Below are 72,089 nucleotides of genomic sequence, written 5' to 3'. Positions count from 1 at the left end.
CCCTTGGCCAAGGAAGCCAGCCCCTAAGATGGCGGATGCAAGCCCTCAGAGCGCACAGGCTGCCCAGTGCTGGGCAGAAGCCCCACGGTTTGCATTTCACACCCTACATTTTGATGTTCCCTATGGACAGGAGACAGAGCAGGCAGTGGGACGGGGCCGTGCCCTAGGGCTGCTCCGTGTCTGTGGGGTGCAGCACAGCGATGCTTCTGGGAGCAGAAGGGTGGATTTTCTGCCCTGCTTTCCTCTCTCATCGTTATTCAGGCTGCGTGATTTCCAGGGAGGTTGCCAGCGTTGCACTGCACCGCTTGTGGTGGTTAATCCTCGTACGGGAAAGCTCCACAATGGAAGTTGTGACGAGAATCCTTAATAAATTAGGAAAACCTAGCACGCTGCCATCAGCCCCCGCAAAGCGCGGAGGCACCCGGGGTTCGCCTCCTCCACACCTTTTCCAGAGCGCTTTCTTAAAATCGAGCTGAATAAAACCCCCTCATGCGTTGCCCCGGGGCCTCGCAGCAAGGTGCTCTCCCACCGCCGGAGCCGGGCGGGAGCTGCGGCCCCGCGCGCGGCATTGAGTTATTAATTAACCGCGCCGCGCTGAGGCAGCGCTCCCTCAGCAGAGGCCGGCGGGCAGCGGCGGCCGCAACTTGGGCGAACAGCGCCACCCGGCGGCCGTCTGGGGAGCGACGGCCGCGAAGCGCCCCGCCCTCCTCTCGGCCGCTGTGCGCGTCTCTCCGCTTTAACGGCGTCGTTTCAGTAACGCGGCCGCAGGCCGCCCGAAGGCGAGCTTCTGTCCTTCCCCTCAGCCTCTTGAAACGTTGCGGGCGCTGGCTAATTAATGTTTTCCCTTTGAAAACTATCCCCACGGTGCATCCAGCTCCCCCTGGCTCATTGCAGCATGCAGGTCAAGAGCATGCTGCATTACAGAATCATAGATTCGTTAACGATTGGAAAAGACCTCCAGGATCATCTAGTCCCACCAGCAAACCATCACCACCATGCTCACTAACTGTGTCCCTTAGTGCCACATCTACACATTTTTCCTACTGTCCAACCAGAATCTCCTTGACACAACTTAAAGCAATTACTTCTTGTCCTATCACTGTTACCTGGGAGAAGAGGCTGACCCCCACCTCTCCACAACTTTCTTTCAGGGAGTGGTAGAGAGGAATAAGGTCTCCTCTGAGCCTCCTCTTCTCCAGACTGAACATGCCCAGTTCCCTCAGTTGCTCCATACCCTTCAGCAGCTTCATTGCCTTTCCCTAAACACACTCCAGGGCCTCAATGTCTTTCTTGCAGTGAGAGGCCCAAAACTGAACACAATACTTGAGGCATGGCCTCACCAGCAAGGAGTACAGGAGGACAATCACCTCTCTGTTTCTGCTGACTACACCATTTCTGACATAAGCCAGGATGCTATTGGCCTCCTTGGCCACCTGGGCACACTGCTGGCTCACATTCAGTCAGCTGTTAACCGCTACCCCCAAATCCATTTCCTCCATGTAGCTTTCCAGCCACTCTGCTCCAAGCCTGTAACAGTGCATGGGGTTGTTGTGACCAAAGTGCAGGATCTGGCGCTTGGTCTTATTAAAGCTCATAGAACTGGCCTCAGCTCATTGATAGATCCTATCCAGATCCCTTTGTAGAGCCTTCCTACCCTCCTACCCTCACACAGATCAGCACTTGCTCCCAGCTTGGTGTCATCTGCAAACTTACTGAGGGAGCACTCAATCCCTTTATCTAGATCATCAGTAAAGATAATAAACAGGTCCAGCCCCCCATACTGACTCCTGGGGACCACCACTCATGACTGGTTGCCAGCTGGATTTAACTCCATTCACCACCAGTCTCTGGGCCTGGCCATCCAGCCAGTTCCTTATCCAGCAAAGAGTGTATCTGGCCAAGCTACAGGCCGACAGCTTCTCCAGGAGAATACTGCGGGAGACAGAGGCAAAGGCTTTACTGAAGTCTAAGTAGATTACATCCACAGATAGATTACCTATTCCCAAAATGACAGGAGAGAACCGTGTGAAGGAATCCAGGGAAAAAACAAAACACCGATTTGCCCATGACTATGGCCATATCTGCATTGTTTGCATCACTACCAAGGGAAGAACCCATCCAGTCTCAGATTTTAGAAGATCTTTCTTCTATCCACTCAAGAGAATAATTCAATATTTCTAATTGTCTCCTAGCAAAACTCAGACATCCTATTTAGAAATATGTATAAATACACACATTTACTTAGAATTGTAGAGTAACAGAATTGTTTAAGTTGGAAGGCTCCTTTAAAGATCATCTAGTCCAACTCCTGTGCAATGAACAGGGACACCTGCAGCTACATCAGGTTGCTCAGATCCCTATCCAGCCTGACCTTGAATGTCTCCAGGGACGAGGCATCCACCACCTCTCTGGGCAGCCTGTTCCAGTGCTTCACTATTCTCATAGTATATACTTGGTGATATATTTGTTTATACATGCATGTATTTATATGATATAAATGTTATGTCTTACATTCATGTAAGTTATATAAATAAATATACAAATAAATACACCAACAGTCACATTCACACATTTAAAGGAAAACTATTCAGACATGTGGTTACTCAATTCCTCTAGGAAACACCACAACTCAGAGTTTGAACCTTGAGTGCACATACATCTTACACCAGCAGCCCTGAAAATCAGGACTTTTCATAGTTACATTTGTGCTTATGCATACAGAAGAGTTGTTTTACATATCTAATTTCAGGCCTCTAATTTTCAAAACCTTGCGGTCTGAACAGGAACTGTTCCCAGTTAGAGTGCCCCAAGGGGCACTTCTGTAAGAAGTGCATCATCCAGTCACCTTGAAGGGATACTAAGGCACTGAAAGCTGTTGATAGGACAGGTTAAAAAGCTGCCTTTTGTAACAAAGAGGCTTCCCAATTCTCAGATATACTCATGCTATAAAATTTCTGAACATCCCACATGAACATGATAACAGTGCACCTAATACAAAAGATGAATGAAAAAAAAAAAAAAAAAGGAAATGAGATTTTATTTCCCATCATGGCATCTGCATTAAGCTCAATAGCTGCTTATTTCTTCTATAGCTGTGCCAGAGTCATTTTGAATTTCGTTTTCTTTATGCATCTTTCTCTAAAGCTGATATACTTGGGGAAAAAGAACACACAAAATAGCACTTAAATGCACATGGCAGCATCTCACTAGTTGCTCCTAATGATGTCAGAGGAGGTCAGGTGGGCACAGAAGTATGAATTATCCCTACATCTGTACGTTTTTTGTGTGACTAAACAGTACCTAGGAGAACTGAGTCCTTCATAGGACAGTAGGGACACAGAAAGCTATGGAGGAGGAACGCCTTTTTTCTTCCCACCTTAATTCCCTTTGCTTGGAAGCCCCTCCTCAGCCCTTGCCTTTGATGTTACTGTAAAAAGAGAATGTGGCACTAAGGAAAGTCAGCTTGCAGCAGCATTGGTTCATGGGAAAGCCTGCAGAAGCCACCTCCAGGCACTTCTGCAAGTACATTTCTATGCTGGGCTGTCAGTTGTGCTGCTCTATTCTGAGCGGAGAGACATGGAGCAAGATGCTTGGGGTGGATTTGCTGGCAGATCAGTAGGGACTCATAATATTCCTGCCAAATTCATTTTCTCATGTGACCTGAGCTTGACTTGGAACGTGGATTTCCTACAGAGACAAGTTTGAGCAGTGCCAGGAATTTGAAGGCCAGGTGGTCTGCAAAGCTTCTCCCCAGGCTCTGCGATCCTATTTCCTCACGTCATTCTTTCCAGCCAGCACAGAGCTTGGGCTGAGGTGCTCACATCAAACTGAGTCCTAAAAACCAATGCAAATGTTTCTTCTCACCACCACCTATCCTCGGAAGAGATTGTGACAGAAGTGGGTGGAAAGACAAGCACGTTTCTGCTAGGAAACAGAATCAGACAGGCTTTGACCAAGACTGCTAGTGAAACTTTTCTCTGCCAGAGGAAACTAAAGAAATCCCTCTTTTCCATCTCAGCAACATCCAAGTTGGGCTTAGCTAGTGCAAACTGTCATGTCCTTACTAACTCAAAGGCAGTATTTACCTCTTACCGGGGAAGGAAAGCTATCAGGATTTTCTGAAGAAAGCTATCCACAGCCACACTGATCTCTTGGTACAAGAAGATCCATGTATTAATATTAGATCTCTGGCAATCCATATACTGGAAATAACTTGTGGCTCTGATCCATGCTGACTTCTATTAAGGAAAGAAGCTAGAATGAGCTGGAAGCTCTCCCAGATGATGCTCTCTAAATATCCATTGAGAAAAAGCAGCCTACCCAAATACACTACTCTATTCCATCCCTAAGAAACTCTTATTAAATAAAGTTTAGCTTCCTCAGCAGGCTCAATAACATTATCAGCACTGTAAAGTAGTATTAGGTGAGTATCTGGACCAGAGATAGTGCTTTTCTCACTACTTTTTTCCTCAGCAGCAACCAGGAGTAATGTACAGATTCTTAATCTTGTACTGCTAAGGAAAGATCCCTGTAGTCCAGCCCCTAACACAAAGCAGTGACTAGCTTTCTCATCCTAAAATGGCTTCTGTCATTCCCTCTGGAAACATTAGAGAAGTGGAAATGGCCCTTCACATGTATAATCCCATATCTATAATTGCTGCCTTGTTGGCAAAGCTCTATCACAGATTGCACTCAGCTCTATCCCACCCTCACATCAGATGCAATCCACACCAACCTGTGCCTGTCAGAGTGCCTGCCTGAGGTAGCTGGGTGGAGAAGAGCTCACTGCACTTGCACACCCAGGAGACTGAGCAGAGGAAAGATTTCAGCAAGCCTGTAAAATTCCCCTTGACTGAAGCCATCTCTGCACCAATTCTTTGCCGTGCACGCCTGAGAAAGGGATGTAGCACATCCTTCCCCACAGCTAGGAGCAAGAAGATGATACTAGGCTGTGCTCCCTCCTGTCAGATTTAGATTTGGCTGCAGCAGTTGAGCTCCCCCTGCACAATTACAGCAATGTTTGATACAGAGGGAGGTGCACCTTCCACTGAAGTAGTATTTAAAACAGCACAAGCCACCAAGAAACTGACCTCCACACATTCTCTATAATTGGCATCATGCTGAAGACAAGTTTCAAAACTCCCATGTTTCTACAGTCTGAGAATGGTTGAATTAACTCAGGAATAGTATCATGGGGAGCATCTGCAATCTCCCTTCCCAGACAACACTTCGGCTGGAAGAACGTAGCTGGAAGAACGTCAGCAGCAGCTATCAAATTCATTTGCATCAAAACCGCAGCTTTTTGGCAGTAGGCTGACCAATCTGAAATTCAGTCTCAAAATCCATTAGAATCTGGTTTAAACTTAATCTTCCTTCAGCTCTCATTCCTTTGCCCTTGTTTTCCATGCATTCAAACAAATCCCGTCTCATCATATGTCAGTCAGAAAGGAGAAATACAGGATCGGGAGCACTTGGGTACCAAAATGGAGACTCTGAGAGTAGCGAAGTAGATTGATGAAATCCAGAATTCTTGTCTAATTTAAGTCCTAGTTTCTTGCCTGAAAGGGTTGAGTTGGTTGTTCTCAATATCTCTTGCTGGCAAGAGACCTCTGCCTTTCAGTTGCTCCCTTTTGCACACACTTCTTTCCGTAACCGACAGCATTTGATTGCAAGAGCACTTTTTAAGATTTTATATCAGACCTGAGCAGAAGTCAATTTGATCATTTTAGGAGAGAGAAGCTATCCATGATAGGTGGTGATGATCCAGAAGCACAAGGGCAGCTTGCTTGTACATTCTTCCCTGCTTGTGGACCATTATACAAGCCAAAACCGAGCTGAGTTTCCAATTTCCCTAACACAGTACTTGTGTGTCTACAAAATTTCATACCCTTCTACTGTGAGCATTTTTCTATAGGTGTATGATATCCATGGATATAACTTTCCTGTGCCCGAATTTCACAGAATCACCTACAAACAGAATTTGTCTGTAAGGCCAGAAACCCAAACTTCAACTATTAACCAGTGCTCTGCTGAGTCTGCTTTGTCAGAAGTCCCCAGGCTGTACAATGAGAGGAGTGCCTGCACACAGCTGAGCATTTCCTAGGCATTGAGCAGAGCTTATTCCACAGAGTCACTTCGCCGTGCACACAGAGGAAACTCCAGTAGCCAACACGGAAAAATGCTCATTTCCAGCAGACTTATGACAGCCAGCACCACACCCCAGTCCATCTGTCCCAGGCATGGGTAGCTGCTGTTCCTTATTGCCTAACCAGCACCAATCTGCATCGATCCAATGTTGTACACTGACACTGCAGTGCTGGCAAACAAACTCGCTCCATCCAAGAGGCCACAGGGCATGGGTACAGAGCATTGATCTGCTGTGATCCTGATTCCAACACCAATGTAAACACATTGCCTGGCTGAAAAGCTGCTCCAGCTGTGAAGCAGAACAGAAGAGTGACTCCTGACTCAAGCTCGTGCTAAACCAGAGGCTGTTTTCTCAACTAAATAGGGTTGCCCAAAGCAGTTCCTCATCACAATAATGTCGCTGCCATACACTGTGAGGCAGTCCACAGAAGTTACAGCACAATAGCACAATAGTTTGAAACTCTCTCTTTCATCCCTTTGAAATATGATGTTTCAAAGCTTCTCCCATTCTGAACTTCATCTGAACAAATGGGGAACAACCCGTGGTAGTTCAGAGTCCGCTAGCCCAGGCAAATCATAGAATCATTAAGGTTGAAAAAGTCCTCTAAGATCTTCTCATCTAGTCCAACCGTCAAACCATCTTCACCATGCCTAATAAACCATGTTCCTCAGTGCCACATTTACACATTTCTTGAACACATCCAGGGATGGTGACTCCACCACTTCCCTGGGCAGCCTGTTCCAATGCATTACCACTCTTTCTGCCAAGAAATTTTTCCTAATAACCAACCTGAATCTCCCCTGGAGCAACTTAAGGACATTACCTCCTGGATACAAGGCCCTGCTTTGAACTCTAGCCTGACAAAACATAAAAAAGTTTATCAGCCATAAAGGCTATACTGGAAGGGGAGTTCTTCAGCTAAACACAGTGCTTTTACTTGTTGGTGAGAAAACTCTCCTGGTAGCATGCACATTCCCAGACTGTACTAGCATTTTCATTGGTCTCAGTAAAGTGGTATTTTCTGAAAAGAAAAGCATTCACTATGAAATTCCCATCCATCACAAAACCTGCCTGCCACAGTAACAACTCCATGCAGCCCCTGACAGAGGTTGGTGGAACTGAGGAGGGGAGATGCAGAAGCAGATGAATGCTTTTCTCTTTGCATCAAAACTGTTTCTGTTGCTTCTACCCCTGCTACAGTTGGTGAGACCACATGACTTAAAGGCCAGAATTTCTTTTTAGTCTTAGGCTCATGTGCATCTGCATCAGAAACATGCAATGCAAACCACCAGTAAATGTATGGATGTACCATTGCTTCTGCTCTGAGTGCTACTAAGTCTTCTTCCCTCCTCCTTGTTCCCTTTTTCCAAAGCACACACTACAGGTAGAGTGAGCACACCCAGCAGCACTCATCCAAGATTAATTCTCAAGCACTCACTCCACATTTGGATATGCGTCACACCATAGCCAAATGACAAGTATAGATCTTCTCTTCAGAGAGCACCAGAACAAGCTTGTCTTATGTTTCCTTCCTGCATGCAAACAAAGGGATAGCATATAAGTACCACCTTCCTGCCTCAATCCTACCACAACCAAGTGTTTTTTACTGCTCACATACTCCTACCTCCAGAATGAAGGTAACAATGAGAAGGGTCCATGCAGGAGACAACCTAGTTCTTTCCTTGGGGCTGAGCACAAAGTTTGCATCACTAGAAAAAGGACCCTGCTACAGCAGCACAAAAACAAGGGCAATAAAAGAATATAATGATAAATGAAAGCTGAAAATCAGACAACTGTTCACGTCTAAGTACCACCCATTGGCTTCATACCTGATTTTTCAAATGCCTCTTCTACTGCCAGAAGTCTATAAGCTCGAAAAAAAAAAATCTATTAATCTTATCTTCCAGTGCAGTAAAAAAAAGAGTTAAACAGAGGTTTAACAAATATCCTGTGTTCTTATATGAAGACACTGAATAATCACAGCACTGAAATTGCACACATCTTTGACATACTGGACATTGTAAATATAGGGATTCAAATATTAAAATTAAAAGTATTCAGCATGCTTGCTTCATGACACCAGCTAAATTTTGCCCTTTCTTCATGACTGACTCCTCCTGGGAAAACTTAGGTTTTAACCAGAAGGAAGCTGTACAAGGCTTTGCTTTTGCACATACCTATTACAAATGTATGGCTTTCACTGTAGGTTGATGCAAATACACACCCTCTTAATTTGTAGCAGACAAACCCGAAACCTTTAGTCCATCTCACAGAGTGTAGACTCTGGGTGGGTTCTGAAAAGTCATAACAGCATACAGCCTTAAACATTTTCCTGAACTTTTAATACAAATGACAAAAAAGAGTATGTTTTTTCCTTTTCCCCTTACCAATAAGTATTCCCCCCTTTTCCTGAAAGCTTGGATTAAAAAAAAAAGCAACTAAAGTTAGCAAGGTGCCTGACTTAGTAGTCCACTGCTATTTAAAAGTGTTTGAACATAACTGAAACCTGACCTGTACAAAACCACGTGGGCTTGTGTCATACACCAGCAGTGTTGTACAAGGAGCAGGTACTGCTGAGAAGCAGCTCAACCTCAGAAAACTGCAAAGGGCCTGTAGTGAGAGCCTTCCAGGGCTGGGCAAGTCTCAACTTTATGATACCCAGAGAAAGCACAGAACAGCAGCCTCACCTGCAAGCTGACTTCTACAAAGAGGGAATTTATCTCCTCTGAAAAATCTCATCTATCTTGCTGTCCTTCACTAAGAGAAGACCCACACAGAGACATCTGAAACAGAAAGCTTTTGTTCAGAGGGAACTGCAAGAAAAAAGAAATGAGTGAAGCTTTTACTACCAAGTTTTCTCTATGGAAATGTTTCATTGTACAATTCAAAAGTATATAAAGATGCCAAAAGCAAGAAGAAAGATTTTGGTTTGAAAGAACTAACTTAAACTTTGGTTAAGACTCACCTTGCACTGAATTTGCATAATACAGGAAAAAATATAAAATAATTTCCCACTGATTGGAAAAGGGGAAACATAACCCCCCTTTTCAAGAAGGGAAAAAAAAAGATCCAGGGAACTACAGGCCAGTCAGTCAAACCTGTGTTCCTGGCAAGATCATGGAGTAGATCCTCCTGAAGGCCCTACTGAGGCACATGGAAAATAAAGATGAGGTGACTGGTGGTAACCAACATGACTTCACCAAGGGCAAGCCATGTCTAACAGATTTGGTGGCCTTTTATGATGAAGTTACGGGCCACTGGATGAAGGAAGAGCAACTTACATCATCTACCTGAAATTGTGCAAAGCATTTGACACTGTCCCGCATGACATCCTGGTTGCAAAATTGGAGAAAAATGAATTTGATGGATGGACCACTTGTTGTATAGGGAATTGGCTGGGTGGTTGTACTCAGAGAGTTGCAGTCAATAGCTGAATGTCCAAGTGGAGACAACTGGCATTCCTCAGGGATCAGTGCTGGGACCAGTGGTATCTAACATCTTTGTAGGCGACATAGACAGTGGGATCAAGTGCACCCTCAGCAAGTTTGCTGATGATACCAAGCTGAGTGGTGCAGTTGACACACTAGAGGGAAGGGATGCTATCCAGAGGGATCTGAACAGGCTTGAGAGATGGGCCCATGCCAACCTCATGAAGTTCAACAAGGCCAAGTGCAAGGTCCTGCACCTGGGTTGGGGCAATCCCAAGCACAGATACAGGTTGGGTGGAGAATGGATTGAAAGCAGCTCTGTGGAGAGAGAGTTGGGGGTGTTAGTTGATGAAAGACTCAATGTGAGCTGGCCATGTGCACTTGCAGCACAGAAGACCAACCATATCCTGGGCTGCGTCAAGAGAAGTGTGACCAGCAGGTTGAGGGAGATGATTCTGCACTTGTGAAACATCACCTGGAGTACTCCATCCAGTTCTGGGGCCCCCAACACAAGAAAGTCATGAAGCTGTTGAAGCGGGTCCAGAGGAGGGCCATAACAATGGTTAGAGGGCTGGTGCACCTCCCCTATGAGGACAGGCTGAGAGAGCTGGACCCTTCAGCCTGGAGAAGAGAAGGCTCCAGGGAGTCCTTATAGCGGCATTCCAGTACCTGAAGGGGTCCTACAGGAAAGCTGGGGAGGGACTTTTTATAAATGCATGTAGTGACAGGACGAGAGGAAATGGTTTCAAACAGGAAGAGGGTAGATTTACACTAGATATTAGAAATAAATTTTTTTACTGTGAGGGTGGTAAGAACCTGGAACAGGTTGCCCAGAGAGGTTGTAGATGCCCCTTTCCTGGAGGCATTCAAGACCAGGCTGGATGGGGCTTTGAGCAACCTGGTCTAGTGGGAGGTATCCCTGCCCGTAGCAAGGGGGAAGAAACTAGATGATCTCAAAGGTCCTTCCAACCCAAACCATTCTGTGATTCTGTGAAAGAAACTCAAGAGAAAATCCTATTGCAAAAATGAGGTGAAGTGCTATCCAGGTCTACATTTGGAAAAGTTTTGCAAACACAACTACTTGGCCAGGAGTGTAGAAAAAACAAACATACCCATAAACATTTTGGCAAAAGTCACAGCTGTATGAATGCCAGTAAGAAGCCTCACCAGTCTCATGACTAGCTAAAGCCTCTGCGGGGAGCCCAGAGAGTAATTAGAACAATTCAAGGAAAGGATGCTGTATAACACAGAACATGAAAAATATCTAGCTTTGTTCCTCTGGTATGCAGGCTGTGCTTCAGATATGAAACTATTTGCACTAATTGGAGGCAGGAAGAGGAATCAAGGCTAGCATTGCCAGTATGAATCAGGTTTATTGTAGGGGAGTTTAGGGATGCGGTCTTAGGATATTAGGAGACTGCCTGTACCTAGGCAACTGTATCAGTAAAGCTACATAAGGCCAAGACAGCCTGAGTAGAGGCACTGGAAACAATAAATTTGACAACGGATGTAAAAGAAACAAGGCCAATGTTGAAAACTTTGAGGTGAGTTGCATTTTTGCAAGGAGTTCAGGTAAAGAAATGGAGGTGGTAAAGACAGCAGAAAGGTGGGTTCTGCAAAATGAGAAAAGAAGAGTAAGACATAATCAGGTAAAGAACAAATGAAGCACCTACAAACAGTGACAAAGCTCCCTGCTCAGCCAAGCCTCCATGGACAGCCCATGTAATGCTCCATCAGGTTCATGTCAGAAAGGGAGGGAGGGAGAATAATGAGGGATAGGCTTATACCCTAGCACTGAGCGATATGGGAAGAAAGGGGGTGGAATGATCACAGAGTAGCTAGGCGCGATTTATGAGATTTGAGAATGACAATTAGTGATCTTGTAGCTGTAGCTGTGCAAAAGGATACAATTATAAATGAATGGTAGCAGTTTCTCTATTAATATTATCTATCATTAGGCTACTTAATAGTAAGTTGATTAATCAATAAACATTGCTGTCTGTTTAAACAATTATGACTCAAGCTTGCAATTTAAAAGGGGAGAGATGGGCCCTGAAGTAAGAAGGAACAGAACAAACCTTTATTGCTGTGCTTCCTCCATGGAGCTGGTACTGACTGTTAAGAAATGCTATAGAGAGGAGAGGCTGGTGGTATAAGCTACTGGTTGAGGAGGATTTGCTGATACAAGGTTGCTAATATATTTATGTGAGCAAGTCCAAGAAGAAGTTACAGTTGTTGATGTAACATTTATCTGCTTACTAGTTTATATCTTTTACTCTTGCTGTGTATATTACAGCTATAACAATCTTGATATGTAAAAAGAGGTATTCTCACCCTTTAATACAGAAGAAGCATCAAAACAAGGTGAAGAGTGATATAGATGCATGAAGTCACTTCTCTCTTCAAGTAAAGAACTTTCTTTACAGGCATTTTGAGCTGCTTATCTCCATGGTCAAAGCCTTCAATCAGATAAAGAAACATGCTTCTTGGCCAGCTAAGCAACCTGCTAAGCAGAATTCCCACTGCCAGCACTGATACCACTTCATTTAAATGTAGTTTCTCATCCCACAGTCTTTGGCTGTTTGAAGGGAAAGCAGTTCTCAGAACAGATGGAGTTGGTAATAACGCACTTTCTAGGAGATACAAGGATTACACAGGGAATAGAATGGCGAAACAGTGTCTGGAGTACACGCTGTAAACTTAAGCCTTCTGAATTTCCTTCCCACTGAGAACAACATGGTGGCGCAAACTGAAAGTTAACAGCTTTCCAAAACGTTAACCATCATGGCTGTTTCCCCTCAGAACACCGGCTACTGAAACTATTGAGATACGTTCCAACCTCGCACCCACAAAGAAATCTTGTGACTTGTCATTTTGAGTCAGTGTCAGGAGCACTGCCAAAAAAAAGGATGAAGTAGCTGTCTCAAAAGAGCAAGAGAGAGTCTATGCAACAGACAGGGAAATGGTGCAGGCACATGCCTACGTATAACAGTGCTCTGAGCTCATCTGCAAATCACATTGGATTTCTGCTAGGACATCTACACCAGCCATCCCGCTTTCAGTGAAGTAGAAAGGCCCATATTCAGAAAGTCAGGTGCTGTTCTACTTTCCCAGGCTGTCTGCTTGCACTTAGACTGAATTCTCTGCAATGCATGGCCCAGGCTTCTGGATATCCAGAGAGTGGGCACCACAGGGCTTCTGTGAATATGAAAGGCTGCTTTGCACTGACACTTCAGCAGTCACTGACACGGAAAGCAGTGCCAGCAGGATAGGGTGGGGAGAGGCAAGGCAGGACAAAAACAAGACCAATGTCCGGGTAATCCATTTTGGTCCAGACCTGGGCTCCATTTTACCCAGTAACCTGCCCCAGCATTGTCTATGAACAGGAGTGCAGAGAAGAGCAGAGTAAGCATATGTAGTATTACTCACATGTATTTTCCCAGTTTCCAATTATTTTCATCTCAAGAATGGCCCTGAGCTTAATTTGGTTTATTTATTAGTGATATCCTCAGTCTCACTGGATATCTCTTTCAAACATTTGCTCTATCTTTTGTTTTCCTTAGTTCATTGAGCATTAAACTGACATTTTAAAGGAAGGACCATTGTTTCATTCCTTAAGAAAAAAATAAAATGGAGAGGTTATATTCTCACAGCTCTGACCCACAGTGCCCTGCATTTTGTAAGAAGCCATTATATCCACTTTTGATTCCCTTCACGGACTTCAGTGGGAAGGGACTTTTACTTTACGTGATTCAAGTTTAAGTGCATTACAGTTAACCTGGACTTTGTCCCTGTTTAATATTGTCTAAGCAGTTGCATTGCTCTCATCAGCAATCAGCTGGGTATCACCAGAAGTCTGGTCAAATCATACAGGTCCTAACCCAAGTCTCTTTGCATGACCATGACACATGTGCTGTGCCTAAGGACAGTTGCTTGAATTCTCACCCTGGCCCTGGACATGTAACGTACCATTATGATAGTATCCAAAACATGAAATAGGCCTGAATCTCATTACCCGAAGCAAGGTCTCTTGGACTGCACTGAATTGGCTTTTAAATGTAATACATCGTGGCTGAAATCTTGGCCTCTTCTTTCATCGATAGGATTACTTATATTACCTTTATTCAGACCAGGATTTTGCCTCAGGAACAACTCTACTGTTTAGTATTATTTTATAATTATCTTGTTAGATGTCTTCCTGTTTGCTAAAGTACATCAGCTTTCTCTTCTCCAACTTCACTCAGTGACAGAGCAAAAGATACTTGCAGCTTTCGGAGCAAGAAAGACTGAGGTGGCCAAAGAAATCTTTTATCCAACTCTGTCACGCTACAGAGCCAATTTCTCCTCTCTGCAGCTTGGAGAACACTACTGCAGACATTGGATTTAGGGTTGTCTTTAGCCTGTAAGTTTTTTCCATTTAATACTTTGTCCAGAAAAGTCCTTCTTGGCAACTGCCTTTTGAAATGCTGTTCCAAACTGTGGAACTTAAAGTAAATATGAGAATTTTACTGGGGATGAGGCAATCCTCCCTACTTTCCTTACTGATCATTCTTTGCCATCTGCAACAGCCACCAATTTGTGCATGAAGCACAGCTTAAAAAAAAGCTAGCATGAATAACAAATGCAGTGTCACTACTGGGCAGTTAAATAACCAGGAAAACAGAGGGAAAAAAGGTTTACTTGACTGGGTTTACTCTTAAATAGTGCATTATTTGTAAGAACCGCTGAACAAAATGAGCAGCAATGCAGCCTCTAGCAGAGTCAAGCGGAAAGGATTCATTCCTGAAAGTTTCAAGAGTTGGTTCTCCGGTGTGCCAGCTGTTTCAGACAAATTTCCCTTCCCTCCAGCACACAGATTTTTCACCAAGAAAAACACCGAAATCAAACTGGCCACCTTGCAACATTTGGTCCAACTTTGCGTGATTAAAATGTGATGATTTGGATTCCAGTTTGAAGCCAGCGGGGATAAATAAGCCCGTCTGAAGTCCTAACCCAAATGCTTTGACTTCAAGAGAAGAAACTGGCAGGGAGAGGAAAAATAAACAGTTTGCCGTATTGTTCCAGCAGGCACCAAGACTGGGCTATGCAGTGCGGCAAGTACGTGTGATTAGCTCATTTGTCATCAGTTTAAACTAACACGAAGCAGAAAGCAGAAGTCTGAGCACACGGAAACAGCACCCTCCAATTTTGATTAGGCTCTTGTTTACACCACGTTGTGGCAATCTGGAGGCTGCATTGGCTCACTTAACCATTCTTCAGGCGTGAATGTAGTAACTCCCGTCTCTCTTGGAGGAGGGAAGGAGCAGCTAACCCACAGAGGAGTGGCAGGAGACGGGAAGAATCAATCCTGCAAACTGCCACTGCCACCATGAAGACATCGAATGTTCTCGCTCTTATCTTAGTCCTGCTTTACATCAATGCCAGCACAGAATGGCCTACACACACAGTCTGCAAGGAGGAAAACTTGGAGATATATTACAAAAGCTGTGGTGAGATTCTTAAAATTTCCATTTTTCATTTCCTTTTAGCTATGCAACAGAATTGCTCTTATACAGCAATACAAGCTTATAAACCAGGCAATGAATGGAAGGGTTACATTCCCAAGCTGGCACCAGGTTTTGCAGCTGGAATGTTTTGTCTTTCACATATAGCTGGCTTGGTTGACATGCACGCATCCAAATGTATTTAGATGGAAAATAATAGAGAGGAAATAATGTAACCTAATTCAGATTATTAAACAGCTGTCAAAGAGTCAGTTCAGCATGAGAGATGATTAGAATTTTTATCCTGAAACTCAGTTATTAAAAAAAAAAACAACACAACAGAAAGAGCCTAAATCTTCATCCTTTTTTTTTTTTTTACCTCTGGGACAACAGACTCTTCAATGCCCTGATCTACTGGTTTCCTGCCGCGCAGTTGGGCTGTGGTGATGTGCTTTCTGTCCTCCCACTTGGAGTGACAAGGGACCCAGCGTGACAGCGGGAAGGAATCGTGTTCTCAGCTGCTGCCGCCATGCTCAGCGAGGCTTCAGCAGCAGCACTTAACAGAGGCATTTCCCGGGAACTGTAGGGTTTGTTTGTTCTTTAAATCTGTAGAGAAGAAAAGGAGCAAGCAGCACTGGGATGACTGAAAATGAATTCACTGAATGGTGCCTGCTTTCCACCTCTTGCTTTGCTGGCCTTGTGCCTCTCCTATTGTGCTGATCTGCTTTACAACTGGGACAAAGGGAATTAGATTCACAGACGCTTCATTCATTTTCCGCACGTGATGTGAAAAGCGATTCATGGCAAATGAGCACCCTAGAGTTTGTTTTTCCAATTCATCCAGATACAAAGGCTTTCCCGGGGGGCTTTTTCCCCCTTGTAGCTTTCATGCAGTTTTGCACACCCATTAAAATAAAGCCAGTGAGGGACAAGAGAGGTAAATAAATATTTGCAATGCCATTCTTTCCAGGCCTGCTCCAAGGAGATCAAAGTCAGGCTTTACGTATTACAAATATTGGGAAAATATTAATTAGATATTGAGTGTGACCTTTGGTATTTCCTTTATGTTAGTAAGAATTCATTGTATAAACCAATTCTGTTCCCTCTATAGGTCTCAGCATGAGATTCCTTAACACTGGGGCACAGGCTACAACTTGAGTCAATTCAAATGATGATGAAATTTTTCTGCAGGGCATGTGTCAGACAAGTATTGCTTCTTACTATGCACACCACTGGACTAACAAAATGCGTTTGTTTAGAGCTTACACATCACCTGTTTGGTTTGCCATGCGCACAAAGCTAACTGGTATATTCATTCAGAAGAGCTTCACAGCTTGAGAAGCACAAGTCAGAGTCAGAATCAGGTCTCAATACAAGAGTGGTTTCTGTTCTCCTAGACACAGCTATGGGAGATGAGAGGATTACACAGATATGGAAACAATACAATAATTAAATCAGACTCCTCGTTTGAAGCCTGATTCCTCTTCTCCTTACAGCTCTGGCAGATAAAGTTGTGAGAACATTCACAGCTGCTGTCACTGTGTTCTGCTCTGCCTTTTCCAGAGGTTACCCATACCTGTAGCTTCAGTACAGGAAGCACCTTCTGCATCTCAGCTGATCCAGCTCGCAGTGTTTTAGCTTGCATAAAGCAAAAAATATAAGGCTTTTTGAGGAGGCTGGGCCCCAAATGCCTCCTAGATGGGGTATATGCTGAGCTCTTTGGCCAGCTCACAATTGTGACAAAGGCACAGATCATGCTTTCAAGAAGGGGAGAGTTTCTCCCCACCTCATTTCACTCTCAACCGTAATTACATGTGAAGAAAATAGCTTTTTTTTCTTTTGCTATGTCCCATTCGCTATCCTTACCCAGGAGGGAAAAGACATATGCCTAGTTTTGACAAGACCCTTTCCTAACAAACCTCATGAAAACTTTGTAATAGCAGCAAGCACAGCATAAATACTGGGCAGGCGCCCACATACTTTAGATATTTCAAGGGAAGGACTGTCCCAAAAACAGTGTTGCTCATTCTTCAAGGGGTCAGTATGGAATTTAAAAAAGCTGGAGCACCTTCCTGGCTCACAGACCAGAGGTGGAGAAAAGGGACTGTGATAACAGACCCCAGCAGCCCCAGAAGACATCCTGACAAACTGCTGAAGAACAATAATGCTAAGTTGCAAAACTAAATCTCACTGAATGCAACTGATCCCGAAATAAATGACATTCTGTCTCAGTGAAACTTTTCAACCTGCATGTCCTTTCAGTCTGAGAGATCCTCACAGTATATCCTGCTCCACTAATGATGCCAGTGAATGACATACTTAGGGATACAATATGTACAGTGAGGCTGCCAGTACTAAAACTTGGGTAAAGAATACCCTGATGACCTAAAGAGGATCAGAATTTCACCCTTATTGTTGTTACTCTAAATTCTAGGATGTTATCAGTGCACCAGGGTTGAATCAAGTAAAATATAAGAAGTTTGGGGGAATTCTAGACAAGTACTTCACAAATCTATTTCTGGAACTGGATGCCCTCTATCAGCAGATAATAACAGAGTTCAGTCCGAGTATTTAAAACGGAGCTGTGTGTTCATTTTTGCTTTGCAGTTTTTCAGATCCTCTCCTATATGGCAGTAAAAATCCGACTAAAGCTAAAAATATGAATTAATATAACTGTGATAAATGTAGCAGAGAAGCTTAGATGGATAAATGAAGATAGATAGAGAAAGAATAGCACTCTTCTGTTCTCAAAAGCAAGTCCCAGTTCCCTGTTGAAAGCTTTTGCCCTAGCTGCAATCTGCCTCTATAATGGAGTATGTTACAGGCATGCATCAAGCTCTTAGGTTCACCCCATATTCTGGATCCTATGGAAGGGATCCTCAATATCACCCAGGCACATCAGACCAAGCCTTCAGGGACCAGGCCCCTAAGGCATGCATCAAAAAAAAAGAGCTGGACAAGACCACAGTGATCAAAGTCACACACTTTTGGGGTGGGGGTTGAATGTAATCTAAAAGAAAACAGATGAAAATTCTCAGCAGCAAGTCCATAGCAAGCAACACAGGCTAAGAGACGGGTGGTCTATAAGTAAATAGACACTATGCTGCCTCCTCTGCAAAACCACAGGAGACATAACACCGAGACAGTCTATAAATAGCAAGACATTTCCCATCAGTGCCATTCTTCCTCCCAGGAACAAGTGACAAAAAAGAAGGAAGATCTCAAATGGCCAGAAATCACTTTAGAAACCTGGGCAGGGATCCTAAAATAAAAGCAACGCAGGTTAACATCTCTGACTGAGAAAAGAGAACTGTAATTGGCAAGTCTATGCAGAGACATGGAAAGAATCTGCTACACAAATGCCTTATTCCTATCCCTTTTAATTTCACTGCGATTTTAACAATAAAAATACTTTTGATCTTTCTTGCTGCATTTTAAAAGGCAGTTCTGTGGGAAGGGAAAGACAGGAAGGCAAAGATAGCAAGAGCCCTGAACAGATTCTAATAGTTTCTGATTGTCAGGCTTCTACCTGGGCAAAGTGCAATGCAGTCAGAGATTACAAAATATAACTCTTCACTGCAGCTGCTGGCACTTGCCTCTGGACCATTCATCTAAGCTTGCATTAATTCACCATGAAAACAGTTCTACAAGGTAGTGTTCAATTGGGGCCCTCTTCATAGCATAAATAAAGCAGGTGATTGCTGCTACAGGTGCATCAAAAAACGTTTTACAAGTCCTTTTACAGCTCTATCTTATAATTTTAGTTAGGTCAGAATATCTGCTTTTCTTTCAGCCAGGATAGGCAGATCAGTACTGTTAGTGAATAATAAAGCTCTATGCTCAGGTTAGGACCTCAAGAGTTTCAGAGCTGCCTGCTGCCTGAAAATGGAGGTTTCTTGACAAAGCAGAGAAGACCACTAGTCAGGTATAAGGTTCTTAGAAAGGGTCTGGAGAGCATCCACCATTAAGGACTTGATTTTCTATGCACAGGAGTAAATAACATGGAATTTCAGGGAAAGCTTCAGGATTAACCAAAGTTAAATCTTGAAGGATATTCCTCAGTCATAAAATGTGTTCAGGGCACGTGCAATTTTTGACTATCAGGCAGAGACAAATAGATTTCCCACATAACATTTGACCTTGGGCTTTTTTTGGGCTTTTCTTCATCCAAAGCTCAGCTAACAGCCACTAGCTGAAATTTAGGAAGAGGAGGAATCAATCAGCATTCATTTCATACTGCAGAACCTACACAGGAAACCAACTGTACCCTTCTTTACAATTTTATCTACCTACAGGTTTAAAACCAGACAAATAACAACATGTAGTGAAGTGGGCAACTATTTGCTTTAATTAATGTCTTCTGCTAGACATAGCAGCAGGCCCTGTGCACCCCTGAGAGAATTATTTTTCTCCTAAAGAGAGCAAAGTTAAATGGAATATGTTCACTAAGAAGATTTTCCCTACATAAAATTGATTAAATAGGAGAAAGCAGCACTGTCCACTTCTGTATGAACTTGCACTGCAATGCATTTACTAACAGAGAAAATCTCATTTGCAGTGCTTTTCATACTCATGAGCTCAGATTTGGACCTTGGCAACAAAATACCTTGAAGTGAACAGGGTTATTCTGGTGTAGAATCTGCTCTGTCCAGATAGCACAGTATAGCAGCTAACCTTCCTGTTAAACTCCACATTGAGGGAACTTCTCAGTGCTTAAAAAAAGAAAAAAATAGACTTGTTAGATTACTGTTTCCTGACCATTTGTCTGTCCCTGCTGAATAGTTTCGGTCTTATTGGTGTTCCCCTCACACATTCAGCCCATCACATCCTTTCTCCTATGTACAGAGAGATCAAATGCACTATTTCTCTTTAAACCCTTCTTCTTTTTTTTTTTTTTTTTTTTTTTTTAAATTGACATGTAACACTCATCCCTGATAAATCAGGGATACTAACTTGTAAACAATCCTGCTAACTTGTCATCATTGCAGCACTAATTTCACAGCACATTGCTTTCATATGATTCTATGATTCTGCTTTCTTCATCAACCAACGCTGCTGGTCTCTTTTCCTCGCTAGCCACATACATGTATATCCTCTAGATGAAGGACATAAGTAATCTGATAGCTTCAGCTGGCAAAGAAAAGTGCAAAAATTCTCAGCTCACGCGTCTTCAGGGCAAATGTTCTGCTAGACACTTCGTAAAAGAAGGCTATTTTTCTATTATTCTTTGGTTTTTTGGCAGACAGATTGAGCCAGATGCTTCTCTTTGACTTATTTATTTATTTCCCTCAAGCAGTCTCCAGCAATTGCTTCTACTTCTAAATTATTTAAAGCCACATGACACCAGCTCCCCTCTGATCTTTTGTTGCATAAATTGCTAATGGGCAAACAATCAAAGAACTTAAGAATTTGACTTGAAAACATTTTTTGTTTGCTCTGTCCAAGCAATCTTAGTGTCACAGCCTGGCTGCTGTACTTATCTGGTGTAGCTTACTTACTCCAGGGGGAAGGCCAGATGTTGACAGGCATATTTCTAGCTCCGGCTCCTAACAAACTGAAGCTGTCATAAGAATCAAGGTAGCATGGATGTGAGTGTATATGTGAATTTGCTTTTGTTCTGCACATGTAAAACTTTTAAAAAGTTTGGTCCCTTCATGAACTAAAATTCATGAATCTGTTTCACTCTTCACTCCATTAGGGTGGATTAAAACTTTCTTCTCTATGTGACCTCTTAGGTGGTTCTGGCCTAGCTTTACCCCATTTCAGAGAGGGGAGAGTGTTTAGTAAGATGTAAATGGTGAGGAAGAACATGAGACGATTTCACACCTCTATGGTACTTTGGCAAAAAACATTATGTTCAGCATCTAGACTTTGAACCACTTAGCAAAAATCAATATTAATGCTTTCAGTGAAATTGTGGAGAGAATTAACCTTGGCTGAACTTCTGACTCTTTGCTTATTCATATGTAATATCAGTAGGTCATTACGTACAGAACCCCAAACCTCTGTTCCATCCCTGATGCTGGTTTTAGACTCAGGAGAGCTGCTGCTCACCAAGAACTAGGATCTTGAAAGCTATTAGAAATTAATTCAATGCACCAGTTTCTTCTTCACCTGAAGATGGATGGCTGCTGTCAAATGATCCAGCGGTGATTGGGCAGGCAGGAACCCAGCTACTTTCCTTAGCAGAAGGAGCATGCCATTCCAATTATAGCTTACTGCCACACTCCTGTGGTGGATTTCAACCCATCCTGGGAAAATGGGAACATTTAGTCCATTTATATTCTGCTGATTACTGTTCTGTATAACCAGCAGTAAAGCCTGCTATCCCAGAGCATGGCATGTGTCTAACAGCAGGGCAGTTTCTAGTAATGTTTGGTTCTATTTCTGACATAACTCAGTTGTGAATCCCCAGTCCTAGTTGCAAGCCCTAATGCTCAGAGACCTGTCTCAAGTAGAACAATATAAAGAATGATAAAGAAACACATGAAGAGGGGAGAGACAGATCTGATTAGGACACAGGCACTTATTGTATGCATCTTACTCATGCAGCGCATGGTATTTTCTTACCAACAGAACAGAAGAACAAAGACTTTCTCTCTAATACATTCCCTGCTGGGCCTAAATTAATGCAGTATTTTCTTGTTAGACTGCTGTAGCTGAAGCCTGTCCTGCCTGCCTCTCTCTCTCTCAAGCTAACTAGGACAAATCAGGATTATCAAATACAAATGCAGATCTGTATGTGCTATCTCTCAAAGCCAGTATCTTTCAGTTTTGTCTTCTTAAACAAGCTTAGACAAAGCTTTGTCATACCACACAAAGCACAGCAATGCACACAATCTCCCCAAATATAACCAGAGGCAAAAGCAAGAAAAGTCTCCACGAACCCTCAGACATTGGGTATCCCCTTGAGCCCTTACAAACAGCTCATAAAACACTGCTATCAGTAAAGGTTGTTTGGGCAGGAAAAAGCTGAGAAAACCGAGTCAGTTTTTTAGAAGGGACACTTTGCACAAGGTATTGACACCCCTACCCCAAATGCAATCCTGCACCCCTGATGCCATTACAGTGGCTTCCCTCCAGCTCACTGCCAGCTTCTTGGCTTGGGACCAGGCAAATATCTTCCTTTGTCTCAGTCTGCCACACAGCTTTGCTCTTGGGTTCTGCTTCCCATCCCACATCTGGTCCTCACACCCCAAATGCTGTTATTTCTAGAGTTATTGCCCCAGTAACAAGTCTGGAGAAGCTACCAGCCTTCTGGGTTACTGTTTCTGAATATTTGCAATTTGTGGTATACTCAGCAATGAGCTTTATTTGAAGTAATAAAAGATAAAGACTTAGTCCTTGACTGGAATTGTTTCATAAGATGCTGGAATCACTTGGCTCCAAAACTCAGGCCTTCATGGCCAGTAACACCTGTATGTAATTCTATGTGGTTGCGATTTGTATTACTGGTGTTCAGTATTCTTGAGAGATAATGATTTAAAAATTGCATGAACTTACTTTTTTAAACAGTATTTTAAATTTCTCTTGCTAGTGTTCTAGGGGTTTTTAGCTTACAGGTTATACTGAGACTAAATCTTCAGGCTTGTCTCTAAAGCCATGTAAGTTTTATCAGAAAGGAAGCAGAGCTATTAACTCATAGTTTATAGACCCTGGGATGTTAAGGATACATTAACAATGATTTTCTTGTTATTTAACTTCCAAGTTGCCTAAGCAAGTCAGAAAGATACAGGAGGTAGAGAAGAGGAAGTCATAGCTTTTACAAAGGAAGCCACTGTGCCTCTCCAAACTAAGGATATGCCAAGATTGGTCCTGTCTCTGAAGTGAGTGCCTTGGGATGAAGCATCCTTATCTTGACTAACTAGCTCCAGCTGACCTGAGTCACACTTTATTCTGCTCCTTACTGAACAGAGGGTCTCTGTTCTTCCCTGCCATGTCTGAATATGGCTGCAGCATGCACTGAAGGCAAGATCCAAAGGGAAGTTCATTAAACTGAAGATACTCAGGGAAATCTAGATGTGGAACTGGAAACTTGCTAATTCAGCTGGTCCTTCTTCCTCAGTGCCTTGTAAATAAATTCCAGTGTCAAATATAACCCTGAGCATTCAAGTTAGTTTATTTAAATAGGCATTAAAGGGAAAATGCCCAAATAGTTTCTCATTCTTTCCCTCCCTTTTATCACCTTGAATGTTGTAAGGACATAAGGACTAATGATTTAATTTTATTAAGAGCTTTGAAGATGAAGACTGTTGGGTAATTATTAAATATGTTTCTTCCTCATATTCATTTACATCTCTTCTAGCACCATTCTGTCCTTGTTTGACCCTAACCAAGCCCAGCTACATAACTCCACCTAACTCTACAACTTTCACCCAATTTCTCCTAACTGTGAATTTGAAAGACGCAAAGCTTACAAATTTAGAGAGTTTTCTCACCACTGCAAGACTTACAGATGTGGTCTCTTGCTAAGCAAAACTTGCCTACTTGCTTTTAGTTCAATCATAACCACTGATTTTCATACTCACATGGAAACAGTGGGATTTAAGAGCAGATTCAGATGACAGTAAAGCCAGTAGAGGGTAGTTAACAAGATAAGGGAGAGGGAGGGAGAAGAAAAGACAAACTGTTGTAGAGTAGCCCAGCAAAATTCTGATAATAGGTGCTTCACATTCAGCCATGCAGTTTCTGTAATGCTGTTAGTGGACTGGCAGCTCTGGCTCTGAAGGACACAGCAGTAGCAGAGAGAATTTTCAGTCAAAATCCTGCTTCTGCCCACCTTTATGAAACTGCAAATGTTACAACCCAAGCTTTTCTTACACAAAATATAAAGAGATACTATAAATGCCCTTTTTCCACTCCCAGTAAGCAGATTTTCATTAATAAACCTCAACATGTTTGTAAAATTTCCATCAACGTTTTAAGTGTTGGTAATATATCAAAGCTGAACTGGAAAAGCAAAACTCTGCAACAAGTTGAAGAGTTTCTACTTTAATTATGGAAGAGAGAGCAGATTGAAGGGAGTGGGTGGAGGGAAGTCTGGGAACATACAGTACTGTGCACTATGAAATGTTGCAGGGAAGTGGAAGGCTGAAGGGCAGCCCCACGTGTTTGAGAGATTTAATGGTAAATGTTATTGCTCCGCACATGTGAAAGACATAACATGTATTTTTTTCAGTCTAACCAGCTCGCTTCAGATTGAGGCGAGAAGGAAAAGTATTAAACCTCCATAAGAGAGAAACAGTGACTCACAGTTGTGCAACAGAAAAATGGCAACGGCCTCGAGTTGTTTTTGTCACACAAGGCACTCCTCAATATTTAAAGAAAGAGGAATGAGGCACACTACCTTTGATCACAGCTGAATCTACACGTATCTTCGCATATTAAATGGTTAAGAAAATTAATACTATTTCCTTTAATTTCCTTTTAGCAGCACCCTTTCTGCCTACGTTTTTTGGAATCCAGACTCCCTGGCACCATAGCTCTAGCAAAACAGCCTTGCTTTCAATTGATTTCAGCAGGAGTCTGCCATGTACACAACAGTATCTAGGATGCTGGATAGCCTGAATTTCTACAGGAAGATGGTCAGAAAATTAATTGTTGGTTATTTTGTTGGATGTTTTTGTTGTTTGTGTTGTTGTTTTTTGTTGTTGTTGTTGTTGTTTTTGCCAGTAGAAAAGTTGGTTTCACAGCAACAGAGTAACAACATAAAATTCAAGCGCTCTAATTCACAAATATTTCCGGAATATCTCATATCAGTGCTTTCATACATGCTTCCTCTTCTCTGGGGAACAGGTAACACTTGTCTGGACACATCAGTGTCCCTCTGTACTGTATCTTTGGTGATGGAGGAGGGGAACCATTGTTATGTTACACAATCGAATTGGTCACCTGGTGAAAGAGCTCAACTCATAAGAAGAAAAGACAGATAGGAGACATCCAAACTAAAGCAGTCCTGAGGTCAGGTTCTTGACAAGAAACCCATTCTTTCCAGTGAAGCTTGGTTCACTTTTCATCAAACAGTTTCGGGAGAAAAAACAAATCAGATTAAAACAACAACAACCACCTTTTAGCCCTAATACCACAAATCAATTTGTTGATTAAAGCACAACCTAGTCACTTTGAAAAGATCACGATCTATGTTGCAGTGCCATCTTTGACCATTGTTCCATTCTGGACATTACAGCACTGACAAATGTTGTCATTTGACAACTAGTGCTGTATGTAGGCACCGATACCCAAGTTGCTCAGGATCTGAGCAGTTGTTTCCTGAGCCTTATCCTTGCACCACACACCAAAAACAGAAATGAAAAGGGCTCTTGCAGAAGTCCAGAGCAAAGCGGAAACCACGCCCTGAGAGGTGGTAGAGACCAGAGAGGAAGCAGGTATAACGGCCCTGGGAAAAAAAGAGAAGTTTGGCGTTCTTTCCAGCTAGAGCAGGAAACTTGATTATGGCAACTTCTGAAGGTGCAATAACAAAGCAAGAACTGACAGGAACACGGAAGGGGAGGACGGAGACCCCTTTAACTCCTCTCACATTTGTTCATGAGCTGCTCAACTCCAGGCACCAGCTTTCTGTCCCAAGCAGTTCACGTAACTGTTTAGTGGTGTGGAGGAAGAAATACAGCACAGGTATAGAGCTGCAAGAAATGCCTGTGATTTTTACTTCCCTCTTCAAAACAGTTTCTTAAAGTTGTCAGGAGTTAGCTCTTGGGAGCTCCTCTTGGACCACACTGACAACTCACGGGCTGCAAAGTCTGGCTGACGTTGCCAGGATTTCCCAGTGCTTTCATTCCTTTGGTGCCCCCCTCTAGGCAAACAGGCTTCAGTCACCCAGGCTTGATCCCTGGCAGCTGCTACAGCTGTAGAGCACTGCTGCAAAAATAGGACCAGACAAGGACCTGTAGTTCTACAGATACACTAACTCAGCTTCATGGAAGACACTGACTCAAGTTACACCACAGCACAGCATAAATCAAAGCAAAATTCTCCCAAGCCATTATTTTCCATTCAGTAAGATGATCACCTCAAAGCACAAACCATAATAACTTAGAAACAGAATTCATTTTCCAAGCCTATAATTTGTCACCAACAGCTCTCTTTAAAGTGTGGAGCCTACGGCTGCTTCTGTGAGTGCCACAGTTGCGCTTGGGCCCATCCCCACGGCCTCTCCGGTTTCCACAGAGAGACAGATGCACAGACAGGCCGTGAAGATCCACCAGGGCCAAACATGTGCCTAAAACAGGCCTTGAGGCTCTGCTACAGCATACATCCATAGGCTAGGTGACATGCAGCCAAACTGGCCACATCTTCCACCTCCAGCCACAGCTCTGGAAATCTCTTCCTGGTGCTGTTGGTTGCAGCAGCACTGACAGCGACGGAGCTTTCAGTTGTTGCTGCTTGCTGTCACCAGAGAGTGACACGTTGGCAAGCCTTCAGGCATAGCACAGAGCTGAGGGAAGGAAAGGAGAAGGCGGAAACAGGGGGAAAGCAGTTGTGTTTGTTCCAGAGTTTTTTGCAGCTTCATGCTGAGAAAAGGGCACCATGAAAAGCAGTAACAGCCACAGCTGTGTCAGTCAGCAGCTGTAAGGCTCTCCTTGCCCCCAGCTCTGCTAAAGTTTCCCGGAGAAGAAATGCAGAATATTTCCCAGGTTACAAATATCACACGGTGGTGGGCCCAGCACAAAGCTCTGCAGGATCTCAGCCACACAATCTGTTTTTCTTTTTTGGACTTTACAAACTTTAGGATTTAGGTTCCCAGACAATCACTAAGTCATCTTCTTACAGAAGTGACTATTAAACGCAGGGTATAAGAGCTTTGAGTCTATCATGGAAAATATCTAGGAAATATCTAATTATTTTTTTTTTGTAACACCTCTGTAGTTTTACTGTTGTTTTCTATACAGTCAGTATCTCATTATAAAAATACGAACTTGTTACTCACTGCTTTCTTTTTCCTGACAGATCCCCAGCAAGATTTTGCTTTCAGCATTGACCGTTGTTCAGATGTCACAACCCACACCTTTGATATCAGAGCTGCAATAGTCCTAAGTAAGTGAATTCCTATTTCCTTGTGCCGTAAGCAGGTATGTGTAAGCACTGGTATTAAGTAAGCAAGGGTAGCAACCTCCTATAAAATAAAAACAATACTTAATTTCTAAGAAATTTCAAAACCAGTGTGAGGCTAGAAAAATATCAGGCCTGTTACCAGCTCTGCCTCAAACTGTGTGTAACTCAGAGCAAGTCACAGAGTTGTCAGTCCTCATTCCTCTCCTACCCTTCATCCCTATGTGGGGACAGCCAAGTTGGGGGCTGTTCTAGAGCTTGCCTTCACAGCTAAGTCATCTGGGGAGAGTCTTGTTGAATGAGATGGCTACAGGCCCCACGCCCTTGTGTCAGCACCACAGAACTATATCCTCCAGCACTTGCCTGAGCAGCAACAGAAGGTCAAAATCAGTACTGCGTTTGAGCTAAGGGGCTGGGTGCGCAAGTTAATATTAGTTACAGCTTGACTTCTGACCGTTCCATGGACAAGCCAATTTCTTACCAACCTGTTGGCCCCAAGCTCACCTTCTGCTACAACAAATGAGAGTGCACTGCTGCATACTCCTGGTACTGAACATGAGTTTGTCAGCCAAGCATCTTTTAGCACTTGGGAATGCCCTCTTACATGCAAAGGTCATCCTCCCGATGGATATGCTGCCCTTTTGCCTGGAGAGCATCTGTTATCAGGTGGCTGCAAATTTAAACAAGCCCGCACACCACATTACAGGCATTTGCAAATACCTTTCCAACAACTCAGATTACAGGACCTCCCTCTAGATCTGGAAGCCTCACTAGCTTGTCTGTGGTAGCTAGCTGAAAAGGCTGAAACAAACAACCTCCCAGCACTGCTTAGCTGCTATGCTTGGCCATGGTGTAAGTCTGGCTTGGAACATTTTTCCAGGCAGCAGGTACAGGCCAGGGGCTGCTCCCAGGGCACACTAGATTTTGTCATGCTGCTAGGGACTGGAGGAAAGAAAGTTTAGGTTTCTAGACACAAGCTTTCCTATGCCAGAGAATGGTCACGGACATAGTTTAAAATAAAAATGTAAGCTACTACGTCCCTTGTTACATACCTTGAAAGGGCTTGGAGAACTGTTCCTGAAGCACAGATTTCTATGTTTCAGGAGTTCTCAGTGAAGAAATAAAATGCATAATGGCTTAAACGGGAGGCAGGGGGGAAGGAAATAGAAACTTCCATAAAACATACATTTATAAGCCTGTTTACTCTTGCATTTTCTCTGAGCACTCCTTCTACTTTCTGTATAGGACAAAGCATCAAGGAACTGTACGTCAAGGTTGATCTGGTCATAAACGGGAAGACTGTCTTAAGCTACTCAGAGACACTTTGTGGACCAGGCCTTTCTAAACTAATTTTCTGTGGAAAGCAGAAAGGAGGTAATTTGGGCAGCACTCTAAAATGTTTGATGGCTTCTGAGTACTCCAAGCAGCATGCACCCACTGTGCTACCAAAAGCACCAATATATTGTAATGTTGTGTTTACTTCAACAGCATGTTAATGGGTGACAGAAACACAGCTGGATAGCATGTTTTCCTCTAACCTGTTTGCTCCCTTTTCTTTTAATCACAGAATTTTGCACACATACGGGATTTCAAGTCCATAAAAAATGACTTTGGTAATGTGACCACATCCAACTGCAGAGGGGTTCATAGGCCCTATTTATAGCCACATGGTTGTCATGCGAGCAAAAAGCATTTCAGAACTGGCCTTTATTTTTGTCCGAGGAAGGGCTGAGCAAATAAACAAGGCGTTCTGAACACATTCTTTACTATTAGCAAATAACACTTCCTGTTCTTAAAGGCAGTTCCTAACACACATTAAGAACTATGCTTGAAAAGAATATTTGGATCAGGATAGGATGTGATACCATCTACTCTTTGCATCTTGTTTCTGCTCACCATGTGTCTATGCTGCTATCAGATGATTTATAGTTCATGTCAGTCAAACTGCCAGCTGATGGAGTAGTTGCTTTTCAGCGGCATTAGCTGCCCACAGACCACTCTTTGGTCTCAAGTGAGCCTGGGCACTTCAGGGTCTCTTCTGCCATGACTCAGGCCAGGTAAAGCATAGATAGCCACAGTGGGTCCAGAAGAGCTATTGTCATTGTTTTGAAATCACTTTTATGTCACAGTATTTTTGTTGGCCGATTTTAAAATAAAGAGGTAGAATTGCAGGGAAGTTTGCCACAGAGCTGTTAGAGAAAGTTTCAGGAGCTCCGCTTTTCTTCCATTCACCTTCATCTCCATCACAATATCACTGAAATAATTCATGTGCATGGGCTATGAGTCTGACAACCATGCACAACACTAATGCTAAGACAACCCCCTGGAAAATTACTGAAACATTTCACACCACATATAAATATCAAAAAGAATAATAGAGAAATGCTACATGAGCAACGAATTATGTAAATCCTATAAGCCAGACAGAAAAAAAAATTAGATCTTTCTTCAGCTGTGTACTGAATTATAAGAAAAAAAAATAAACCCCATATACCTAGTGAAAAACTATCTTATTCTGATGAGATACTTAATAACATCCTTTAGGGAACACATTAAGAAGTGAAGCCAGTCCTGAGCAAAGCACAAACTGCTCTTCACACATTAAACTACAAAGCCAAAATCTCCTGAGTTTTCCAAGTCCTTTAATCTTAGACTGACAGGTGATTGTTTCTACTAGTTGAAGTGCACTATGATATAATACCATTATTGGTTGTTTGAATATTATACATCTTAATTTAGAAGCATCTCTAAGTTTGGGCGAGGACATACATCTCACGTTCTTTACAACACATCACCTGTTTGAGGCAATTCAGCTTAGCTGTATTTTGACCATATTAGCACAGTTATAAACCTGACCTAATACCTACACAGAAAAGACAGTGTTGTGAATAGCAGAGGTAAATAGCTCTTTTGGAGCCCTATTTTCACTGTTTTCTACAGACAGCATTTCCAACGTCTGTTCAGGTGTGACCTGAGTTTAAAGCTGCTCTACACTGAATGCCCACAAGGAGGACAAATATTACCTGTGACTCCCTCTCCCAAAATGACACAGAACACAGTTCTGCTGAAAGCTTTGTTGGTCCATTGGTGTGGACCAAGCAGAGAGAAAGTTATGAGGCAAAGAGATTGATATAAGATGGATTTGGCAAAGTTTGGGGTACTCCCCTACCACCACCTTTTTTGTCCTGAATGCTACAACTTTGCCATGACTGGAAATACTTTAGGAGACCTAGTATATCTGGAGGTTTCACGTTCAACATAATCATAGTATTTACTATTTATGTTAAGCAAACCTCACATCTAGCACAGCTCACTGGGACTCCTAAGTAAGTCTCCGATGTATTTTTCAGAGCTATATCCCTCTTGTGAAGTTGCAAACTCAAAGGTTTCGAGGAAATAGGTCATTGTTCGCTTAAGAACAACAATAACAATCCAACCTGCTAAATTCTTTGTGTTCTAACATGAGCTCAGTTCTTCCTCTTTTTCAGTAGGAAGTGCTGGTTATTCTCCATTTCCTCCAAAGAAAACAGTTATGTAATATTTAATAGATTTCCCAATGCAATCAGTAAAATCAGAGAAAAAGACTTAGAATGGTAATATTTTGTAGTGTGCCAACCACAACTTGCAGGCTTAAATAACTCTGCAAGTTCACACTCTCAAACAATGCAACCCAGACTTTAAAACTCCACTTTATACTTCATTGACTTTTTTGGTAGGTTTTACAGTGAGCATGTGTTAAAATAGTATTTGGGCATAAAAATAGAGCATGAATAAGGCATAAATTACAGAGCTGAGTATCACTTGGAGTTTAGGTACATGTTTCTGACAAAGCAACTACACCACAAAGCTAGGTCTTATACTGATATACAAGCCATCTTGCTTAGCCCCTTCATCCCACATTTTCCTCCCCAGTAAAGAGAGTGGATGTTTCTCACCAAGCTATATATTTATATACATTTTTCTCACTCAACTGTGTATCTATAGCTGGCAGTTATTCAGTTCATTCCTGCATCCCTAAAACTCACAAAAGTTTTGTGTCAATTGCATGGGTGCAAGATCGTGTCCTAGAAGAACTCCAACGTGGAGAATTTGAGCTCTAAAAAGATTTAAAACATAGAAAAAGAAGAGGTGGGTGCAGATGTACAGGGCCTTTATATAGTACAAGAGTGTGAGAACGTTTAAGATTTTCAGTGCAAGGAAGATTTGAGAAAGAGGAGTGAGAATTTCATTATAGGTGTTTTGTCGGGAATGAGAGGCATCTTCATGATAAATGGTAACTGGTAACTTGAAGTAGTTCTCAGGAAGTTCTTACACATTTGAAAGCTCTGCATCAGACTGGAAGTTACTAAAGGCCTGTTTGCTGACAGGGAAAAGAACTAAGTTACTTTTGGTAGAAATAATAGTGAAAAGCTCCTGCAAACACAAGAATGTCACCTTGAATTAATGGTACATTAGAAATGTTTTCCAGGATCCCCTACAGAAATCACCTGCAGTTAATTCTTTAGGAAGATGGGCTGAACATGGAGGGTAAGGTAAAAGCACATCACTAATGACAGCATACTTGACATGCTATAATGTATGAACAGACTAGTAAAAACATTGGGGACATTTTGATGAGAAAAATGTAGCCATATTTTATGCTTCTCCCAATCATATAAGTAATATGCAGTCATGCGTTTATGCAAATACAAAAGCATCTGGGCTTTCTCTATAAAGACCTCTCTATATAGAATTTTGTCAATGAGCTAGGCTCAGTGTTTGTGACAGTTACAGTTACTGCAACAGATGTGAACATCCTCTTTCAATGGAGGAATGCAAAAGTGTGTATGGCTGTATGAAGGATGCTGTGATAAACCACAGTCCTTAAAGCCTCTGAGGATGTTTACATTTCAGGAATTATAACAAATCTCCATGCAAGAGAAACACTGAATGGACTTGAAGAAGCCTGATGAAGCCACCATAGGCAGTGAGAAGGTTGCCATAGTCAGAAATGAGTATGAACAAGAAAATTCAGCTCTGTATTATTTCCTGGCAAGTCTCAAAAGCTGCTCTTGCTTTCCAGTCAGAATATACTTTAAAAGAAGCACAGTCCCTTTACACAGTCGGAGAAGCAAGGAGGGTCACAAGAGTCACAGAGCTGAGTTGGGAAGGGACCTCACATCTGGTCCAGCCCTCCTGCTCAAGTAGCAGCACACAGAGCAGGTTGTCCAGGACTTTACACAGACAGCCTTTGACTATCCTCCAGGATGGAAACTCCACAGTCTCTCTGTGTTAGTGCTTGATCACCCTCAAAGCAAAACTGTTTCCTGATGTTCAGTTAGCATCTCCTGCCTTCCAGTTTCTGTCCATTGCCTCTTGGCTTGTCACTGGGCACCATCAGAAAGAACCAAGCACTGCCATCGTCTCAGAAACAAGTGGCCTGATGCCTCTTATTTCATTTTAAAATATAGGCTTTGCAGAACTTGGATGCTGTTTCTCTACATTTCGATTTTGGACAGCTTTCCAGCAGTCTAGGTAGGACTCTAATAAGCTACATGATCCAAGAGTAATTTCCATATCCCAGAGAAAAAGGATTCCAGGGAAGGGTTATTGTTCCTGGCCCAGTTTCTTCTCTACTCTCCTCCGCTGTCATCTAAGATTTGATAAGTTCGGAACTGATCGAAGAAGAGCAAGACAAGGCCCATTTTAGGCTGTGGACTGAAAGTAAATGTATACAAACCACAAAACGAACCACTGCAGAGTCTACACCGTTCCAAGGGAACAACTCACAGTAAGCCTTAGCTCACTTCAACACACATACGGCCCAAGTGCCAGGCAAGTCACTCATCACATACATCGTACAGTATGCAGTGCTTTTAAACTTCTATTTAGGTTCTAGTAAGTTGGGAACTAAGTGGGCTGTGTTGTATTTTTAAGATTCTTGAGTCACCACTCTCTGCAGCAGAGATGTGTCAGACTCCAGGGCTCTTTCTTCATGCACAGCAGCAATCAGTGATGGCAATGGCTCTTTGAAAAGAAAAAGACTCCTTGGGGCTCAGGTGAAGTGGCCAGGGAAGCAGAGGAAAAGGAGTACAAGCACTGTAAAATAGAGTTAAACAGTTTGAGAGTGAGAAGTCAGCACATACTGATTGTATTCTTAGTTTTGGTATTAGGTTTTTCAGGGAGACATTTAGAAGTCCTGCAACTTCTCTACTTCCCATGATCACCAAGGCATCACCTTTAACAAACATCTTATTAATAAAAAGGTGTAGGACATTGATGATGTCTTGTGTTTCTCCTCTTTTTCTGGTGCATATTATAGTCATGATTCTTAATTATTTAAGTATGTTAAATGAAGGCATTGACTAATATTTCATGATGTGTGGGGAAGATGTTCTGTGGACTGATTTCCATTTCAGACACCTATTGTATGGTGGGATGGACCATGTGACAAATATCTGACAAATCTTATGTCCATTCTTTAACAAGAGACAGCTTAAAAAAACACAGAGATGCTGGACTAAAACAACTCTCTAGAAGTGACAAGCATCAAGATGCCAGCACATACTTAAATATGACGAAATGCTTATTCCTCTGTCACTGTCAAAGTAAAGAATATTTCATGACACCTACGAAAGAGAATCTTTAAACTGTTCTTCGTTTTCCATGACTTGCATAGGGCAAGTTGTGTAAGAAATTCAAAACATCTATGAATTTTATTTTCAGTCAAGTCTACACAGTTTGGCCCAGTAAGCTATGAAAAAGTAGGAGAAATTGCAGAACAGCTTGTGATTTCTGTCCATTAACGCTAAAGTTGCTCTTTCTTCCACAGCAAAAAGCAAGTGTGTCTCACATTTAGGGAGATAAAGATCGGACGTTGCAACTCCTGGGCTCTATTCCAGTCACCAACACAATTTGTGATGGCTTTAGCACACCAAGTAACTTGGTGAACGCTCCCTCAGCAGCAAGATAAATGTTCTTATTACTTTAAGGTCATGTTCAGCAAGCAGTCAGAACTCTACACCTGCAGAAACACTCAGCTCAGATCATCATTTTGGCAATTGTAAGAAAAAAGCGTAGTTCAACTATTGCATCTCCAGGTGTTGAACAGATCAGGCTAAAGGACTCACGTCTAGCAACTTCCTGCTCCCCTTCCATTTCCCCATTTGCAGGGGCACGCTGACACAGGAACAACCACCTGGTTGTGCAATGCCACGGCTCCCTCCTCCATCTCCTTGAGCTCAGGCTCTGCCTTCCCCATAAGGCAATACATGTCCTGGCATTTGTCTGGGGATGGCTGTTGCAAGACTACATATTGAGCACTTTGCAGTTCTATAACACTTGTCACTGGAGCACTTTCAAGCGCTATTACAAAAAAGCATCTACTCTCAGCTGCTTGTTTCTGTCATGTGCTGTATGGTATCTAATCATCCATCATAATTTTTGCTTTCAGAACACCTCTACTATGAGGGACCAGTCACCCTGGGAATCAAAGAAATCCCACAGGTAAGTTCATCACCACTATGCTCTGAAGCAAAAGGGCTTTCTGGATGAGGTATGGTCTGAAGATTATCAGCAGTGATGCCAGCATATTCCAAGCTCCCCCAGCTGGCACACTGCAGCATGGCTGGTCTTTTCAATACAAAATTAAGAGGCTATGCTTAAAGCATAGAGAGCTACCATTATCCAGACAGGCAGGTTTTCTTCAGATAGCAGATTTCCTCTACAGGTACTAAGTCGCACAGCCATACAGTTCTTTACTCTGAAACTGACAATAAATGAAGCAGCTCCTCCAAGGGACTTCTGAGAGATCAAGGCTGCAGTTCAGCTCACCCCTTAGTAGGCTGAACAATTTGGAGATGCTCATTCATCCTCCCAAGCTATAAAGGCAATTTAGGTAATTATTGCAACTGTACCTGATCCACTGTGCATATATGGTGTTAGATACAGACATCTTCTAAGCTGCAAATGAAAGTAGAAGCTATGGGGCCAAGAACACTTTCTCTAGACTCATGGAACCTTAAAATAAGGAAGTACTCTGATAGAGCTGCTTAGTTGTCCACTATAGATGTTCTTTACAAACAGACTTCTTCACAATCAGCTAAGTCTCCTTCCTAAATCTCAACCCAGTTACATTGAAAGCAAAATAGGTCTTAAATGCTGAAAGCACCACTGTTTCTCTTAACTGGGCACAACTTCAAGCTGTATTTGACCAGCTGATAATGAATGATTTCTAGTTAGATAACGTGGAAGAACACAGTTCAGGCAGTCAGACACCCATTAGATTTGCTCACACAGAGAAGCATAGCATGAATGCTCACTTCTTCAGCACTTGACATAAAACCTACGTTACAGCCTCAAAGATGAGTGTCTAGGGCCTGATCAGCACTGGAATGGTCCAAACACAAGACAAGGAGAAGACAGGATCATAACAGGGATACAGAACAAGAACACGAGTCCTGGAGAGCGGAGTTTGCCAAGACCTGCACAGGCAAGAATGAAGATAGTAGAGCTTTGGGAGGATCAAGCCTCTGTAACTACAGTTACTATCTCATACATCTCAGTCTTCCCTTGGTGATAGCAGAAACCACAACCTTCACTTTCCAGGCACTCAAGCAGGGAGTTGGGCTCCCTCGTGCAGGCTGTTGTCCCACCCTCACAAGTGTACTTTCCTTAATGTCATGCCTAGAGACGCCATGTCAAGTAACACCTCCTCTCCTCCAGCCCCTCACATAGGAACACCCAAGCTTGTATCAGCCAGCATTCTGTTCCAGGAGCAGCTCTGCTAAATACTGAAGGCACTTGTGTAGTAAAGACTCTAGAGAAACAAAGGCATAGGTCATCATATCAAAAGGAAGCTTTGGAAACATGCACACAGAGCAACAGAACTCCAATTCTCGGAAAATTAGCTGAGTTTGGAAACAGAAATTCTAAGACTGTTCACCGTCTTCTTTTAATAACAATTTTTACCCATAAGGAAAATATTATTCTGAAGGATGAAAAAAACTTAGTCACTAACGAGCTATGGAAATGAGTTACTACAAACTCACTTCCATGAATGAAACAATAAACTTTTGGAGAATTAACATGCTTGTGAGGAAAGGAGTAGGAAGCCTTCACTGTTAATTAATCAATCAGACAAATAACACCATCCTTCCATGCAGCAGTCAGCTCCTGCTCATTCCAAAGTAGTCTCATCTGACCAGCCTAAGGGACATTTACACAATCTTCACAGCAATTATAACAAGGCTATATTCTCATGAGCATGTTGCCATTGGGCCTCTCTCTAAATTTGGATGTTACACTCATCTTGAACCTCTCTGTGAGGAAACAGGCCAGTTATTGCCTTAGAAATCCCATGATAAAAGGCGAATGGCAAGAAGCCCAACTCATTCTAGCTGTGCTATCCTCTGCTTCACAACCAGAAATGCCCTGAGCAGGATAAGAGCTTTCTATAATTCAAGGCCAAGACACTGCTGCCAAGCTCTCCATTGCTTCTGCCTTGCCTACCCCAGCTTTTGTTCTCTTCCAAACTCCAAAGAACACAGAAAAAATACCAGTGCCAGCAATCCAAAGAGGATGAAATCTAGTTCACCTCTTCCTCTCATTCTGTTAGATGAGCCTTATCACCTCCCTGCCGTGCTTCTCCTTCTCCAAGCACCTGGAGAGGGTGGTTTTGACCAATACAAAAAAGCCACGATATCTTTAAGGTTAAGATTTTTGCACTGTAATTATACAAATTCAACCCCTCCCACCAAAAGAAGAGAAACTATTAGTACTTTTAACTGCACAATTTGATGTTAAACCTCTTGTTTTTACTATATAAGAATTAATCACAGATGATTGACTCATTTGTACACATACATCTCTAAGATGCCATCTTTTATAAAAATGTACATGCTGAGCAACGAGATCCAGGCAAGAAGTGCCAGATAACTGGGCACCACTTCCCCTTCCTGTTCCTGAATGGTCCTTGCTCACAAGAAACACAAAAAACTACGTAGATTTGAAAGGAATTTTTTATGCAGCAAAACATTTTGTTCCCCTTGCACTATTTTAATTTTGAACTTGCGCTGTCAGCATTGATATTTCTGATGAGAACATTTTGGCAGAAAATACAGGCAACTCCTTTACCAGTTCTGAAACACATTCAGACAGAAAATATTTTGGAGGAAGATGATGGGAAAAGTAGTATTTTGTTCCTAGGAAGAGGACTCACTCGTAGAAACAGAAGCAATTCTTTACTACTCGTGGGCTAATCTCTTGCTTTCTGTTTGCCTCATACAGGGAGATTACACTCTTTCTGCAAGGCTGACTAATGAAGATCACGTCACTGTTGCTTGTGCTGATTTTACCGTGAAAAATTATTTAGACTATTACTAAAACAATGTAATCAGTCCAACTTCCTTAGAACTTCAGATCCCTAAAACTATTCAGGCCCAGCGAGCTGCTTGCATGCTTCAATGATTCTGAAGGAAAGAATTCCCACATGGTGGTTCTGATGCTGTTCCCCTTTGTAATTCACTTTTCTTGAGAAGTCACTAGACCCTACACTCTAGTGGTAATTTTATCTCCAAATGCTTACTGGAGCCCACTTTTTGCTTTTAATATATACAGCTGCAAATAGAAAGTATTTGATACCAACATTCTCATCTCAGGATGAAAATAGTACAAAGCAGAAGAGGCGAGAGCCAAAACAGATTTTTGCAGTAAGCTATGGAGGTATCCATTTCTAACACAAGCTAAAGAAGATTGTCATATGTATTATGCAGTTACAGCCCTCAACATATTCAGTTTTTCACAAGGCTTGTTTGGAGCCTCCGTTGGTATAGATTTTGTTGTAACCACAGAACAAAGACCAAATATGATGAAGATGACTTTTCAGTGCTCCATGTTCAGTCACTCTATTCATATCACTTCAGTCTTCAGGACTCTTCTTGTATATTTTTTTGATTCTTTATTGTTTACGGTGATATGAGAATCATTCTGTTTAAGCTACATGCTGTTCTTGCTTGTCAATAAATTTGCAAGAAAAAAAAAAATCATGTTTTCTTCATATTTCTCATGATTCTAGGACCATTCCAAACCTTAAAGTGGAAAAAAAAAAAAAAAAAACAAACTCACAAACTGAGGGGAGAGCACCCAAGGGGGGAGGTTGAGGGAAATAAATTATATGAGCTAGTTGTTTTGTTTTGTTTTTTTAAAGAAACATCAGTCATGTTGACTCACATCTTATGTTAACAGAGGACAAACTGTTCTTTGCTTTGAGCAAGGAGCTCCATGAGAAGCAAACACAAGCTCCCAGGTGTGGCACATCCCCAAACCTCTCATTCCAGGAGCCTCTGCATCTGGTGCAGCTGATGGGTAATAGATAACCAAGCACAGAGATACTTGGGGTCAGGACTGTGGGTCTGAAGATCCATTTGGAGAACTGGAACTGTAGGGGAAGGATTGGGAGTGGGCTTGAGTGCTGATTTGGAGAGGTAGGGGCATGAATTACAGCTATAGAAAGGTGCTGGAGCTGAGCACAGTTTCATAAATCAGCAAGCATGGTGTTGCATGCCTCATCTTGGAGGGGCTCAACAAGGGCAGCTGGGGCTGTGGCTCACAGCTGGCCACACAGGAGCTCTGGCATGCAGTCTCTGTCCTACACACCCACATGCCTACGGCACAAATTCCTGAGCAGCAAGAGCATCCCTGCCACACAGATGACCAACACTGCAGTGCAGCCAACAGTGAGAAGGCAAGGGATAGTCCCTTGCTTCCCTCCTGCACAGTGAGATTCTTGCCTTCCATCCCAAAGGGTGAGCATGCCCTTGAGGTCTAACTCACAGCAAGCACCACAAAATGGGAAGGGATCATATTTAACACACTGTGGCTCCAGCATATTTTTATTAAAACCTGACTTGGAGGAGGGAAAGGGAAAATAATAAGAAAAAAGTAAATGCTGGGGATCCTAGTCATAGCTTTGGCCACCACTCTCCAAATCAGAATTCAGTTCTAAGATTACGATGCTGCTCTGGAAGCAGTTTGCCCAAGTCACCACAGTTGCTTGCTATGTTTTAGGTCTTCAGAACTAATAAAAGGGGCTATCAATTTCAATACAGATACAAGCTCAGTTTTTTTCTTGATCTCAGAAGCTCTCTAAATTCACTTCTCTCCATCACTGCCATATCAGAAAACATATCTAGAGAAGAGAAAAAACAAAACTTCATTTAGCTCTACCCATTCACACTAGAGTCCACTTGCTCAGCCCTATTCCACTGCAACCACAGAGCAAAAGCATGACTAAAACCCAAATGCCCACCACAGAGCCTCTTGGTCTTTTATCCGATGAAAGATTTACTAGGTGAAAAACAAACCTTCTGCTTATTTAAATGCTTCTACTTGAAATCAATCCCATAATAGCCAAGTTCCTCTCGGTCAAATATGTCAGGCTCCGTATGCACTGGAGCCTGCCTGGAGGGACCCCCACCACAGCAGCCTTGGCCTCCACATGGTGCTCCCCTGCAGCATCTCCAGCAGGAGGTCTCAGCTGCCCAAAACATGGGCATTTTGGGTAGAAAGCATCAGACTTCTTCCCCTCAAGATCTTCCATCTCCAACCCTCTGCTGCCTGTCTTACTCAAACACATTACAGAGCCTCACTGTTGGCAGTGCTGAACAATGATGTTTAACATTTGGCTTTCTATCATACCTGTTGCTTGCCATTTTTCTTGGGGAATGAGGCTGAAGAACTAAGACTAGATATTAAACCCACACTCCAAGGCTTTTGTCAGAGCAGGGCAGCTTGCCATGCCACAGAGATTCCTTGTCTTAAACTTTATTCAGGGCTCAGCAGCTCAAGGCCTTGGCTGCTCTCTAAATTAAACAGAGCTCTGCCCCTTTGGCCTCAGCTTCTTCCTTGAATTCCTGTTTCTCACCAGGCAACATCCTGCATGGTCAAACAACAAAAACCTCATCTTCCTCCGTCCCAGAGCAGCTAATGAGTTCTGTGCTCTCCCAGAAGGCCTGTGCTGTAGTCTAACTGATGCACCTGAACTCAAATACACTTGACAGTTACTGTAGCTGCCTTTCTGAAATAGCCTCAAAAAGCTTAATAAGGGCACTATAGCAACATCCAGGCTCTGAATATAGCTCAGCCATGCAAGGATGAGTGCAAAATCCTCCAGGGCTTTGCAGCCTGAGCAAGGAGGTTGCTGGGATTGGCAAAAACAGGGACATGAACAGTTCTAGCCAGTTCTCCTTGAGGACACAGGGAAGGTAAAGCAGGAGGATATGTTTGCCCACAGTTCTCACACAACAGACTGCGATGAAGGATCTGCACAGAATATGGACCGCAGGCTTTTTAGTGGATTCTTCTGAATTAACCTTCCTCCCAGGACTGACAAGTGCCTCAGTGAGACAGATGGAGCAGGACCCTGCTCCCCGGGACCTCCCAGAGGTCTCAGGTAAACACAATAATAGAACAATAGAATGGCTTAGGTTGGAAGGAACCTGTCTGCCCACAACTTCTAGCTCTCACCCACCCAGCCCCATTACGTGGCTGTATGCTGCAGAGATCCTCCTTTCTGTCCTTGGGAGGCAGCCCTTTGCCAGACATGTGGCACTTGTCAGTGTTTGACCAGCCTTGAACAGGAAAACCTTTCTGGGCCTCACATGCTGGATGCAGCACGTTCCTTGTGCAGCATGAGAGAGCTAGTTATGGAAGACAAAGAAGACAGAAAGTCACATACTGTCTCCTGAGACAATGAGGGGGAAATCTTGCTCTGCCAGCCTTCCAGATGGCTGTAGTTTTCCTCCAATACACAAAGAGGACAGTGACACCATGGCCCCTCAGCACTGCCCCAAACCAGTGAGGAAAGGCCCCATGTTAGCAGATGTAATCCACCCAGCTTGGCCCTACAACTGGTCCTGATCTCAAGCACATCAGTGCCTACAGTAATCTCCCCAACAGCATGCAAGAGGGAATACAGAGGGAATGAAAACTGTGAGAAATTAAAGAGCAGATAAAAAAACAAATCAGAAATAAAGCTACTTTTGTTCTGCTCTTAACCTATGCATTGAAATGAGAGATGTATGCACAGAAAGATCCTGCTCATGAGGCCTTAAAACCTTCTCTTCCCTCTGCTTTTGTACCACTACTGTGTTCCACACCCACATCACCTGCTCCCAGGAGCATTTCCCCTACAAGTGAGCCAAAGAGCCATGTCCACCAGGTGACTGCCACCCCACAGACATAGGACACTGACCAAGGAGCCTGAAAGGACCACAGAGGATCAATTAGTATCAGCCAGGAGACAAATTGCCAAGAGGGACTCATGCATCTCCAGATGGGGGAAACCCTGAACAAAGAGATCAGACAGAGAAGCGGCTCTCAAACGGCCAAGCCTGCAGCTCAGGGGGATTTCTGCCAGCGGGGTATTTTGTTGATAAGGGTTGCAGAGCTTTTCAGCCTGCCAGGCATGAGCCTGCAAGATGGCAAGACATTCCCTGTTGGCCCAGTGATAATGTCTGTACTACCTAGTTATACAATAAGCCTTAGGTTGTTTTCCTAACGCAGGCAGAGGCTGGCAAAGCTAAAATAAGCTACTCTTGTCTCACACTGCAGCATAACAGCCTCACACATAGCTTCTTTCTCCCTACTGATACCTTCCTTCTTCCACTTGGCTGCACAGAGGACGCTGATGCCATCAGTGGAGGAGCATGGCACTCCCAGACCAAGCAGGGTATGGAAACTTTAAAAAGAGGTTCAAACTCCAGCTGCTTTGATCAGGAGAGTAGCTTCACCAGAGCCAAAACAAATGTTTGCTGATAATCCCGTGCCCTTTGTTTGCTTGTGTAGATTCCATTTTAATAGCTTTCTTATGGTAAGTTTTACAGCTGGGGTCAGAGCGATAAAAAGCACAGATTATTCCTCACCATGCTCATTTGCTTTTCCCTAATTTGATGCAGCCTTACCTTGAAAAAAAATAGATTCTTTGATTCAGGGTGCTCTGTTGACCCCTGCAAAACTTCACCTCCTTTATCACTTGACAAGCAGTTAGAAAAGCAACAGGCTGTTCCAGGGCAGAAGGAGAGTGAGTCATAACCAGGCTTTCCTGGAAGGCTTGAGGTACCCTTTCCTAGAGCACCCAAAACAAACAAGCCCCTTAACCTTTGCATGATGTGTTGATGGTGATTTACCTCCCTCCAAGCACTGCTCTGCCTGAGCCCCCACAGGACCCCTGAAACAACTGCAGAACTGAGACTGTAGCAGATCATGGGATGCCCATAGTTCCTTCTCACTCCCTCATCAGAAGCAGAAATATCAATGTCTGCACAGTAGCTTCTAATTCAGCTGAAAACACAATGCTACAACTTTCATCTGCTCTTTCTACTTGATTTATTCAAGCTATGCCCCAGCTATTTCCCATTCTGAAAGCCAAGAGAGAAGCCAAGTGAAGGAAAAATGGGTTTTGCTCTCCCTTCATTATTTTTTCAAGTTCAAACCGACCAGATTAGGAACTCTACCAGTCTGCATCAGTTAGATGGAGACATCTTTGTTGTCTCTAGTTAAAAATCAAAGTTGAACCAATTTAACCTATTAACTGTAGCACAGAAAAAGCTGAAGAAGCTGTCAGTAGCTTTCTGGTCCCAAGATGGAGTTCCTATTGCTTTTCTAACAGGCTGAGAAATTACTACCCAGGCTTTACTGCTGAATTTTATGAATGGAAAATAGTTTTGCCCCAAAGCTTGTATTCATTATTCATAGCTTAGTTTGTTCCCTAAGAAACAGGAACGTAGCAACAAATTCAAGGTCTCCCTGGATGTTAGGTAACTGCAGATCCAGATCAGGAACGCACAATGCTTTTCCATCCCTAATTCCTGTGTCAACATCTCCAACGGTAAACACGTGACAGAAGACACGAGAATTTACAAACACACTTTCTGGATGATGAGTACAATAACCAAGCAGGCCTAAAGCCACTGCTAGGATGAGCTTTGGTACTGCAATTGCAGAATGTGGCAAGGAAACAACACTGCAGGATTTTTTCACCTCCAAGCTACTGCTGCTTGCTCACACAAATCTCTCTCCTGTCAGCAGTGCAAACTGCTCTGACACTGGCGTTTACTGGCAAGCAAGAAAGAGAAACATGGGTGCAAATGCCACGCACAGGCAAGGTAAGAAACTTTAAGTACACTCTGAACTATCTTGGGGTTTAACCACAGCTGAGTATTCTGTGGCGCACACGCAGACACACAAAGAAACAAAGTCCAGTCTTCCAGCCCACCTATGAGAGTTCAAGGAAATTTGTCTATACTGACTTATCTGCAGTCACAATCTTTCTGGGCAGATCTTCACACACTGAAGATCTCCATATGGATTATGAGGTATTTTCCTCTACAAATTTTGTGTTGTTTTTGCTGTCTGGTTTTGATTCTATTCGTTGTTTTTGTGTCACTTTTTTTTTTTCCTTTTTTACCTTCCACTTAAGATGAAATCCCAAACATTTGTGAGACAGAGTTAACAGTAGAATATTAAGGCGTGATCATCATCTTCTCAAGCCCAGAGGAAGCAGCCAGGCCAAGGAAAGCAGTTAGCCTGGAAAGGTTGCTGGCTAACAGACAGAACGAGCAGAGGAGCCTCCTAGACACAGACAGGTGTTCCACAGCAGAGAGGGCTGGTAGGAAGAAGGCTCACTCATGATCCATTTTGAAGGAAATCCAAAATGCTATTAAATTGTGTCTCGATGCTGTGAGGCCTCCAACAGCTGAACTGGCTGAAAGAACTCCTGGTTGTGTCAACACGCACGAGTTACACTGTGGCTTCATGTGCTTGTGTTAGGCTCAGTCAGTTCCCTGGCCTGGTGCAAATCACAAATCCTCCATCTGTGCTGAAAGGTTGAGGTCCCAGATGCAGTGTTCCTTATCCCAGTATTCTACAATTGGATTGGGTTGGAAAGGACCTCTGGAGATCACCCAGTCCAATCCCCTGTTGCCGCATGTCCTGTGCAACCTGCTGTAGGGAAAAGTGTCCAGAGGGGTTTTGAATATCTCCAGAGAAGACTCCACAATCTCTCTGGGCAGCCTGTTCCAGCACTCTGACACCCTCAAAGTAAATGAGTTATTCCTCATGTTCAGATGAAACTTCCTGTGTTCAAGTTTGTGCCCGTTGTCCCATTGCTGGGCACCACTGAGCCTGGCCCCCTCGACGTTATAAGCATTGATAAGATCCACCCTTAATTGTCTTTTCTCCAGGTTCAGCAGCCCCAGGTCTCTCAGCCTTTCCTTGTACAGGAGATGCTCCAGGCCCACCATCATCTTTGTGGCCCTCCACTGCACTCTCTCCAGTAGTTCCCTGTCTTTCTTGAACCGGACACAGCATTTCAGATGTGGCCTCACCAGGGCAGAATAGAGGGGGAGGATCACCTCCCTCAACCTGCTGTCCACGCTCTTTTTAACACACCCCAGGATACCATTGGCCTTCTGGGCCACAAGCTGGCTCATGGCCAACCTGTTGTCCACCAGGACACCCAGGTCCTTTTCCACAGAGGTCATTTCCAGCACGTCAGCCCCTAACTTGTACTGATGCATGTGGTTATTTCTCCCCAGGTGTAGGTCTGTAAACTTGCCCTTGCTGAAACTCATTAGGTTCCTCTCTGCCCAACTCTCCACCCTGTCCAGGTCTTGCTGAATGTCAGCACAGCCTTCTCATGTCTCAGCCACTCCTCCCAGCTTCGTATCATCAGCAAACTTGCTGAGGGTGCACTCTATCCCTTCATTCAGGTCACTGATTATGTTAAACAAGACCACTCTGAAGTCAAGGTACACAACATCCACTGCTCTCACCCCCTCTACCCAGCCAGTCATGACTCCATGGAAGGCTACCACATTAGTCAAGAATGATTTCCACTTGGTGAACCCACACTGACTACTCCTGATAACCTTCTTCTCTTCAACTTGCTAGGAGATGACATCCAAAATAAGTTGTTCCACCACCTTCCCAGGGACAGAGATGAGACTGACTGCTGCTTTAAGCCTAAAGCACTGCTGAGATTTCTGTATTGCCACACCATAGGCTGAAGTGCCATTCAGGAGGCACTACCACACGATCGGGTTTTTCCAACAAAGTCATCTGAAGAAGTTTCTGCCACTCCTGGCTGTTCATTCCTGCTTTCTTGGTAGTTACTACACCCACAGAAAACACTATAGGATGAGCAAAAAAGTGAGGAGGAGGGGGAGCACAGGGAAATACAGGGAAATCAAAAGAAATTGCCTAAATGGTACATTTGAGAAAGGATTAGGAAGCTGCTCTATTGTTTGCATAAGTGAATGCATTTGTTGTACCATCTAGAGGGGAACAACCAACAAAACAGAACAAAAAAACACCACGCTATTACTGGAACCTCTGCAAAGATGAATTACTTTGTTAGAGAGGGAAGATAGGCCCATAAGGCCCTAACCATCCATAGGTCTTCTTAAGAGTGTGTTGAAGCAGCTGGCATACCTCAGGAAATCCATCCTGGGCCCAGATGTCTGCCTTGGCTGCTCTAGTGGCCATCACAAACACAGCACCCATGGCAAAGCAAAGCACCAATACTGAGGTTTTGTCTGGAGCTGGGGCCAAGTGGTGCTGGCCTCAAAGGGATGGCTTTTTCCTCACTACCCCAAGCCCCAGCTCCTCAGTGCCACATACAGGCAAGTCCCTGCTTTTCAGCTAATGTCCCATCTCAAGGAGGAACCACACGGTCCTCACACCACCCCATGTCAGGAGGCATTTGTAGCAGCACTCAGCACAGCCCCAGTGTGACTGCCCAGCTACAGCCACACTGCCCTGTGGAGCAACCATGTCCTGGGTCAGTTGGTGTAATTAGGAAATCAAGGGCCTAAAGGACAGGGAACTGAGTAAGCCCAGTAAATCCTGTTCTATTCCAAGGAGAAAGCATTACATCTTTTTCTTAACTGCAGGTCTGATTTCTCCCTGTAACTGGGTGGGAAGAGCCTGTCAGAAAGTGATGCTCTGCGGAAACAAAGACGTCAGAGGGGCATTCCTCTCCATGAGAAATTGTAAAAAAAATCCGTAAAATACTTTGATCTCAAAACTTCCTGGACCATGCTATAAGAACAAGGCTTCTCATTTTCAAATAGCTTCCTACCTACTGCATTTAATTAACATTTGGTGAAGTTTAAATATCAGCATCTGAACAATGGATCTGACCTTCCCAAAGAGGACCGCCCCTGCCCCCTCCATGAAACAAAACTGTTTTACAGTTTGAGCACACCACCCCTTCTTTTCATCCCCTGCAGACAAAAAATATTGGAAAACTTGTGGGTTTTGCATGAAGTGGAGATACCCTGCTCTGACCAGCCCTTGTATACCATGCTGTTTCTGGCTGCTGTGCCGACTAGGTGTAACTTGCAGCTGATTTTTTCCCCCTGCAATCCCATACTCTCAGCGAGATGCTGCAGGAGGCCTGAGTCACTCTGTAGGACTTCGTGGCTTCTGCTGGGGACTAGTAAGCATAGGACACGTCAGGGCAGAGCTGTCGCCGGGCCGGGGACATCCAGGAGGTGGCACTGTTAAACTGCTGAGGTTTGCCACGAGTGTTTTTTTTTTTTTTTTCCCCTCCCACCTCCTCCCCCGTAATCTTTTTTCCTGCCTTGAGGATGGCGATACAGCATTGCAAAATCTTGGCTGAAAAAAAATAAATAAATAAACAAACTAAACCTCCGTAAAACAGACGATGGCTTTATGATTGCGGGAGTGTTTCTCCCTCTCACATCAGAACTTTAACGGACTGGCTGGCTGAGATAGAGATGTTTACTCTGCACAAGGTGATGTTATACAACTTTCTCCCTCCAGCAACTACCGGAACTGTTCTGTTTTAACCCTCTGACACCTGGACCCAGCCCTTTCAAAGTCCCTTTTTACTTTTTTTTTTTTCTCCAGGTAGCCTACACCCTTAATTCTCTGTAATGCAGAACACCTACCTAGTGCTGACCTAGCAGGCAAACAACAAAAGCACTTTATCAGGAGGGACGCGTTATCGCTGCTCAGCACCCCAGCTCCCGCTCCCTGAGCAAACAATGGGGGTGGCAGGGGACAGCCACTCTCCTCCGCCACAGCTCCCTGTACCACGGCCACTCCAGCTCCCAGGCATGGGAATGGCACAACCTTACCATTCTGCAAGCAGTTTGCACCAGGACCAGCTGAGTGCTCATTCCTGCTGGGACTCAGTGGGTCCATAACCTCCAGGGAGGAGGTAGCTGTGCTGCAAGACTTGCCAAGACTCTTCTGTTGGCATCTTGATGTCCTAGCAAGGCCCCACAGGAACACAGCTTGTTCACTGAAGGAGGGTGCCAGAACAAGCTACTGCAGTTCATAGCAGTGCTTTTACTCTCAGTGAACTTCAAATTAAGTATAAAGTGGGAAGAGCATTGCTAAAACATCCAGAAATCACCACTCCCAACAGAAATGCAGACAGCAGGTTTCCTTGCAGATCCTCCCAAGCCCCTTTGCAACACTTGCTGCAGCATGAAGCCCCATCATGCAGGAGTCATCGATATTCTTGCAACTATTTCACTGCTTGCAGGAGAAAGATAACCATGAGAAAACATGCTGGATTTTAACACCTTTGACTTGCTCCGTAGCAGTGGAAACAACAGGTGGGAAGAAACTAGCCAGCCATGACCTGCTAGCCCTCCCTAAGATGCATCTGGCAGTGGCTGGAGGGAAATCGGTGGTCAGAGGCCCAGCATGGGAACCGTTCACCTGCACCAATTCTGCTTTCAGAACTTCAACAAGTTCACAAATGAGTGCTGCTCCCCTTGAGCAAAGAGGTCCACAACTGCTCACCAGCCTGTCTTCTTCAAATAACAGCCCAGATGAGTCATAGCAAAGATTGCAGTGCCTGTGTCTTTTTTTAGTGATTTAAAAGTTCTCACGGCCATATTTTCCTCCCTGAAACTTGGCCCTTCTCTACCACAATTGTAAAAACTACCAGCTAAAGTGAGGCTTTGCAAACTATGTGATCCAGGACAGCGGTGCCCAAATTTCTAGCCAGACAGGCCAAAAATTCTTCTCACCATATGAAAGTACTACACATCTGATCCTCCCCTGAACATGACACAGTACATCCAGGTGGAAGAGCTACTCTATGTACATGCCCAAAGTCTCTCAGAAGTCTCAAAATCTCTCCAAAAATCTATCTTTGCTGCAGGCATACATACAAGCCTGCAGCTATCCTGCTTCCCACCCAGGCTATCAGAAGGAGTGGGCATGGTGGCAATGAGTTGATGGTTGGACTAGGTGATCTCAGTGGTCTTTTCTAATCTCAACAATTCTATGTTTTTCCAGGAACTCCTTGAATTTGGTAAGGGAGCTTCCCAAAAGCACTGATTTTCTGGCAACCAGCCCCATTAGCAGCTTTCCCAAGGAGTTGGCAGCCCCTCCTCTCTCACAACAAGGGCTCACACCTGGTCTCTCAATGTAGGAAAGGCCATCATGAAACACAAAAGGGTTGCAGTGCCCCAGCTGCTACCTCTGCCATCACGAGCAACCCTTCAAAGCAGGCACCTCCAAAATAATAGTAGTAATTGCAAGAATCAGTGAGGATCCAGCCACAAGCTTTCTGAACTCTTGAAATGTCCTGCTGGGCCCTTGCTTTTCGGAGTGTATCTAGTGTCGTGCACTAACACAGTGCAAGCGGCATGAAAATAAAAAGCTTCCAGTTAAGCAATCATCTTGATTTGTATCAAAACCACTTTTCCAGCACTTTAAGATTTCGGTGATAAGTATCTCCTTGCACATTAGTGACATATATCCACAGAATGAGGTGATTTCAACCTACGTTAACAAGACGGAGCTCCCTCCTCAGTAACTAGGACAAACGCTAGCTCTGGCATTATCCCATCTGACCTCAGCAGCCAGCCAAAAATGTAGGGAGCGGCAAGTTTCCGTTACAAGCTGATTTGGTAGCTAAATAAGGTGTTCCCTCCATCCCTTACAAAGAATGCATAAATTCCTTCTCTCTACCCACTGTGAGCACAGCAAAGATCAAACAAGACAAAGCAGTGTATTTGCTCACATTCTCACGTCCTTTTTGAAATCCATACCCTGTTTAAAGGCCTCTTCAGAGTGTGACAGCAGCTCCAGCTGCTCCTGCTGCAGGACTCAAGGGCGCTACCAGCTTTGGGTGATTGACCCTTCTCAACCAGAGACTGCTGCCCTGTAGAGAGGAGCTGGACATGGCACACACCTGCTCCCCCAGCCTGGTGCACCAGAAGACTTGTCAGTAGGAGACATTAATACAGCTGCCTATCCCCCACAGCAGATCTGAAGCCTGTTCATTAACAGCTTCAGCTGCCAATGCAAGGCTCAGAAGACTTCTTCCTGAGAATCAGCCTTAGCTTGCTGCCTCTTACTTTCTCACAGTTCCCATCCACAGCTGTGCTTCTCCCATAGGCAAGGATGACAATCCCTGCCATCCCAAAGCAAGTGGCCCCAGCAAGGTGATCCTTCTGGAGGGGGAAAAATTGCTGTTGAGAGCGTGAGGGGTGCAGGAATAATTTTTTGTTTCCCTTGTGGCTCATTTCAGAGTTAGGGAGGCGGAACAGAGGCAGGAGGAGAGACGGATGGTGTGTTCAGCAGCAATTAAGCACTAGGACAGCCTTTTCTCCATCATTAAGAGTACATGATAACTTTACTGATTCTTCTTAATCCTTGTGTATCTGAAAAGTCAGTAATCAGCAGAAACATATGTCACCTGTCAGGAGTGTATGTTTAGGCCTGGGATTCAACCATTTCCATCTTTTGATTTCTGTTAGGGACCTTTTTCTTACTCCCAATATGGAGATTCCCTCTCCACCACCTCTTTCAGTGAGGTTCAGTCTATTCGTGATTTCGCTCCAGTTCATTAATGGCCGCTGCAGAGCTCACTGAAATCAATAGAAAAGAGCCCATTTCACTGATTAAGGTGGGAATTAAATTCTTTCTCTTTCCAAGCAGCCTGGTAGTATTGCTTTCTTCTGAAGATGCCCTTTCTACTTCTGCTCAAATACACAGAAATTAAAATGGAGGAGGTTGAGTCTGATCTGAAGACTGTACTCCAACCTGTGTCTCCCAAAATAAGGAAAGTGACATTTTTAATTGTCATCTTTTGTTTAGATTTTAAGACTGCTTGCAAATGCAACACTATCAGTTCTTCGAGGAACTTCCTCAGGGATTTAGAGGTTTGGGAGAAATGAATGCTTGGGAGGTCGGAGGAAGAAATAGTATGCTTCCTTTCAGGGTTGTTTCTCCCATTGGTTTTAGGAATGCCAAGATGGCTGAACGCAGCCTTCTGTTTTTCTAGAGGATTAAAAATATTTTAGGGCTGAGTACTAAGTGCTCTCGTGCTTTTTGTGGAAAACAAGAGTGCTCAATACTTAGAAAATACCTCTCCTAAACACCAGGCACAGTAGTTTCCCCATCCCAAAGCCAGGATGCGTTTTAGGCTGCTCAAAACCTGTGTTAACCTTTAACAATAAGGGTCTGTTCTGTACATCCTAACAAAAAGGAGAGGGGCACACCCTCTTCTTTTTCCTGTGACTATGATACTAAAGCATTTAAAAATTTTTACAGTGCTCATTTGCACTCTGCATTTAACAGCTGGCACAGAAGGCCCCAAACTATTTTAACTATTGAACTCAGTGAAACACAAGCTGTATGATGAGCAAACTGCTAGCTCCCCAGCTTGCTTCCATTTGAGTAAGTGTTAGAGCTGATAATAAAACACAAAACAAACGACAGTCCTATGAATACTCCCTTAAGTAATATTTGGTATTCCAGAGCTTGAACTTTGTGATAGAGTAATTACTGCTTTGTTTCTAAGGGAAATTGAGGCCAGCAGCACAGCCGGGAATTTCTTACATTTCTGGATGCCCAGCATCCCTCCAGAAAGCAGCTGTCGCGTCCCTGTTTCTCACATCTGTGGGTGACTCAGCTGCCTCAGCCGAGTTTCACCCAGATCCCTCCCCAGGCAGGGCAGGAGCGGCCGTGCCAGCTCCCACCCGCGCAGGCTGGGGCAGCACCAGGCCTTGGAGCTGTGTGAGCTCGCAGGGCCACTCACAGCTGGGCCCAGGTGAGCCATGGGCACGCTGTCAGGGGGCCCTGCCAGGAAACACCGGCGTCTTTCCCAATCACTGCTGGAGCAGACAGCACACAGGTGTGCTATTTAGCTGGCCCGGGTGCGGCTCTCATCCGTCACAGTCAGTCCCTGCGATGCTTTGCCCTGAGTCAGGTGCTGGCAGGCCTCCTGGGATCCTCCATCTCTAGGCAGGCCAGGCAGCAGGGAGACAGGGGCGCACAGCAGTACACCCTGTGCCAGGAGAGCCTCACACCTTCTTTTGGCTAGCATGTGCTTTTATATGAGGGAATAAACTGGGTCTAGAATCAAAACAGGGTTTGTACTGCTTGGCTAAGCATGCACAAGCCCATTTGAATGCACTTATGTGAGCTGACAACTGGTTTTTATCTGGTTAGCGCTCATCAATTAATTACAGACCAGCGTGTCCACACCATGATTTCTCTGTGCTTTAGCCAAGTCAATTTTCCAAAACAACTTTAACTAACCCAGGCGCAGCTGAATTGTAGAAATGTATTTCATGATCTGGGACACCAGAGCACAGTCCGGAGGACTCGGGCACACTGGACACATAAATGGGGTCTTTCAAAACTCGTTGCAGAAACTTGCTGCGGCTGCTTACCATATCCATGCCCTCCACAGCCCTGCCTGTGGGGACTACTGCACCCCACAGCAATTCTGGGGAGAGGGGTACATGCCCGTCTTTTTTTCCTTCAGGTTAGAAGCTGGTACACTGAGCTTAAGCTGCTGGGGAAGGTTTGTGCTAAGGGCCCAGCTTGCAAAAAGTAGGTAACAAACAGCTGAGGAGCAGTAGCATCTTAAACAGCTGCAGCTGTTTCCCCAGTGAACGTGATTCAGAGCCTCAGCGCTCACAAGCTGAAGCTTAGAACATAGCAACAATTCTTGCAAAATATTTTGCTTCTTGACTTTTTTTTTTCTCCCCCACACAACTTTTTAACCTCTTGGTGCCTATGCTGAGTCCATACCTAAAATAGGTTTCAGGGTGGAACATACTTGCCACTTGATCCGTGGCTTGCTAAATTTAGCCAAACACAGACTGCCTGTAGAGATGGTTCTCTTGAAATGTCAGTAGCCACACAAAAGGTTGCCAGTGTCGTCCAGGAAGTGGGACACCACAGCAGTTATATTTTTTACTTAAAATAATAATAAAAGAAACTTTCATACTCTGTGGAGAGGCAACCATAAATTCGATTCCCAAAAAAAAAAAAAAAAAAAAAAGGGAGGGGGAAGGACAGACTTCAGTAAAGCAGCGGAGAGCCAGAAGAGAACTTTTGTATTTAACATATGTAGAAGAGATTAACTCTTTGAGTGGAGTCACTGAAAGCTGAAAAAGAGAATAACCTGTTTCAAGTGGTTGTAAGCAATAAAGTAAGAGAGAGTTAAAGTACAAAACAGACTTTTGATCTAGAGGAAGGGAAGATGTGGAAGAAAAAGAAGAATACACCGGCGTAACATGCAATTCCATCTTCTTAAGTTACCAAGCATTTGATGTCAGCATCTGATTTTGTAAATACATGACTTCTGAAGAAGCATCAAATACACAACAGCTCCTCCATCCAGTGAGGTACTGGGATCCAGGGAAACCCCAGTGCCTCATCCTAGGGAAACCTTCCTTAGATCTTTGTTGGGGAGACACCAGTGACTAGTAAAAGAAATAAAAAATAAATAAATAAAAACTGCCTGGCAACGGTACTTTCATGGTCAGGAAAGCATCAAGGAGTGTGAAGAAGCTCCTGTAGACAAAGGGAATGCCAGCTCAGCTTGCCTCCGTAAGAGAGAGAGCACTAGAGGCAGCACATCCAGCCATCTCATCTCCACCTCCATAATTCCTAAAGAAATAAAAAAACACAAGAACTACTAGCAAGGCCAAGCTCAAACTGTGTTTCTTGCCTGCTCCAGGGCCAAATATAACGGTAATGAAAATGGTGGTTTGCACCAGCTGCTGCTTCATCATTCGATTGAAAGCAGGTGAACAACTCACTTTGCCCCAAAGGCAAAGGACTGCTGAGCTTACCTCATTAGCTCCACTTTGCAAAGCCCCCTGCCTCCCCAGGCTGACTGTCTGCCTGGACTCTGCCTTACAGCTTTGAAATGATCCCTTTCCTCCATCAGCGTGTAAGACTAGTCACCTGCTGTATGTTCAGGCACAGGATGAACTGAATGCTGTGAACTCAGCCAAGTTAAGGGGGGGAGGCGTGTAAAAGCAGATGCAATTAAGTGCTTGTTAGCATACAAAATCATCATGGTTCCCTCCCAAAGCCTATGGCAAAGCTGAGCAGGACTAGACTGGTCCAGGGGCACTGTGGTTCTTGTTCCAGGACATGCACAAAAATGGAGGGCCCAAAACCCAGGGTGAGGTGAAGAAACACCCTTGTTATGGGGCCCAGAGAGGAAGCTGGGATATAGGTACATCTAGGCTGGAGAACTGGCATGCTGTGTTGGCACAGGCAGTATCTCATGTCTGACTGATACTGCTGTCAGCAAAATGTGATACTGCACCCTCCTCTTAAATACAGCCCCCAGCCTATTTGATGCCTCTGAAGAATAACCTGTTGCATCTCAAATCTGCTAACTGTCTGGGTAACAAAGAGCTGTTTTCAAGGCTAAGATGCCTGAACTTTTCCTCTCGGAGAGTAAGATAAAGGAAAGAGGGATTAACTGTGAAAAATGCATGTATATGTAGAAATAGAGCTGTTATTCAATGTCGTGCAACATCTTCCTATTTGAGGAGCTGCCTGACTCTTGAGATAAATAAGCTCTTGGCTGTGGGAAGGGATAATGCAGGGTTTTCAACAGCAGTGGGACAAGCAAGTGTTCACTGTGCAACCAGTGGTACAGATGCTGCAGCATTTTATCACCAGCATTTTGCAGAACTCTCCATAAACTAAACTGTTTTCCTACTTGCCCAAAGTCATGGGTAATTATCTTCATATCCAATATAAATTAGCAAGATGTGGGTGTCACTGATACTGGGACAGTGTAACTTGCATCATTTCTGGCATTCGTTGATCTGTAAAACAATTCTAACTACATGTAGAGAATTATTACAGCAGGAAAAAGGGGAAGATGCATGATTAAAACAGATGGGTGGAGCTGACAGCATCACAATTGTGCTGAATCATCTTTCCTATATTTTACATTTTAAGCTTAGGCTCTTCTCGTCTCCACCACTAGATATCCTTAGGGTCAACTGAAGATCCCACAGGTCTATAGTTTCATATGCCAACAAGGAAGCAACATCAACACATTCACTTTTTTTTCATCTTGCTTAGTCCTGATAACTGTGGCACAAAACAGAACACTCAATTGAGTCCCATGGAGATGCTCACCAGGGTAAAAGTTGCGTGCTGAAAGGGAAGCAGGGCCTTTACTCTTAATTAATTCTTACTTAACACAAATATCTAGCAATCAGTTGGATGAAAATCTCTCTTTGTTTAACATTAAACAGCTGCTGTTCCATTAGTACCTGAGTAAGCTATTAATCTGAGTTCCCAAAGGAAGACCTCCAGCAAGAAAAATCTGAAAGAAATATCAGATCTTAAAATCTATGGCTCTTGGGGAATCAGGAGCACTTTCTTTTCCAAAGCTTTAAGGAACTTTACACAGTCGCGCAATCTTCAAATTCAGAATTCCCGGGTGGGGGCTTCCACTTCGCACAGCTAACCGCAGCAGCAAGCTGCATGGATGAATAAACTTCCCTGCCAGAGTGCAGGGGTAAACCCAGCATGGAGCCACGAGGCAAAATCTTAGCTGCTACTAACAGATTTGTGGACCTGCAGACATCCACTCGTAAGAAATGGCCCTGAAGCATCATCCTGGATCCTTGAGTTCTAGTGGACCAGAAAGCTGAGGCAGAGCCTTTGGCTGCAAGGCTCCTGTTGCTGGTGTAAATCTCACTGTCTGTCAAGAACAGAGAGAACTGCCCAAGCCATGACAGCATTAGTCAGGTCACACTACTGCCTTGGCCGGCAGTGGGGTATAACAACTATCATTTAGTCCAGCGTTATCCTCATTAAGCCTCTGCCATGCAATTTGCTAGTTCAGCTAATCTGAATTTGCTGCGGGTATCTGAATGCAAAATAAGCACTTTCCCCTCTTTAATTATAATCTTTATGTTTTGTGATTTAGGTTGCTCCTGTCATTGTTTGCAAGAAAAGATGGGGTTGCATAACAGTGTGTAACACGATACAGCTGCAGACAGGGCTGCTCAACCAGTGCAAGCCCAAATAGAAAACAGTTTCTGTTAACCAGCAGCTGAACAGCAGGGAAATCTCGCCCAGCCCTTTTCCTCTGGTAGGGGCAGGGGAAGGCCTGTGGGCTGTCCCTTTGCCCTGTTTATATCCCATTTATTACAGCCACCAGCCTCTTGGCAGGATTCAACAAAATTCTCTCTGGTGGGTCCTGACTAAGATAGGAAGCCAAACTGGTTCTGTTCAGAGTGCCATTTTTGATGGGAGTGCTGGCATGTTTATTTTAAGAAAATGGGAAAGTCAACCCAACAATTTCACTTTTCATTCACCTACTGTCAAACCTTGTAGGTCTCCCTCAGGCAAAAATCCAACCTGTGTCAGCAGGACTGTTGGGTTTGTCATTTTTTTTTCTTTTTTTTTTTTTTTTAAAACGAGGCCTGTAGGATCCAGTCCAGCAACTCTTCAACCATCATGTTCAGGGATTAGTCTGTACTTGACCGGTTTCTCATTCTTCTGAGGCAAATTCTGTAGAAAGAACGGGACAGTGCTGCACCAAACAAGCATAAATGCTTTCCCTGTTTGCTTCTGGGGCCTATGTGAGCTTCTGAGATCAGAGACTGGGACCAAATTTTCTTCTTGCGTTCTTCAGTGTAGTTCCTCTGAAGTCACTGCTACCAGATAAGCTGTGTAGCATAGCACAGCCTTATGTGGCCACTTGGATTGAGTGGCTTATTTTTAGCTCAAACCTCCACCTTAAGTGATGCCAGTTTTAATAATCCATCCAGTACAGCCTTGGTGGTACCAGCAAAACTCCCGCTGCACAAGGTGCTATGCTCGGACTGTTAAACAGAATACAGTAGAAGTCAGACAAAAGCTTGAAAATGTTGCAGAATTGTGTGTGTGTTTAGACCAGTTTGTCTGGCACATTGCATCCTAGGGTATGTTTTAGGGGAAGAAGCTGCACAGATGTAACCATTTTTTGCAACCAGTGCAACTTCTGGGGTAAAAGCTACACTGCCACTTGCTGGTTTCACTGTTCTCCCCAGAATAGAAGTTTTAGGTATGTTGACTTTTATCCTGGAATATGAGGTGCAGGATTTGTCAAATGAAATGAACAGCTGCACATACTCTTTGTTGCACAGAAACAGCCTGGGGAATGTGGAAACTGATGAGTGCTACTAGATATAGAAAGACCACCTGAAAACCCCATGGGTGCCAGTTCACCATTACAAAGATGTGACCTGGAAATCCTTCTTATACATGGCTCAGTATGTTGCACGGACCTATAATGGAAGCTTACAAAAAGCAACTCATCGTCTAACAGAGCAGTTTTTCACCTGGTGCATGCCCAAACCTGATCCAAGCACATCCCATAGCACCTTGGCTACCAGATGTGAATTGCTATTAAACCAACTGCTGCCTACATTAGTTGGGAACATTGCTTACTAAGTATGTTCAGATTTCTGGTTGTCTTGCACCTAGCTATTATCTGATCTTAAAAAGCTACCCAGCATTCCCCTGCCAGTGAAGGCAATGCAAGTGTCTCTGTGACAGAAAAGCAGCTTTCTGCGGATCGGGTAGGTCTGCAGGACATCATTCTCAGCTCAGGAAGCAAGAGAGGAGATTGAGAGCACAAAATAGCATCTAGAAAACAGCCAGCTAAACATATGACTTCTATGCCAGTTCAATTTCCTTGGGACTTTCCCAGCATTTTTACCCCAACTGTTTGCAATAGTGAAAAAAAAATGTTGAGATTCAAGATTTCTTTTTCTGGCCCAGGCATCCTAATAGTTCTTCAGCCTGGCTGCAAAACTACATAAACAAGGATGAAATTCTGGCCCGTGAAATTCATGGCAAAACTCCCACTGATCTGAATGAAGCCAAACGTTCACCCCCACCTTCCAAAATGTACGCACTCAGATTTAAAATACATTTTACAAATACAGCTTTAAAATGTTCTTTCCAGGGCTGGATAGAAGAAGGAACATCAAAGAGTGCAGCCTTGCTGTTTTCATTAAACTTTCACCAAGTTTGGCTATCTGTGATGAAACAACAACAGTTGTGATCCTGCGTTCTCATTGAGATTGTTATCAAAATTAGCAAAAGCAGTTAAGTCAGAAGAGTGAGAAAGCTGTGAATGAAGTTCGGCTCCAGCTGCTGGAACTTTCCTCCAATGCTGCTTGTTTGTCTCCTTAACTACAATTCATCTTTCCTTTTTCCCTGTTGCTTACAACCTCCAGTCCTCAGTAGGATGCTAGATTCCTTGGCAAAGAGATGCAGGCTGTGTCCATTCTTCACACTCCACTGATCATTAACTCATCTGCAAAAATTCCTTCCAGATATCTTACATCCTCCCTTCTGTTGCTGCAATGCAGCAGCGTACCTCCAGACTGTCTTTGGTATTTTATTTTTGTGTAGAAAGCCATAGGAACTTCAGGACGTGTGATGAGCACCAGGCTTTCCAGAGAGCCCATGCTGTTCGAGGAAATGCTCTTGAGGGAGCAGCAGGCTGTACCTTGCCCATAGATAAGCAGCGGCGAGCAGTTCTGCAGTGAACCGCGTGGTCTCCACTCGGTAAGAAATGTAATCCCTCTAAGTCAACAAGGTAGGCAGGGCACCAATAGCTTTCTCAGAACAAAACAGACATTATTACACCACTGGTAGTAAAGCAACAGAAGTTGACAGTACACGTCTCCATTACCACAGTAAAGCCGTTCACAAATACAGCCGTCTGAATCCTCTCCAAGTGTTTGGTAAGTCCAGTGTCTCTCCAATGTTCTGGAGGTCTCCTGCAATCTGCAGAAAGCTGTTGGAGTTCAAAGGCTGCACTGTTGTTTTCCTTCTCTGTCCACCCTCTAAATCACAGCTAAAGCAATTAGGATAGGAAAGTACTTTCCTAACAGGAATTAAGCGGGATGCAATGTGGCAGAAGAAAGTTGCTCCAAGGATGGGTTTTACATTGAGTGAGAGGAAGAGACATTATGCCATGAGGAGCTGTAAAAAGATTTCTCCAGACTCTCTCTACAGACGTGTCCCATGCTACAAAATTGCTGGAATAGAGCTCTGAGGTAAGCCAGTTTCTTTCACTGAATGCACAAAACCCGTGCTCTCACAGCGCTCACAGCCAGCCAGCCATAAGAGGGCAGCAGGAATCCAACACATACAGCAAAGGGTCCCTTTCTGATGCAGGATGTCCAGACAAGCATAACTTATTGGGCAAAGCAAGAGAAGAGGTATTTAAAAAAATATATTAACTCTCGCCTTCAAAAAGCAGTGTTAGCCAGGCACCTTCCCACAGGCAGTGCAGCCACATACCATCCTATGCCAGGAAGAAAAGTGTTGTAATGTCTCATCCTGAATGAGCCATCCGCCATCCTGCCCAGCTTTTATCCTGGAGATATATGAAAGAATTATATTTCTGGCAAACTTCCTGACTTAACAGCTGAATGGAAGTCCTTTGTGAAATACGCATTCCATGGCTTGCCCTTAGCCTCACGTAATGAAAACAGAAAAGGAGGGGGGAAAAAAGCACTGAAACATATAAGCCAGGATACTCGTGACTGCAACGCAGATCCGTGAAAGCCAGCCCTGCCACCTCAGCATGGTCCTCGTGGCTCTGTGTGATTTGGTCCCAAGGCGTATGGCCCGGCTTCTGAGCAGCAATGTGCTCAGAGCTGTGCTGGCACAGCGTCCTGAAAGCAAGCAGCAGTGTTTTCCTTGGGGGCAGAGGCGTTTGGCCGCTCCCATCCCTGCCAGTGCTTCTGCGGGAGACAAAGCCTCACACTGATGCAGGACAGGCAGTGCCTCTCCATCCTGCTCACGTGGAGGTGAAGTCTCCTCACGCTGTGAGCATATGACCCAAGGTGGAAATAAAACTGGCAAGCCACCAGTGACTCGGCTCCCATCACCAAGAGCAACTCAGGCTCACGCTGCCAACATTTTTAGGCAGCGAGGTCTGAGGGGAAGTCGGGAATTCAACATACAGCACGACGGCAGTGATTTCTAGCGACACACACCCTGGGGGAATCTTCTCAGGGTTGAATCCAGGGGCCAGCCACGCTTTGTACCAGGGACAAAATGTGCACAGTTTTGTGGGGACATGCCAGTCAGCTGGCCAGAGCCATATGCTGCTGCCACAGTGCTGCCAGTGCTATTCAGTCCATCCCCACCAGGCCAAGCGGCCATCTCCTTCCGCAGCCTGAACCTCCATGTCCAAAGGGAAATCTTTCTGAAATCTCTCCTTCCCCAGCCACAAAGCAAAGCCAGCCACCCACACCTGGTTCTTCTTCCCTCTCCAGGCAGAACAGAGGCTGCTATGGCTGCAGCCAATGGGCTGGTGGAAGCCCTGTGAGGAGGTCAGCTCAGGCCCAGCAGGCACCCAGCTGTCCTCCTCAGGGGAGCCTGGACATGCTTGGAGACAACATGGCAGAGGGCAGGGCCCTGCCTGTCCCACAGATCTGCAGGCCTGGGTGAGACACTGGGGCAGTTTGCCCAGAGATGATGTGAATTCCCTACCATTGGAACCGTTCAAAAAATTGGGTGGGATGGGCCCTTGAGCATCCTGATTTGGTGGGAAGTGTTCCTGCCTGTGGCAGGAGAGTTGGACTAGTTGATCTTTATAGGTCTCTTCCAGCCCAAACCATTTTGTAATCCTATGATTTATGGAGGACAAGTTTATTATGCCCGCTCACTTTTGTGTCAGCATTGTCCTTTAACTTAAATAGCTCCTCTTCCTCCTCAGTGCTAACCTCCAGGATGTATTTATAGAGAGCGATCATATCCCTCTTTCAGCTTTCCTGGTGCTGGACTAAATAAGCCAAGCTCTTTCAGTCTACTTTTATAACACCAGCTCTCCAACGCCCTAATCCTCCCGCAGCCTTTCTTTGCACCTGTTCCAGTGTGAATCAATCTTTTTTGAAAGTGAATGACCATAACTGCCCAGCATTGTGTGCATGGCATGTCACATTGCTTTTTACAACAGAATTAGTATTTCCCTCTCCCGAGCACAGACCCTCTGCATTGGGCAGCCAGGGATCTCCCTTGCCTCTTTCCTTACACAGTGATAATGAAGCACACAAGATAAGCTGAGAAGCATCATATTTACACAGCCACAACAATTTTTTGGGAGCAATGCTGTGGACAAGATTTTTAAATGTTCACAAGCCAGAAAAAAAAAAAATTCAAAATTCTTTCTCTGTGACAATCTTAGACTTGAAAACCTGTCAAACTGAATATGGAAAAAATAATTGTGGAAGGGCTGTGTGGAAAAGGAGACTCATGAAAACCATTCACAGATGGTAAAATTATTCTTCCAATGGCAGAGCTAAGTAAGATGTGTGCTGTGAAGAGCATACGATGGCCATTGTCCCACATGCCTTCTGTGGTGTCCCTGTGTGCCTTTGTCACCATTCCAGGGTTGCTGCTGTGCTTCTTTATCTTGCAGCATCCCTTCTGACACCAACCGTGATCACTCCCAGTTTTGCCATCTTTGATCCTCTCATGCACAACTGGTGAAGGCAGCCAGTTTTCTCTCCACACACGCTGGATCCTGAACGTGTAAACACTGTTTCTTATAGCAACTCGAGGGTTTCTCTGCACTCCTGTTCTCCACAGTGACCAGTTATGTGATGCAGCCACAGCCCAGATATACTGCACCAGAGCTCCTATCACATCTGTCCAGACAGCTTCGTTACTTTCAGAGCCCCCAAACACCAGATGCCTGCACTGATAAAGGAGGATGGCTGTTCCACATACTTTCAGCTACTCTCTTTTTAATATCCACTAGGATGTTTCAAAAGGCTGGAAAAGTCCTGCAATGTGTGCACCCTGTACAGAATTTGGGAGGATACAGGGAAAAGAACTTGAGTCCAGCTTCCTTGAGACCTCCCTGCTCTAGGAAATTATCCTAGTGCCATCAAAAAAAAACAAAAAAAAGTTTAAGAGTAATGCTACAAAGCCACAAATCTTCAGGTCCTTCAGTTGCATCAGCCCAGGCATTTTTCTTGTCCCATTTGTTTTCCGTGCTGGACGGATCTTGTTTGTTTGTGGAAGGTGACCCGGGGAAGTGCACGCTGACCTGCCAAGAGGATGCCGAATGCCATGCAGACATCCATGCCCAGCCTGCCCTGCTGCTGGTCACTAGGGGCCACTCGCAGTGCTGTCAAGGAGCAGCCAGCGGCTGTGTCTTGTCACTGTCCTCCCCTCCCTGCCCTGCCTGCTGCCCTGCTCACTGGAGCTGAGCTGGGAACTGGAGGGGAGAGCTGGAAGGGAGGCAGCTGGCAGGGAAGAGGAGCAGGGCCGGTGCTGACTGGGATGGTGGGAGGACTGGGAAGGAGGGGAGCTGAGGCTGGGAGAGGAAGAACAACATGCTGCTGCAAGTCCTCCCCCCATGACAACAGAAGAGAAGAAAGCTGATTGCTGACAAGGAAGATTAGGAGGCCCTCCCTTGCTCATGCCAGCCCATCCCTGCAGAAAATTGCAGCCTTGGTCCTGCCATGAGACCCTCAGTGGAGCAGAGAGCTGGACAATGGTGTGGGAATGGAGGGTCTTTGGATGTGCTGCACAACCATTGTACATCCAGGTGTCATTTCCTCAAATTCCAGGTGGAGGTAGCAGCCTCAGGGCCTTCAGAAAGGGAGGATCCATTGGGGAGAGAGAAAAAGGCAAAAAAGGAGGAGGTGCTGGGAAAAGCAAAGAGCAAGTGAGGCCAAGACAGGCCCTTGCCCCCAGAGTGTCCCAGCAGACAATTCTGAGACACTCTCCTTAATATAGCACCATCTGCCCAGCTATTTTCTCCTCTGGCTCATGTACAGTGATCTCCACATTACAATCAGCGTGGCTGGCATACTTGAGCTAGCTGCAGCCTTGCGAGGTCAGGCAGGGAGCAATCGCCGCATATGCACAGCAGCAAGGATTTCAGCCCCAGCTCTCCCAGCTCCTGAGCAGTTTCTGCCGAAGCTCGTGCTGCTCCCTCTCACCTGCTTTGATCTGTGCTGGCTCCATCAGCCAGCATGGGCTGCACTGAACCCATTGCTAAGCAGCCTGGTCGTTGGAGAGAGCGGATTCATGCAGCAGGGGCAGATATCTCAGGTAAAGAAGAACAGGTACACAGGGCACTGAGCTGAGAAACAGTTTGGCAGCTCTCATGATTTTGTCCCAAGTCCCATTATTCTGTGTTTTTTCATCACACCTCAATACCATCTTGCAAAAGAAGCAAGTAAGAAGAATGTGACATCTGTGGTTTGCTGTTTATTTATTTCCCCAAGCCTTGTGGTTTTGAAGATAAGCTCATTTTTCTCTGATTCAGGAGAGTGGTAGGAGGGATATTAAGACACAACACTTGCCTGCTCACAGAGGGTGTGCTTGCCTACATCTTTTTTGTCTTTTTATTTGTTTTATCTATGCAGACTTTGTGCTCTCTGATGCAGAAACAGGACTTCACCTGCTTCTGTGTTTACCCTGCACCTCACAGAGTTTAATCTGCCACGCAAATAATAATTACAATTATTTTTATGGCTGAGAAAAGCCTCATTTTTCTTTTCCCTACAATGGGTATGACAGAGGGAAAGGCTGGGCAAAGTTTGTGAAACACTTGGTGCTGAGTGCTGATTCCTCCATCTTTTAGCCCAAGCTCCTGAGAAAAGAGAGAACTCCTGAGAAGAGAGGGAATTTGCTGGGGTAGTTCCAGCAGGGACCGAGGGCTTGCCTGGCACGGCAGAGGCCTGCGCGTTCCCTGCAAATATAGCATCCGTTGACTTGCACTGAAACCAAACCCAGCGATACATTTCCTCTCATATGAAGTAATCCTATAGCACAAATCAAGATTAATTGACATCCTCGTGTCTACCACAGCTGCACAAATGGTCGGTACAGCACAAATGGGGCCTGTTCGCTAATCGTGAAGTAGCTAAGAGCAGACCTTGGATTACTGTAGTCTATAGTAATATATCACTTTCCATAAAAAGAAAGGAACATTGTGCTCTTTCCCAAAGCTGTTTTGCCCCAGCTCATCAGTTGCCCAGCAATCGCTCTGCTCTCCTAACACTTGCATGGCAGAAAGAGTGGTTTTTAATCCCCCAGAAGTTCTGCTGTGCTCAACTGAAGCAAAAGGAGCAGAGGCAAGTGCGTGGGGGGAGAGGTTGTTCACAGCGGCAAAAAACTGCAGCATGAGGGGAGTTTCCAGAATATCAGAAGTCAAAAGACCAGCTTCTCCTTTGTAATGGCCTCAAAGAGCTCTGCCCTAATGGTGATCAGGAAAACACATGACAGGCAAGAGCAGCCTCTGCTCTCTGCAGAAGAATCTCATCTGTCTCTGAACAGTCAGACCTGCTGCTGAGTTACGGCTCCATTTCAGTTATAGCAACCTTTTAAGGCACACAAGTTCTCATATTGTGAAACTAGTCATTTCGCAAACTGGCTAAAGTTTTCAGTCATTTTGCAAAATGCCACGAGGTAGTAGGCATACACATTAAATCCTCACCCTCTGGCTATTAGTAACTCACTCACTCAATGAGAGATGTAGAACTATTCTTATGTTCATTTCTACAACCAGGCAATCTTTTGTAATTACTTATAAAGCTGGACACCAACACCGTCTGTCACTTGACAGAACTAACTAATATTTTCACAACGGAGAATTGTAACATCATAGAATCATCATCATAGAATCTTTTGAGTTGGAAGAGACTTTTAAAGGTCATCTAGTCCAACTCCCTTGCAACAAATCAGGACATCTACAGCTAGATCAGGCTGCTCAGAGCCCCGTGACATTAGCCATCACACTTCAGTCTCACCCGTAACATCTGCCTCTGTCTTGCAGAGCTCCGGCCTGCAGCAGCAACTCCATTACCCAAGCCAGCCTTCCCCAAGTGAACATTGATCAACTGTCTGAATCCATCATAAAAGTTTCTTTCTGTTACCAGCCTCACCACCAGGAAAACTGAAGGAATGGTTACCAGAAAAAAAGACAATGCATTTTAAGAAGACCAAGAGAAAAAATATCTAAGTTCCCAACATACAGGATGGGGAGGTTTAGACTGGATATTAGGAAGAATTTCTTCATGGAAAGGGTGGTCAAGCATTGGAATGGGCTGCCCAGGCTAGTGGTGGAGTCCTCATCCCGGAGTTATTAAACAAATGGGACTGAGTAGTTTAGGTTGATGGTTGGACCTACTGATACTGAATGTCTTTTTCAATCTAAATGATGCTATGATTTTACAGAGAATCCACTGGCTAGGTGCAAGTTCTTCAGGGCAGGATCAGGGTCATGCACTGAATGTCAGCCAGTACCGCAATATCATTATGAAAAAGGCAAACAACATGCTGGACTTATAAACAAGAGAATAGCCCTCAGGACAAGTGAGGTAATACTTCCACCCTGAGGACTGCTACCCTGTTTTGGACACAAAAACACCAACCAACTGGAAAAGGTCCAGAAGAGAGGAAGGAGAAGTAAGAGGTCTAGAAAACAGTCATTGAGAAAGGACTGGAAGAAGTCCATCCATCCAGGAATATCCCAATCTATACAAAGTTGCTGGAAGTGCGGTCACCCACAGAAAAGTTTATTTTTGATAGCCGCAGTGTACCAGGATGCCCAGAGTGCCAGCATTCACACAAGTAGTGTGACAACCATGCCAGGCAGTTTGTGAATGTCTCCAGCTTTCAGTTGCTTTGTGTGGCAACTGAGAAGTGAAATCAAGCAGTGAGAAGAAATGTCTGTGATTCCTGTCACAAGTTGTCCAAACTTTTAGTCATTTCATCAGGAAAACGGTTTGCAAAGTTAAAGAAAACTGTAGTTATTCCACGAAATTATTTAACAGGATGACTAACATATATATGAAAATACTTTTAAAAATTAATCTAGCCAATTGGTGATATTACCCTGTCATAACACCTTGCTGCTGGCAAACACAGAACCAGTGAAGACTAAGAACTGCAGCACTCTTGCTTTGCAGAAGGACAGAAGACACTGAAAGCTGCTTTCCATGATTTGACCGCTGAAACCACAGGAGCCTTTGGTCAAAAGGAGATCCAAAATTAAATTTTTTTGAGTTCAAGCCTGCTGCTCTCTCAGTCACCATTGACACATTCCCATTCTTGTTTACCCACCAGTACATGTTGCACGTGTACCAGCCGTGTACATGTAAGTAATGTAAGCAAAGTAATGCTAAATAAATGCAAAGTAATGTACATGTAAGCAAAGTAATGCTAAATCTAGTCACCTTTGACCTTGCAGGGACATTCAGATTCAGAGTCTGAGTCGTGACTGAAGTCACATCCCACATCAGCACCCACAGTCAGCGTGAGATTGAGGATTGCCTTTCCTTACTGCCTCACCTAGTGCGTAGGCACAAAACAGGCGTAGAAAAAAATATATATCAATAAAAACATCCAGTTACTATAGCACAGGGCAGAAAAGGCCTGGTTGCTCTCTGTTCAAATCCTTGTTTGGCTGGAGGCATGTGTGCACCACTTTCATTTCCTCTCCTCCTCGCTTGCTCTCACACACGCAATTTCCCTGGAGTAGGCTGCCTGGCACTCCTCATTTCTGACTACAGCAAGTGGCCTTTCTAATACACACACACACAAAAGAAAAAAGCTGACAGAGTCAACCTTATCCCCAGCAGCTCCCCTTTGGTGCCAGCCAGTCCCTCTGACCTGGGCTGCTTCATGCACAGCAGATCAGCAGTATGCAAGCTGGGAGCTGGCGGTGCAGGGGATAGTGCAGCACCCAAGCTGGAGAGGATAAAGTTAACCCAGCTCCATCTGCACAGCCTGAAGGGTAGACGGATTGCTGTGCAATCCCAAATTTCCAAGCCTGCTGGTCAGCCTCGGGATGAATCCCCAGAGAAATCTGGAAAAATAACTGATTCCATAAAAGTAGCCTATCGGTGCTAACATCCAAAATCTTTTTCCTCCATTTATGCTGACAGCTGATAGGGTCTCCCTGCAGCCATTGCAGTGCTCTCGCCCCTTCAGGACCCAGGGGCTACTGAGGTGGAGGTGTGGATTTATGGCACTGGCTTTCACAGGGTATAACTCTGAGCCTCAGGGATCAAGGGTTATGACATTTTTATGGCCTCTCCTCTCCCTCGCATATGAATATGAAGCAACCGTAAGGAAAAACATCTGGTTTCACTTTTCTTTTCTCCACCACTGTTCCCATCTGACAAAACCTTAAAAACTTGCCAGTGCTCTAGCGAGCTGTGTGTGCCAGCAGCCTGCAAGGAGCCAAGGCTTTTTCAGCATCATCACAGTGAGTGTATACGGCCCTGGAAGAAATGGCTCCATGGGCTGCTCAAAGGCAAGAATACCCAGACCTCGTCCCACTGCCAGGTGTGCTGGCTTCCCAAACTCCAGTGCTCAAGCAGGGTGAAGGGCTGCCCTCCATCTTGATCTCATTACAGGCTGCATCTCCAGAGGGAACTGTGGGCCACCGCAGGGAAGGCTGCAAGAGGAAGCAACCCCAGCTAAGCCAAGTGAAAGCAAGCAGCAAGGAGGAGAAGCCCTGCCACCTTTCTCATGTCAGGTTTCATCCGTCATGGATGCTCTTCAGTAGGTGTTCTGCAGGGAAGTAAAATGGGCTTACTTTCCTTCTGCAAAGCACAGCTGAGGGAGATGGGCCCTAAAATCTATATGGAGGCCTATGGCCTACAAGACCTGGCCACACCTGGTACTGATGTCACAGACACCGAGGCCAGTCTGGCAATGGTGGCCAAGAGTTGAATCCACAGCTAGATACTCAGTAACACTGACACGGTGTAATCCCTTCCCTCAGGTTATTTTATTTATCTGAGAAGAGTCAAAATTAAAATATTTCAAGGAATTTGAGAGCCTTTCTCCCTTATTTAAAAGAAGGAAGTGTATGCATGCAACAGGCAAAGGGCAGTATAGCAGCTCTGGAAGAAGTCCAGAAACAATCTCACTCTCAGCTTTCTAACATAGAATCAGAGAACCATAGAATCATCATTCTATGGTTCCTTCCAAGATCTTTGGAAAGGACCTTAAAGACTGCCTAGTTCCAACCCTCATGCTGTGGCACCCATCTCAGGGTTCAGACCCCTAGAGGAAGCCAGGGCAGTGAGACTCTGGAACAGGTTGCCCAGAGAAGTGGTGGATGCCCCATCCCTGGAGACACTCAAGGTCAGGCTAGACAGGGCTCTGAGCAACCTAAGCTAGCTGTAAGTGTCCCTTGTTCATTGCAGGGGAGTTGGACTAGGAGACCTTTAAGGGTCCCTTCCAGTTCAAACGATTCTGTGATTCTATGACTGTATCTGATAAAGGGAGACAACTTAAAAGAACTATGGTGTTCTGGACTCCAGGGATCTGCTGTCAACTACCACCGGCCACTGTGGAGGCCGTGGGATGGAGGAAAGCAGGTATTTCAGGGCCACAGGGCAATGAAGACCTCAAGTTAGGCATTAGAAATAAATCTTAGAAACAATGGTTCACCCAAATAACAACTGAACTCTGAAGAATGTCTCTGAGGGACAAGAAGGGTTCACAGAGAAGGATTTTGACCATCAAGATGTATGAAGAAAATGTCTACTGTGCTGTGGGCTCCAGAAGACCCAGGATACTGTTTTCCAGTCTCTTGATCTCTTCCTGACTGCCCTTCTTGACTATGCCAGTAGAAAAACACCACTCCCTCCTCTTATTCTTTTTCTTTGTTTACTTAACTTTTTTCCTCATAGCAACACATAAAGATGAAGCCATCCGATATTTCCAAGTAACCAAGACCATTATTCACTGAAAGCACTGGCCTGGGTCCTAATTGCTGCTGGTCTCATACTCAATGCAAGAGTAGCCCACAGCTGTAAATAGCTCCGTACAGTACTCCTCTCATGTCAAGTTGACCCTAATTCCCAGAAGTCCCCTGGGGTAATGGATAAAACTTCATCAATATGCTACCAGAGAAAATAGCTGTGCTAGGTACATTTATGAAGGAAAAACAATGCCAAGAGGGGGAGACAGGGTGGAAATACCATTTTCTGAGGAATGCAGAGGGGAAGAAGGTGAAAAGTGTCCGTAGTCACTGGTATCTACAGGCCACGTGACGGGATGAGGAAACCTTACATCTCGATGACACTGGGACAGTGAGGACTTTCCGGATCATGTGCCAGTGCTCTGAGAATGTTTGCTGAGGAGGTTGGACCTCTCCCTTTTCTCATCATCCTTCCAAACCTTTGCTCCAGGCACACTGCTCTTCTGGCATTACACAATTTCTTCACCCTATTTCCCTCTATTCACACAAAGAGCCTGTGTTTCATATGGCTTTGTTTGAGGATAAAGAGCATCAGAACTGCCAGGTAACAGTACTGCACTATGTGGGTGCTGTGGTTGGTGTAAAATCCCTGCTAAGGAGGAGGAAAGCACTGTGCTTTGCTTCTCTCCTTGCTGGAGGCACAGAAAGGAGAAAAGGAGAGGGCAGCAAGGTGTGTGACTAAGCACAAAGTATGGTGCTTTTGTTTTTAATCTACTTTGCTGCTATAACCAGTTGCAAGAACCTGACTATTTCACAACAAAAAGTCACTAAATGAAATTTTTAGGTTTTTTTTCTTTTCTTTTCAAAATACAATACCTTTCAGGCATGGTGGGGAAAAGACTACAGTTTCTTACCAGCTCCCTAGAGGGTTAGGCACTTGTAACACTCCCTCACCTTTTATTGCCCTTATTCTTCACATCCTGCCCATCGCCCGGGTGATTTTACACCTCCCTCTTGCTCTCCTTCCCATCTATCACACAGTATCTCCCTCTCCCTCTTGCTTCCGCCTCTTCTCTGGTCTGCTCTCGCATTCCAGCTGCCCCTGCTCACCCCCGAAGTGTGTGGGGAGATCAGCATTCCTCCCGTGCCTTCAGGCCCTCAGCCCACGTGGCTGCCTGCGGCTGGCCAGCGGCTCCCACTCTGGCAGCAGGAGCCCAAACCCGCTGCTCCTTGCAGCCAGGCTGAGTTAGCCAGACAGAACTGCCAACACTTTGGCCAGAGGCTTCAGCCTAACCGAGGGAGGTGAGGAAGGACAGTGAGAAAGTCCACTGCTGCATTCCAGGACGTGGAAATTGGTACAGCTGGTACCGTGTACTTAGCTCTCAGCCAAAGTCCTTTCTTTCAAGGTTGTGCTGACAAACTGCAAAAACAACGGCTGAAAGCAGAGTGTTCAGTGAGCCGTGGGGAACCTGCCTGAGAAGAAAGAATTTGTGATGGGGAGGTTTTAGCATAATTTGTTTTCAAGTCAAGCCCTTGACAGGGACTTGTCGACGAGGGAGAATGAAAGGTGTTGATCCAGAGTACATCTAATGCGCTTGACACCTGTGTGTTTCTTCCAGCAGAAGTCTTTTAGAGTCAGTTCTTAATGAGCGAGATTACAGGAAGACCCCCTGGACCCTTTCATCTGCACCAGGACAGGCTATATGCTGCACAATAAGGCATGCTGCAAGCAGATTTTGTACCTGGAACAAATACTTCCCACCGTTCTGGATGACTGCTATGCCACACTGCATTCTTCCTGACACACTGGAGTGAATAAATACTCCTGAAAGAATAAATAGATTTCTGCCATCCCAAACTTCACGTTGGCAAGCCAGAGGCCCTGACCCAAGCAGGACTCTGTGTGCAACTGGCTGCTTGCGTGCTGGCCAGAGGAAGGAGTTACAGAGCCGTAAAAATAATATTTATTAGAGGGTGACTGACAGCCAGCACAGTGGAACCTTATTCAGAACAGCAGAAAAATCCCCTGTGCTAACTAGTTGATCACTCAAGATTTCCACGGCCATTTCGTTTGATCTCTCGCTCAAGTGCCACGTCTACCGGGGAAACGCATTCCCTCCGTTCCCAGATGCCAAGTTTCACTCCAGCATGTCCAACCCACTGCCTGGTGCTGCCACACTCTTTCCAAGGGAACTCTTCCCCCTCCCTCCCTCCCTCCTTTCCGCAGGTCCTACTGTTGCAGCTCGGGGCTGTCTAACGCCTGCGTGATAACAGCAAGAACCAGGATTTCCTGGTATGCCAGAAATGGTTTTGCTGCTCCTGCCTGTGTGAAGGGGGTGGGACGGGAGGCGAAGCAGCCACCGGGTGTTAGGCTCTGGGTCGTGTCTGTGCACCTTGACATCCTGCCAGGCTATAATAGGAGAGACCTGCAGGGAGCAACATATGTCAAAGTTGGTAATTTTCCTTCCTGCCTTCGCTCCTCGAAACCGCCTCAACTGGATCAATGCCTGCCCCGTTCCTTCTTTGGACAGCCAACGAAGCATGCACACTGCACGAGAGGCTGCCAGCTCTGCTGGAAAATGTACAGACCAAAAGATCACCTGTGACTGCACAGCCTTGGCGTGAGCCCTTCTGCACGTCTGCAGCTCCTCGCCGCTGCTGCGGCTTTAGGAGGCAGTGGCAGCTGCCTGCAGCGCAGCTGCTGGAAACACTCCCTGCAGCAGGGCGGGTGGCCCCGGTGCTTGCAGCAGCCTCCCACACCTCCCCATATTTTTAAGCCCTGCTGTGCTAACAGTGCCTCCTCTTCCCCTTCTCTCCCCAGTGATTTCTAGCTTCCCTAGCCAGCCACAGCGTTGGTGTGCTGCTAGAAAGGGCATCCCTGGATCATTTGCAGCTGGATCTGAGCCAGTGCCTTGCACCTACTTGTGACACCATACTGCACTGATGTTTCTGCTGAAATGCAGCCCTGCCGCTGGGGAGCTGGGCTGGGAGAGCTAAGCTATGCCCTTTTCCGAGGAGCTCCCCAAATTTGGTCTCCAGGGAAGGATTACCAATAGTTGCACAGAAGAGCCACAGTCTCTTGAGGTGTGAAGAGGTTTGAGTAAGCTGTCAAGCATCCAGGCTCACTGCCTCCATGGACTAAATTCAGGTGCCACGTCATCTGAGGCTGTCCCAACCCTGGTTGGGGCCACCCTGGCTTAAGATTTCATACGAAGAAAACTTGAGCTCCCAGAGCTGCCTAAGCAGAGCTGCTCTGCTCGTCCTCCTGCCTCCCTGTGCCAGCCTTGTGCGCTGCCATCTCTTCTCCTGCCACTCACAATTCCACCACTTTAATTTTAAATGCACTATCAAGGCAGGCACGGCATGAACAGAGAAATGCAAACCTGCAGAGATCTAGAAGGCACTCTGAGTTGGGTATTGCTCGATTCCTCTGCCGTTGCAAGTGATTCAAAAAACTCTGTGTAATCAGACTCATCTCTTGCCATCTGTTTGGTGAGGTGCTATAGGGACTGGGTATTGTAATGCATTGCATAACAGAGTTGCCTTTGATTTAGTGTACTTTGTGCAACATGTCCCACTGCCATCACGCACAGGGATCAGGGTGAGGCTTTCAGGCTCCTCTCTTCATGGCATCGTGACTCACTGCGGCGGATGAGGGGGCCACGTCCACCCTATGCATCCCCCCAGGTCTGAGTCAGAGGCTCCGATTACAGGGACGTGCTTAGGATTACAGACAAGCTCTCACCCAGGAACCTCCTTCTCTCCCAGCACTGCCAGCATTGTTGCTAACAGAGGTTTTGTGCTCTCTCAGATGAACTGGGAAGGATGGAAATTCAGGGACTCTCCGGATGGTCTGCAACTGTATATCAAGATGTCAGATCAAAGGTACCAGTTGATCAGCTGGACCAGTGACACCCAGGTACATAGTGATGGGATGACATAATCCCATCCTTTCTCACGCCAGG

At 44.6% G+C, this 72,089-nt stretch overlaps 1 protein-coding gene and 1 long non-coding RNA gene across 2 annotated transcripts; both read left to right on the top strand.

Annotated features, from left to right (window-relative positions):
- LY86 (lymphocyte antigen 86) lies at nucleotides 14,685-38,134 on the top strand. Its single transcript, XM_021386318.1, has 5 exons — nucleotides 14,685-15,065; nucleotides 27,024-27,110; nucleotides 28,371-28,499; nucleotides 34,558-34,610; nucleotides 37,392-38,134. Exons 1-5 carry the CDS (start codon nucleotides 14,945-14,947, stop codon nucleotides 37,485-37,487), a joined length of 486 nt encoding a protein of 161 aa, XP_021241993.1. The 5' UTR covers nucleotides 14,685-14,944; the 3' UTR covers nucleotides 37,488-38,134.
- LOC110393445 lies at nucleotides 55,683-66,123 on the top strand. The gene is made up of 3 exons (XR_002435016.1): nucleotides 55,683-58,174; nucleotides 58,325-58,489; nucleotides 64,240-66,123. It is a non-coding gene; the product is annotated as an uncharacterized LOC110393445 (long non-coding RNA).

The sequence above is a fragment of the Numida meleagris genome, chromosome 2, assembly GCF_002078875.1.
Source record: "Numida meleagris isolate 19003 breed g44 Domestic line chromosome 2, NumMel1.0, whole genome shotgun sequence".
Lineage (NCBI taxonomy): Eukaryota > Metazoa > Chordata > Aves > Galliformes > Numididae > Numida > Numida meleagris.
Note: the sequence above shows the minus strand (reverse complement) of the source record. Positions and strands in the feature narration are given on the sequence as shown.

Coding starts and splice junctions, on each gene's coding strand:
- LY86 (XM_021386318.1), top strand. CDS start 14,945: ATGAAGACATCGAATGTTCTCGCTCTTATCTTAGTCCTGCTTTACATC. Junction 15,066..27,023: donor GATATATTACAAAAGCTGTG/GTGAGATTCTTA, acceptor TTTTCCTGACAG/ATCCCCAGCAAGATTTTGCT. Junction 28,500..34,557: donor CTGTGGAAAGCAGAAAGGAG/GTAATTTGGGCA, acceptor TTTTGCTTTCAG/AACACCTCTACTATGAGGGA.